We start from the raw sequence: 72089 nt of genomic DNA, 5'->3' as shown, positions 1-72089 counted from the left end.
TTTAGACCTTTGGAATGCCATTGCAATGCACCTGTATAATTGTTATTAATACACATCCAACGTGTCAAAATGGTTAGACCTTTGGAATGCCAATGCAATGCACCCATACTAACAAAAGAAGTAAAAAATTGTTATTCATAATCGGGCAGCATGATTGGTTCGACAGTTTGTTTATTACAATTCATGGCATAAAATATTATGGTTCACCATTGAGTTTTTTAAATAAAGCACAACTTTGATATATTGAATGACTTATGACTCATCAAATGGTTTATTACAATCCAAATCGTCAAATTTATCGTTTTATGAAGAAACTAACTCCAATCTTTATATCTTTTTATTTAGACTTTTGGAATGCCAATGCAATGCATCTATATAATTGTTATTAATACACATCCAATGTGTCAAAAATGGTTAGACCTTTGGAATGCCAATGCAATGCACCCATACTAACAAAAGAAGTAAAAAATCGTCATTCATAATCGGGCAGCATGATTGGTTCAACAGTTTGTTTATTACGATTCATTGACATAAAATATTATGGTTCAGCATTTAGTTTTTGAAATAAGGCACACCTTTGATATATTGAATAAATTATGGCTTAGCAAATGGTTTATTACAATCCAAATCGTCAAATTTATCGTTTATAAATTGGTACTAGGATTTTGATTTATCGTTTATAAACTGGTACTGGGATTTTGAACTCAAAGAGACATTGAGCCACTTCAATTTTTTTATTAATATTATCATTCGGCAGATTGGTTGATATCACGTTATGATTCAGCTAAACGTTTATTATATTCTTGTATCACAATTACAACATAATTAACAGTTCGGCTTTAAGATGTCGACCTGAAGGACACAATCATCTATCTAAATTCTATAGTACAATCATGATCGAACCTAACAATCTAAGAAGTTACTATATTGGTCATGCACAGATTATTTTTTAATGTCATATTAAGATTACGCCAGTGAGATTTTTAATAGAAGTAATCTTTGATTTAGTTAAATTATGCATAAATTATGGGTCGATATATGCCTTATTACCATTCTATAGCCAAAATCGTGGTTTGACAGTGTTCCTAGAAAAGTTATAACATATTAGAAATGCGACTAATCCCATCCTGTTAATGGCTCGGCAGTGAAATGTAAACCTTAATGATACCTTGATCTATTTGAATTCCAATTATTCTGAAATTATGGGTCAGTATTTGCCCTGTTACCATTCTATTCGGTTGTAAGATGTCGTCTTGAAGGATACAATCATCTTTCTAAATTCTATAGTACAATCATGATCAAACCTGACAATCTAAAAAGTTTCTATATTAATCATCCCCAAATTATTTTTTAAAGTCAGATTAAGATCATGGCAGTGAGATTTTTAATAGAAGGAATCTTTCGTCTATTTAAATTATGGATAAATTATGGGTCGGTATCTGCCTTATTACAATTCTATAGCCAAATTCATGGTTTGGCAGTGTTCCTAGAAAAGTTATAACAAATCATGTGACTAATCACATCCTAATAATGGTTTGGCAATGAAATGTGGACTTCAATGATACCTTGATCTATCTGAAATCCAACCATTCTTAAATCACGGATAAATTATGGGTCGGTATTCGCCATGTTACCGTTCTATAGCCAAATTGATGGTTTGGCAGTGAAGTTATCGACCGAATCAGACTTTGAACAATAATAATTATGGACGATGGTTAGGCAACCAATTTCATACAATTCGTTAGACAATTTTTAATAAGTTATAACAGAAATGAAATGTTGAACTCAAGGATACCTTAAACTATCAAAATTTCATAGTACAATAATGATCGAACCTAACAATTCCATATGTTCCTATATTGGTCATTCCTAGGTTATTTTTTATAGTCAGATTAAGTATCAGGCAGTCAGATTTTGAACTCAATAACACGTCGATTTAAGAAGAATGAAATCTTATTGGCACAAGTTTAAAGGAAATGATAGTAAATATTTTGTTAAACATGCAAGTTAGAAAACATTATAAGGATAGATAGGATAAGGTGTTAAACATGTATATGACATTTATGCAAAATGGTTAATCATACAAATAATAATAATAATACGAGAAAGGTTGGTTTGACAGACATCTTATTACCATTCTATAGCCAAATCGATGATTTGGCAGTGAGAACCGAAGCAGACATTGAACAATTATAATAATGGATAATGGTTGAGCAACTGGTGCATCAGTTCTTCCTAGGAAAGTTATAACAAAGTAGAAATGTGACTTATCAGATGGTGCGTGCTTGGAAATGTGATAGATCAAGGAATCCTTGAGTTTAACATTTCACTGCCAAACCATTAACATGATGTGATCAGGCGCATTTCTAATTTGTTATAACTTTTCTAGGAATAACTTATAAAAAATTGTCCATAGAATCAGGAAAAACATTGATAACTAAATGAAAAATGGTTCGAAATAACACATTTCAATAGTTGGGATTCACAATACAATCACTTTCAAATTAACGGAATACCACTTAGTTACAAATAATTTGAATTTGATAGTTAAGGTCAACAAAATATTTAAATGTAATAACAAACGAAATTAACATGTTTTTCAAATTATATATAGAATACAATATTATCAACAAAAAATGAAACAGCAAAGACCAACAAAACTAAATAACAAAATTAAAATAGATTGAAAACAACAAATCCTCCATGAAATACATATACATGGTACAAAACTTTACATGATCCAACTTCACAATCCCCCAAGTGTTCCTATATTACAAATCAATTTTATGGCACCAATCTTGACAGTTCATCAACACCAAAACCCTACAACAATAAAATATTTAAGTCCTCAATTTCCAACAATCTTCCACTTCAACATCTGTTCGACGTGCTAACTTTAGCACACATTTGTAGCAAAACTATTTACTTACGGAATATTAGTTTCCCTTTTTGATAAATCCAAAGGAAATCAATTCCACCTTACCAATCCTAGCCATTCACCATGACCAAACCTCACACAATAAAATATTTTGTTACTCGTTATATAAAGCAAGGAATAGTCTCTCAACTAATATTACAATATGTTACTCGGTGTAAACAATATGGGCAAAAATTAATTGTCTAACATATTAATATACTTTAAGACATATACTCACAGTTCGGCAAGGCATAGAAACACCCTTAATTTTATTTCATTAGTACACATGATATTTTCCCAGAAGACAAATTTAACCCAAATTTAAGTGACTATCATATTAGGATTGTTAAGAAATATGCTTATCATTCCACGATACAAAACCAATTATTCATTCAAATAACACCTATTAATTGGAAAACGAAATCAACAAAAATTAATTCATTTAACATATATACTCGCGCATCAGAAGCACATAAACAATTAATCATTCATATAACAAATTAAAATATATGAATGTTTTTTCCAAAAAAACATATTCAACACTGTTGATACAGAAATCTGCACCAACCAGTGAGATCTGATTGACCTTGCTGGGATCGTAACTGATGTGTGCATGATTAAGAATAATCAGCAATGTATGTGAAAATGCGATACAGTAAAGACAATGAGAGCTTTAAAGTGCTTTGGCGAGGTTAACTCTGAAGCCTACGTCCATTGTTTTTGTACTTGCTGTGAGAGCTTACAATGTAATTCCTATGTGAAATTCGTAACCCCTTCCTCATCGTTTGAGGGAGTTTATATACAAGATTTGTACAAAGAAAAGAGAAAAATATAGGGGATTACAATTGATCTAAATCGCAATTATGATATTCTCACGATCAGACGCTATGATTGCGCAGTGATCCCTGTTGATTTAGTCATTCCCATAATATCTAGGATCTGAAATAATCTGGGGATTGATTGAATGATTGCCACAACTATCATATGTTGGATCGATCAATCATCATTGCCGAGCTAGTTCTGGGTCGAGCTATATCCTCGCGAAGGCCCGAGCTTGATGGAAAAATCACACACAACATTTGCCCCTAGTGTTCGATGCTCATTTCGGGCTTTGAAGACTATTGTTCGAATTGATGTCAAGCTCGGCCTCATCAGCAAGTCTTCGAGTGTAAGTTTGATTGAGCTTTGAAGGTCGACCTTATGCCTGGCCAACGTACTTCACACTTGGATCTTTACTTTCCATGTTACCTGTCAAAACTCAGAATATGAAAAGTTAGGGCAAACATGTAATTTCTGTGTGGTCATGTCGTATTTAATACGGCAGCCTTTTGTTGTCGTGTTTTGTGGCGCGTGGGCAACTATGACTGTTCAGACGTGAAGTCGAGGCGATGTGCGACGACGGTTATAATTACAGCAGTCTGATGATTTGTCCCTCTTCATGGATGGTCGACACGTGGCCACATCTGAGGGCTGAGATTGCTCGATGAATGAAGGGCCAAGATCAATTATAGGTCGACGACCATGATTGAACCTCGCCCTTTCGTCTCCCATGCAAACCGCTATAAAAGGTGGCAAAAATTATCAGAATAGTTACTCCGAAAGTTCTCTAACTCTCTTGCTCTTTTCGCCATTGTTTTTACATCATCACGGTAGTCTTTCTAGCGAGTTGTTCTACATTCCTCATTCCGATAAGGTTCTTCTCCCTTTCCTTTTCCGTTCTTTGCAATTTTTTTGCATCAAAGGGTGGCCATTGTGATGGCCACATTGTGTTTTTCTGGGTGCATCTCTGATGGTCTCGGGTTTTACATGGTAGCGAGCTTGGGGGAGGCCCAAGCGCGAAGAAGCCTGCAACTGCCTCTAAGGCAGTTGGTGGGAAGAGCGCTACTGAGCCCCAAAAGGGGCCAACGAAGAAGAAATCCAAGCTAACTAGAGGCTCAAGAAAACATAATGCATCCGAGCAACATGACGGCTCGGGGAAGAAGAAAGCAACCAAGCCTTAGAGGGGCTTGGGCAAGCAGAAAATGGCCAAGTAGAGGGTTGGCTCGGGCAAAGAGGTCGCTACATGCTGGTGGCCTTCAGAGAGTAGTGGCCACGGACTTAGCAAAGAAGAAGTTCACTCCTATGGGTAAAACAGGCATTGCCAGGTGGTGTAAGTTTGGATTGCCCTGGCTAAAAAATAAGAAAATGGACGAGGCGGCTCATGTTGTGGTTGATGAGATGATCGACCAACTCCCCAATCACATTGGCCTCGGGGCTACAACGGCCAGGGATGCTATCACCCTAGGAACTTAAGCGACCATTAGGGACGCTACACCTACCAAGATGTTGGGCTTGTTGTGCAGCTTCATGGAGAAGGTAACGGTAGCTTGTTTCTCTTCTTTTTTTACTCGTATGCTATCCTTGCTTTTTGTTTATTCTCTTTTATTCTCTCTTTAGGCTGCCTTAGCGAGCAAGCTCCTCTATGATGAGTGCTACAACACTTTGTAGGGCACTCATCGAGGATGGCAAGCGATAGAGACAGTGAAGGGGGAGGCTCTAGCCAGGGCTGAGCTTGCAGAGAAAGAGAGGGAGGCAAAACAGGTTGAGCTCAAACGGCTCAAGGGGGGAAGTTGCGACCTTCCAGGTCAAGGAAAGGGAATTCCTTGACAAACTCAATATGAGTGAGGCTGCTCGGGCCAAAGCTGAAGCTAAGGCAGTAGAGGTCGAAAAGACTTTGGCACAACGGTAGGGTGCCAACAACAAGCGGAACTTTGATCTATCCTTGGCTCAAAAGGCTGCTGCGAGCTAGGAGGCTAAGTTCAAGCAGTCCTCGCTCGACCTTGCCTAGGAGGTGGTAGGTTGCCAAGAGGCCAAAGCTGACGTCAGGCAGCTCGGGCTTCGAATTGAGGAGATGAACGAGGCCATTACCATTTTGGCCTAAGAGACATCCGTCTTCCTTGTTAAAAAGTTATGGGAAGCCCATCCTTCAATCGACTTCTCTTTCCATCTGTGAGCTTACCAGAAGGAAGTCGAGAGGATGAAGGTTGAAGCCCAATGAGAGACCTATGTTTACTTGGACGACTCCAAGGAAAAAGGCGAAGGTTAAGAGGAAATCGAGGAAGGTGAGGAGGAGGTCGAGCCCTGGATCAAAGTGGAGGATCCGACTCCTCTGACCACGCTTCGCCCAATCGAGGCTCCCAACCTTGGAGAGGAAGTTGTCGTTCCTCCTATCGATGAGCCATCTCTCCCCCTCAACGATGACCTTCCCGGACAGGTCGAGGATGAAACTCCTGCTCCCTTAACTACGTGAAACATCATCTTTTTTGTTATTGCCCCCACCCCCCCTTTTAAAGAATGTAATCAAACTTAATCAATATAAGAAAATCTTTATCATTTCCTCATTGAGCAATATTTATCATATTTCTGCGGAGTCATTTCATCGTCCTAGTTGGACTTGTAATATAAAATTCGAATTTGCTCTAAGTCATGTGTAGCTCACTTCTTGAGGAGCTTTTTCGGATTTATGCAAGGACATCTTATGCGTCGATCAACTTCGATTTCAGACTTATCGTCCTTTTCGAGTGTTTTAGTCGTTGGCTTCAGGTCGATTTCCCTCGATGTGTTTTTTCTTTAATTTTTTCAAGTTTAACTTCATCGATTTAGGATGTTTCATTCTTAAAGAGTTGGATTTTGGCATGGCCCTTTTGAGATAAGCTACATTTCCTGGACTCTTGACTCCAAGTTTTCTTTTTTGCCTTATCGGCTGAACTTTAGGATTGAGGTTCAACTTATGGCACATTACCTTGGGGCTAATCCCTACTATGTTCGCATGCACCCACGCGAACACGTTGAGGTTTTTCTTTAGGAAGCTCTCCAGATTATCGGCCACCTTATCGCTCAAGCCGCTGCTGACCTTCAGTACATGAGTTAGGTTTTCCTCCCTGACCCTTATCTCTCGCAATTCTTCTGTTGGCCCTGCTGCAGGCTCTTCTCTATGGAAGCGAGGATCTATGGTATCCTCGAGTGGTTCGGGGTTCGACTTAGATTTTACGATGATCATTGTCCTTGGGTGCGACCATTAGCATTTATAGCTCGATTGTAACATTCCTAAATTCCTTGATGCAGCTATTGATCGTTGCAACTCCCCCGGTAGTTAGAAATCTCATTGCTTGGCAGTGCACTGATGTGATTACGCTTAAATCATCCAAGATTGGCCTTCCGAGGATGACGTTGTATATGGTCGGGCAGTCTACCAGTAAAAATTCAACCATCACTGTTCTAACCTTTGGCTTTGCCCCTAGGGTTACGGGAATGTTGATTGTGCCCTTGGGAACCAGGCTATCCCCGGTAAACCCATAGAGTGGCGAAGGGCACGCTTGCAGGTCCCTTTCTGTGAACCTCATTCCTCAGAAGGCTCCTAAGAAAATAATGTTTGTCGTGCTCTCATTGTCGACCATCACCCTTAATACTCTTGCATTACCGATTCTAGCCGTGATTATGATCGCGTCATGATTATGGCGAGGGATGATTCACACTCGTCGACTGTGAATCCTACTACCTCACTTTCTTGTTTGGGCTGCTTGGGCAGCTTCTGTTCATAGCTCATTATGCGAGGAACCGAGTCTATTATGGCTTCTCGAGCATATTGCTCGTGAGTGCGTCTCGAGCTCCCAACAATGTTAGGTCCTCTATAGATCATTCCCATGAAGACCTCATTGGGGTTTGGCGGAGCTTGTTGTGCCGAGTTCTAAGCCTGACATGGGGCCTGGTTACTTTGCTCGCCAGGATTTTCACGAGCTGGTTTCACCTTAATGAAATCTTTTAGATGACCTCTTTTTATCAAGTCTTCGATGGCGTCCTTCAAAGCTCGACAATTGTTTGTGTTGTGCCTGACGTCCCTATGGTATCGGTAATACTTTTACAGATTCTTCTGCCTCGAGCCTCCCTCATCCTTTCTGGAGTTGGAAGTCTCTTCGCCTCTCGAGACACTTTATAGATGTGGGCGACATCTTGAGTGAGGGAGGTATATTCTGCATACCGCGGGAAAGGCTACCTATCCCCATGATTATCTATCCTCTGCTTCTTTTGGAACCTGTTGCGATCGCTGTCATTGCAGTCTCGGCCCCCACGCTTATCTGATGGGCTATCTTGTTGCTTGTCCGGGGCCCCCCGGGTCGAGCTTTTAGCCAATACTGCTAGTAAGCTTTCTACCCACTAGTATTTTGCAGCCATCTGGTAGAATTTGGCCAGACTTACATGATCTTCGCTTTGGAGCTCTTTCTATAGCTCTGTGTTCGGCCTAATCGCTATGATCAGTAAAGTTTGGATAGATTTTTCGGGGGCATTGACAACCTTTGCCTACTCATTCTGGAACCTCGTTAGGTACGAGGTCAACGTTTCATCTCTCTCTTATCGAATGTTGCTCAAGTAGCTAAGCGGCATTGCAAACTGCCTCCTCGCTTGCACTTGCTGTAAGTACAGCGAGGAGAATTATTGCCAGGAGTTAACGGAGTTCGCCTTAAGCCTTTTGTACCACCTCTTGGCATCTTCAACTAACGTGACTACGAAGCATCGGCATTTCGCTAAGTAACTGACCAAGTGTAGCTCCATTAGGTCATTGAAGTTGTCGAGGTGGTTTTGGGGTCCCCTCTCCCATTGAACTTGCTTTCTAGCGCCCTGAATCCTTGCAGAAGTGGGGCTTGGCGAACTTCCTCCGTGAAAGGGAAACTCATTACTTCTTCTACCAGGTTGTTCTGGCGAGCTTTTAGATTGTCAAGCATTTTCTGCATGCGATCTAAATCTTCATTGTGGTTACCCTAGCTGGCTCTATTAAGCCTTACCTCGAGCAGATGAGTTTGCAAGTCTGCTGATTGCGAAGCTCCTCCGATGTGCACGTTGATGCGCAAAGTCGAGTCATGATGGCTAGGTTGATAAGTGTTATCATGTTTGTCAATGCGTTGCTCGCGACATCGGTCATATCTGAAACGTCGGTCATTGCCAGACTAACGCACGTCACTTGCTTTGTGAGCCTACGAAGATCAATCTTGTCTTGGACATGGGTTAATACCGGCACACTGACGTTAGGGGAACCGTCAAGCTTCTCGATGGTGCCCATTGCCTTGGCTTTCTCTCTGTGGTTGCTTCACTGGCAGCCTCCCAGGGTTTCTTTGCCTGCGGGACTCGCGCTCATGGGTAGAGTGTTGTCTGCGTGGTTAGGGGTGTTGATCGCCCCCCAAGGCCGATGAAACAGACCGTCCACTTGCAGAATTCATACTTATTGTGGTTGCATTGGTGAAGTGCGATTGATCGATGTTCCGAGCAACTGGTTACTAGTTCTGCAACTCGGCCACGTTCTATTGCACCCATGTGTAACCATCGTTCTGATTATCTTCATCAGCTGGCCGTCCTTGGGGTTTGACATCCCTGCCCTCTGATTGTTCGTGGTGTGTTGGGCTGGCGGCACAAGTGGTCGGTGTCCACCGATCTCCTGTTGCACCTCCTGATGGGCGGCTTCCACGTTTTTAGGTTTCTGGTGGTGTTTTTGATCTGGTGTACACCATTTTGGGCCTAGAACAGATAGATTGCTATGGATGTTTGCCAGAATCCTTGGGATGTTGGCGGATGCCCTTCTTCTAGCACCAAAATGTTGATACAAAAATCTGCACCAACCAGCAAGATCTGATCAACCTTGCCGAGATCAGAACTGATATGTGCGTGATTAAGAATAATTAGCAATGTGTGTGAAAATGCAATAAAGTAAAGACAATGAGAGTTTTAAAGTGGTTTGGCGAGGTTAACTCTGAAGCCTACGTCCATTATTTATGTATTTATTGTGAGAGCTTAAAATGTAATTCCTATATGAAATTCGTAACCCCTTCCTCATCGTTTGAGAGGGTTTATATACAAGTTTTGTACAAAAAATAGTGCGAAATTATGGGGATTACAATTAATCTGAATAGCAATTCCGATATTCTCGCGATTGGGTGCTGTGACTGCACAATGATTGCTATTGATCTAGTCATTCCCGTAATATTTGGGATCTGAAGTAATTTGGGGATTGATTGAATGATTGCTCGGATTGCTCACGACTAGCTTATGCTAGGTTAGCTATAGCTCGACGAGCTTACGCTGGGTCGATCAATGATTGTTGTCGAGCTAATTCTGGGTTGAACTATATCCTCGCAAAGGCCCGAGCTTGATTTAAAAATCACACACAACAAACACAAATGACACAAATGAACTATTCCTACTAAGATAGATATGACATCTACTTACAGTTCGGCAGACAATAGGATCATCTCGATTTGATTTTAGTAAAGTATATGAATATTTCCTTGAAAACAAAAATAACTAGATTTAATCGATTTTCATATTAAGATTGTTAAGGAACAATTATTTATTCATATAACAACTGTTACCGAAAAACTAAATCAACAAAAGTTAATTGATTTTTATATTAAAATTGTTAAGGGATACACTTACCGTTCGGTAGGACTAACACAATTAATCATTCAAATAGATTGATCGAACAAAAACAGTCATTTAATCAAATAATAACCGTTAAAATAGTTAAGAGATAAACTGTAACTTACAGTTTTATATTAAAATAGTTAGAAGATATACTTACAGTTTAGAAGAACGAATCGAAATAACAACTTATTTGACAAGGTTAATTCCTCAATCAGACATCTGCCTTTATTCCATGACAATTCATAAATCTTTGACCTGTAAACAATAATAGCAATAACAACAACAAAATAATAAATAATAAATAAATAAATAATAATCGATTAACAAAATCATGAAGAGCAGACATACTATTAACACAAACTAACATGACCTATAAACAATTAACAAAAGACCAAACGTATTGTTGACAACAACTAACATATTGTGATAATACACAAGTGAACATATGACCCTTTTATAACTCTTTATTTAGACCTTTCGAATGCCAATGTAATTGAATACTAAGAAACGTTTGCAATGTCAATACAATGCACCTATATAATTATTAATAGCAATCCTAGGCAGATGTCATTAAAACACACATCTAACGTGTCAAAACGAAGCAATTGTAAGGCTACAAAACAGAATATGAAGAGACTAACTCCAATCTTTTTATCTTTTTATTTAGACCTTTGGAATGTCAATGTAATGCACCTGTATACTTGTTATTAATACATATTTAATGTGTCAAAATGTTTAAACCTTTAGAATGTCAATGCAATACAGTTATATAATTATTATTACTATTAATTATTAATACAAATCCAATAATTTTTATTAATTATTAATATAAATCCAACGTGTGTCAAGATGGAGCAATAAATACAAACTCAATATGTTAAGATGGAGCAATTTGAGTAAGCTCATTAAATCACAAATCCTACTTATCAATCTAAGGTGTCAAGATAGAATAATTCTAAACCCCAAAATGAGTACCCAAATGTCCTACGTGTCAAACAATAAAAGGGGATTCAGCTTTATATATATTTTGCAGCTAATTTGAGAATTAATGGTTATTTCATTACAATTATGTTAATTTTATCAACTTATCTCTTTATCCAAAGTTTTCAGCACAAAAAATTGATATTTTCACATTTATGTGGACAGACAAAAGCTTTAATAGCTACTAGTCCCACTCACACCATCACCAGAAACCCCAAGGGTTTAAGAAATGGGCAGCGGCGCCACCAGATTCATCTTACTCCTCACCCCTTCTCCTCTCCTCCACCACCGCTGTTCCTCCCTCCTCCGCCTCTCCCGCCGCCACTACCATCGTCTCCCATCCTCTCTCCATCACCACCAACACCAGCAACACCACTCTCTCTCATCCACACCCCCACTTCCCACCACAACCACCTGTTTATTCCCGCTCAAATCCTCCCGTGAACTCCACACCCAACTCTCCTCTTTACCCCACGCCTTTTCTCCCTCTATTCACCAACACTTGCCGCAATTTCAAGCGCTTCTTGATAATCTTTCTGCTTCTGGCTACTTCAATCTACTTAACGATGCTGATTTCGAGTTTCTGGGTGCTCGAGATTTGCCGGAGGATTTCTTACGCGCTGCCAAAGCGTGCTTGTCATTCGCACGAGATCGACCCAACTTCTTGGGGTTAGTTTCAGAACTTAATTATACTTTCTTTTTAATTTAAAAAAAAAAAAAATTATCTTATGTTTTTAATGAATGTATAGGATGCTTTCGAGGAGAGATGTTGAGGTGGTAGTGGTGAATACGACACCTTTTCTGTTTAAAAATGGTGAAGACTCGGTTAGGAGGATAAAATCGTNTCATGCTCTTTATCTATGATTTATTTGTGTAAAAGTTGAGTTCTTATGAAGTTTATGCTTAGGGTTAAGAGAAGATTTGAATCCAACAAGAGTAGAGAGCTTAGGAGAGACTACTCAAGCATAAGGTAAGTAAATTCCACTCAAAATCCAACTCAAGTTAAAGTTTAAGAAAATCAAGTGAGTAGAGATTTCCTTTAACTATGTATATGTTATGATTATTGAGAAATTGAGATGAGATTGATGATTATTTATGCTTGTTGTTGGATATATTTGAATATGAGGAGTGTATGTGATGGTTTGATGATGGGTTGAAATTGGAAGAATTGGAGAAATCTTTTGGGAGTGTTTGTGCCGTGTAGGTATGGTGATGCTATAAAAGAGTTTTTCTCTCAATTTGGGTGGTTTAAGAAACCAATAGAATGATAATTAAATTAGGGTTTGTTCATGCACAAGTATTGTTTGATGAAATGCCTAAGAGAAGTATGACTTGAGTAGAAACCTTAATTTTATGTAACATTGCATATGTGCATTTCATAAGTGCATTTAAGTAGAAATTTTAAGCATGAGCCATCCATATGCATATAATTGTGTATGTGTAGAAACTTAAGAAAGAATAAAGAATAAAGAATAAAACACTCTAAGAATAAAGAGGAAGGAAGAATAAGCATTAAAGAATTAGAGAGTGTTAAAGAAGAAAAAAGAATAGGTTGTTGTGATGGGGAACCGTGAGTGTTAAGAAGAAATTCTCACATGCACGCCACCTTAATTGAGTGGCATAAGAAGAAGAAGAATTGTACGGCCCGTAAGAGTGTATGTGCATGAGGGTTGTACCGAGAAGAATTCCTACATGCACGCCACCTTAATTGAGTGGTCTAAGAAGAAAGAAGAAGTTGTACGGTCCGCAAGAGTGCATGTAGATGAGGACTGTACTCACTCACACGGCCAAGGTTCCAAATCCATATATCAACCGAGTCCGATCAGCAAAGAATAAGAAAGAATGAGAAAGAGTAAGAAAAGAAAGAATGAGAAAGAATAAGAATAAGAAAAGAAAAGAAAAGAAAAGAAAAACAAGAAAGAAAAGAAAAGAATAGAAAGAAAAAGAAAAGAAAAGAAATAAAACAAAAAAATAGAAACAAGAAAGAAAAAGCATTTTATGCATTGTTGCATATGCATTTTATTCATTCATATTGCCGTGAATTTCATCATGGTTAGGAAGAATAGAAAGAGTAAGATAGAAAGAGTAAGTTTTTGTACTCGTTATTTTGATATATGTAAAGACTTATGTTTTGTAAGTAAAGAAAAATTTGGGCCCATCTATTTTCATATACTAATTATGTATGTTTTTATTGTATATGTTCTAAAGTATACTAGTAGAAAGCAGTTATTACAGTGATCAAGGAGACGATGTGCCTTCCAAAAAATAATGTGAGAATTAAGCCTTTTTAAAGTGGTTCGGTCAGGGAACCAACAAGGCCTACATCTACTAACATATTATTCGAGTGCATATACCATCTGGGTTACAAAAAGTAGGTTTCTTCCTATAGAAGATGGGGAGTTTTCCTTTTACTCCCTTTTTGGAGTTGGAGTTGGAGCCTGAGCTGGGGAAGAGATGGATCATATCCCTTTTTCTTTTATCGTCATCTCCATTTATACAAAGACCTGGAAGTGTTCTAATAATAGGTGCGTCAGCTGGGTTATCATAGGTGCGTTAGCTGGGTTATCATATGTTGCATGGCGGCCAGAAACTCACATGCCCCTACGTAGTAGAGAATGATGGTGTTACTCCCCCAAACTTAGTCCTTTGCTCGTCCCCGAGTAAAGAAAATATCAGAAAAACAAATTCAACAATTATTAAGGATTCGCAGCATTTCCAAAATCAAGGGAAGAAGGCAAACATGCTTTAAATAATTCTCATGCATCCAAACATACAACCCAGCTAATTGTGCAACTCTAATCTTTCCCCAACTCAGTCGTGCCTCACCAAGACTTTATACTTAACCCCCTGCTTATTTTTCTCTCTCTTTTTTTTTTTTTTTTCATAGGCTTCTTTAGATTGTCGCATCACCTTTTGCGCGAATGCACACATTTGTGATGAATGCCCCGGTTATCAGCAATGTCACAACACATAAAGTGCTTTGCAGACTCATAATTCTAGCTACGGTTTGACACAAAAGAAACATGGGTCTCATGAATACTCTGGTTACTAAGTAGCTCGAAACAGCAAAGTAGTTCGTACAAAAAAAACACATAAGCATAGTTAATTTATTCAAGACTGTATGTGCACATTTTTTTTTTTTTTTTTTTTTTTTTTTAAGTAAGGAGTGAAGACAAGGCTCGGCTAATACACAACAAAATCGGGTGATAAACCAAAATTTGCACAACCATCTAGAATTGCATACTTTTCAGCATTCCTAAATATATGAGCATGTTTGAATCCTTTCAATGACTATACTACCACTACTCCAAGTGATTACACAAGTTCTTCACAAAAAACAATTTTTTCCTTGGGGTATCACAAAGTTTCGCTGGGATTGTATCAAAAGTATGAAACACAAATAAGCTAAACACTTCCTAAAAACAAACACACCAAACAAAAGAAAATAAACCATCAACGATGCAACACAAACCAAACTGCCCACTCCCCCAAACTTAAAGGATGCAATGTCCTCAGTGCATGAAAAAAAAGAGAAGAAAAAACAAAAAAAAAAAATGAAAAAAAATGAAAAATGAGAGACATAAACTTCTGAAGTGAGAGGACAAAACTACTAGGAATTTGAGCTCATAAAGCGGTCAAATGTGGCTTCACGAAATGAGCAGGCAGTCATTGACACTTGTGATGCTAGGTTTAGGGATTTTTTTTTTTTTTTTTTTTTTTTGGGAACACCGGTTGTGTAAACTAACATGGGGTACCTGTGGTGAGGGCTGGACTTTGCAAGCTTTTTATCCTTTAACATGACCCTTTTATAAGGTGGATTGGCCTCCAAACTTGCTACAATCTCAATTAAGTGCTTATTTCCCCTCCATCTTCTTGAATCAACCAAGAAAGTTTCCAATGGATTCATACCTGTTATCTTGAAAATAGTCATGAACCAAAGGATCAAAAGCATCGATTCTAAAGCACGTGTTATCTTCTAAAGGGTGTTTCATAGTTTAAAAACATCAAATGTTACTTTTCATCTCATACCCTGAGAATTAGCTCACCTCTTTACACATCAATCAATGCCCTACCTGTGGCTAAAAATGGTCGTCCAAGAATGAGAGGTATCTCAACATCTTCTTCCATATCCAACACAAGAAAATCTACAGGAAAAATAAACTTATCTACCTTGACAAGCACGTCCTCACAATTCCTCTTGGATATTTAATGATCTATCAGCCAGTTGTAGAGATACTGTGGTGGCCCTTGGTCTCCAAGTCCTAATTTCCTGAAAATAGATAAGGCATTAGATTAATGCTAGCACCTAAATCACATAAAGCTTTGGAAGATGAAAGTGAACCAATAATGCAAGGTATTGTAAAACTCCCTGGATCTTTTAATTTTGGTGGCAATTTATTTGCAAAATTGCTGAACATTCTTCAGTGAGTTTACGTTTCTGCTCTTCTAGTGTTTCTTGTTAAAAGGATTTCCTTCAAGAACTTTGCATAGCTAGGCATTGAAGAAGAGCATCTGCAAATGGAATATAATGTGCAATTCTTAAAAATATCTAAAAATTTTGCAAATTGCTGATCAACTTTCTGCTTCTTCAATGCAAGAGGGAAAGGAGGCTGAATCACTATCTTCTTAGGTTCAAACAACTTTTCAGCAATGTTGTATGGTTGCACTTTCGGTGCTTCCTCTTTCTTTACTCTTTATGCCCAATTTCTTTGCCACTCCTAATGTAATTGCCTTCACATGTTCCTTGGATTCTTCTCTGTGTCACTAGGCAACGTTCCTTGAGCTCTCCCTGATATTAAATTTGCCAACTGCCCCATCTAAGTCTCCAAATTCTGATTGAAGCTTCTTGATTATGAAATCTTACTTCAGTGTAGCTTACAAACTTCGTCACTAGTTCCTCCAAATCGGGCTTCTTTCTTGAGGAAACAGGGAGGTGAGTTCACTACATTTTGATTGCTTTATGAAAAATTGGGGTGATTCCGCCAACCAGGGTTGTAAGCACTAGAGTAGGGATTATCTGTTGTGCTTGTGAAAATTACTAACATAATTAGCACTTTCAGTAGAATTAGCAAAGGGTTACCTACCTGACATTCATTGCTAAGATGGTCTCCTCCACAATAGATCATAACTCATGCTCTTCACTTGATAATTGGGCACTCATATATCAATCTTTTTGTTCAATGCTTCCAATTGAGCAGAAATGTTGTGATTGTATCCACTCCATATAATCCTGCTGCCTTCCTTTGTGGTAATTATCAGATTGCCATGGTAATGTTTGAAGCCATCTCATCCAATAATTCGTACGCTGCTTCTGGTGTCTTCTTCATTATGTGCCTCTTGAAGCTGCATCAATCATAGAACGGTTAGCAGGAATTAAACCATTATAAAAAGTTTGTACACTGTAACCAAATTGGTAGTCCATGATGTGGGCATTTCCTTAACAACTCTCTGTAACGCTCATGCTTCATACAAGACTCTCCATCTACTGCATAAAATTAGTGATATCATTACGCATCCTTGCAGTTTTAGGGGAGGAAAATATTTAGCTAGAAAGCGCTGAGCCTATGCATCCCAAGTTGTAATAGATTCTGCAGGCAAAGAATTTAGCCAATTTTGGCTTTATCTCTTAAGGAAAAAGGGAACAGTCTCAATCTAATTGCATATCTGTGACACCATTTGCTGACTGTATCACATATCTCCAAGAAATTCCAATGTGAGCATTTGGATCCTTGTGAGCTAAACCACTAAATTGGCAGGCTGACTGAATCATCTGAATGATCATAGATTTATTTCAAAGTTATTGCTGCAATGGCTGGCCTCCTAATGCTAGAAGCAGTGCCACTCAATGACGGCATCGATAATCCATTAAAGAACGTGGGGCTGCATCTTTTTCGAGATTCTCCAGAAGTAGACGATCCGCTTGATATTATTGTTGGTTGTCATATTCCTTGTTTGCCTTCTTCTCAATGCTCGTATTGTTCTCTCAATTTCTAGGTCAAAAGGTTCAAGAATCTCAATCTTCGTCTATGTGTTGTCATACACTGGAAAATCTGAAAACAAGAGAACTGAAAAAAAAAAATTAAATATATATATATATAAAAATGGAACAAGATCTAAAGTAAAGCTAAACTAATGATTCAATATTGCCTAACTGCAATCCCGGCAACGGCACCAAAAACTTGTTGTGTCGTTTGCAACAACTACTAGCAAGTGTACTAGTCTCAAGTAATATAGTATAACAAAATACAGGTTATCGTACCCAAGGGATTGCATAAACAAGTACTGAAATATTAATTAGTCTTAACTTTATCTAGATAATCAAAACTTAGAATGGTGATCCTAAAGTTGAAAATATTAAATCTGGAATATCATAAACGAATTGTAGTAAAACTAAAATTAAGAATTCAATGAAAGAAAACGGCTAAGACTCAGGCTCATCTATAACTTCTCTGCTCCCCTCAATTACTATGGTCAATGAATTTATTTAATTAATGTGACAACGGGATTTCCTAGGTTAACCAATATTCTTTCTCAAGCAATATTAACCAATATTACTAGAGCACTCATGTGATACTCCTCTCGGTCTCAATCACACAAAACAATTCTACAGAAATTGATCAAGTTCCTAATAGCTTAAGCACATAATATAAACTCATCAATAGAAAAATAATTCACTAACCAAAGGTAAAATATGATCACAGATCCATAAATAGACTAACCTAGTCTTAGCCTGAGAAATTAGTTCATAATAAAAGAAACAAGAGTAGAATCCAAGAAATAAATCATATTGAAAAGTAAAGACAAACTCTTTGATGAATTTTGTTCTTGATTCTCCTTCTCTTTTGTTACACAATAATCTCTCTCCAAGAATGGGTAAAATTCGGCCTCCCTTAGGAGTAATCTTAATCACCCTTAAATACCCAAAGAGTCATAAGTGAAAAAGGAAAGAAAAACTAATAAAAAAACCCTAAAAGATACACCTGGCTCTGGCGTGTCCAAATGTACGTCACCACGCCTAGGCCATGGTGTTTCCTGTCCTCGTTATTTTATCTTCATTCCACACCACGGGCGTGGTGAACCACAAGGCAAGGCCATGGCCTTCAACTTGTCAGCTTATCTCAGTTTCTTCAAACTGAATTCCAATTCATTCCAATGCTCCAATCTACTCAATTAACGTCTGAAAATTACAAAAATTCTCCAAATCAATAGCTAACCATTATATTTCAAACTTAACAAAAACTAACATCAAACACTAAAAACAAATGAGAAAATAACTAGAAGGCTATAAAAACAAACCTAAAAACACTAAATTTATGCAACTTACCAGTTTCCTCTAATAGTAGGCACCTTTACAGATCCTTTAACTTGGGTTACATGAAGGCACGTTGGAGTTCGCTAGCTGCTATCAATCGGGGCATGCAGCCCATACATGGTTAGGTGACTTGGCTGAACGAAAAGATATTTTCACATGGTGGGTCCCCTTTCTTACCTTGCCAAATGTCGTGCTCGCATACGTTTGCTAATCGTTCGTGCCCTCCTTGGTTCGTCCTTACCCTTGTGTCAGTATCTACTTTGACTATAAGCGTATTTCGGGTTTTCTTAACTGGTCCCAGGCTGGAGATTTTTACTGCACAACAACTTCAAAATTAGCACTTGCATCTAGTGGAGCTACGTTATGGCCTATAAAGAAACACAATAAGAGTTTTAAAAAGAAAATCCGAAATGAATTGTTTCCATTTATTAACTTGTATAGAGTGTTTATATAGCATGCACACTAAAGTGTGTTTGAGATTGCTATAACTTAAGAATTAATCACTAAATTCTTAAGCTATAATAACAAAAGTATTTGGAAAAAAAAATTTAAAACTAATTAAGTTTAAAGTTGATTATAATCAGTTTTGTAAAGACATTCTGAAAGTAATTCAAAATTAGAATAACTCCTTACTATATAGGCTTAATAACAACACTAAAGGTTTGAACATAGTCAAGAGCAAGGGTCTCTTGAAATCCTTGAGCAACCACTCTTGCTTTACACCTTTCTACTGATTCATCTGCTTTATACTCGACCTTGTACACCCATTTACTTCTTATAAGATTCATTTAATCAAATCTAAGCAGAAGCATCCAAGTATTGTTTCTTTGTAGAGCTTCAAACTCAGTTTTCATGGTAGTTAACAACTCAGGAGAATTTAAAAATTCTTGTATAAGTAGAGACTAAAAGAGCTATAGAATATTCTAAGAAGTGTTTAGCTGAGGATCTAGTCTGCATAGGATCTGTTTTGTGACAAAGAGTACTAGAATTAGTAGAAATAGAATTGGATGAGATTGGTAACTCAATGTGAAACTGAACATCTTTGGGAATATGACTCATATCTACTGGGAGCAGAGTATGGCTAGAAGAAATACAAGAAGTATGAGAGGAAGTAGCGGAATTAGAATTTAAAGAAGAACCAGAACAAGGTAATTGAGCTGAAGACATTTGAGAAGCAATATCCGAAGAAGATTCAACAGGCAAAGTAGTTAATGACTGAACTTGAGATATAGGCTAGGAACCATAAGAAGAAACGATAGAATTATCAAAATTTGAAGATTTAGTACAAGTAAACTGAGAAGAATCAAAATGAGTGTTTGAAACAAAAGGAAAAGTAAGCTCACCAAAAGACACCGTCTAGAAAAAAAAATCATATTAATGTTGTTGATACTGGATTTTGACACCAACAACCTCACACATGCAAAGTGCTAAGAAAGTCTTAGAAATTACACGTGATTAATTATACAAGTCGATTAAAGGTCACTGTTTGCAAAAACTTAAAATAAATGAGATGATGAGACTTTTATAGTGGTTTGGATGCTTAAAATGATTCCTACATCCACTGTTTTCTTTCATATGAGTGTTCTTGGTGATTAGCCAAGTTTACAAGAGGTTGCGAACTGATAACTGATTTACAAATGCTTGGTATTCTGAGAGAATATTAAGCCAGTCTCTTTCCGGTAGAGTATCTTTGCTATTTGCTTTGTTAAATTCGGAGTGTTTGATCTTGATTTTGTGAGGGGGAGCTGCCCATTTATACCCGCTAAGCCCAAGGTAATGATTACATATCTGTAAGTGGGTAGGTGTCATGCAAGTTCTTCCTAACCTCCCATTGGTTAATAACTTAGGAAATATCTTTAAATTAAATGGGGCTTAGACAGGTCTGCGAACCAAATTCATTCATAGACAAAACTTGAGTTGGCTAGGTTGTTGACAGCTATATTCTTTCTATCTTAGGACGACGTGGCAGACTGTGGACAGCACAAAGTCTTCCTGAACTCTGATTGGTGCTTACTGACATAAGTTTACGTCAGCCATAAATTTTTAGGTATAACAAATGTGATGTAAACACTTGTTGCCTTTATGAAAAACTCTATAAGCTAAGAATAGACATTGAGAGGTATTAAACTCAAATTTGTGTCTATTGTTAGGCCTGAATAGGAAAAGCAAGAGCATCCAACACTCTAAGAGCTTGATGATTTGGTTTTGTATGACACGAGACTTCATAGGGACTGGAATGATTTATTGTTGAAGTAGAAAGCTAGTTTCTAAGAAATACAGCAATTTGGAATGCATGCCACCAATATCTCGAAGGCATGAAGGCTTGAGCAAGCAAAGTTAAGCCCATTTCTACTACATGTATGTATTTTCTTTTGGTATTCGCATTCTGATTATGTGTATAGGGCAACAATATCGAAAGAAAATCCCTTGCTGTTTAAAACCATCTTAACTTTATGAGGATCAAAGTTAATGTTGAAAGTCAAGCCGTTGATTGTGTTTATTTGATTGTTTTGTTTCCTTGTTATGTATTAGCTAGTGTATCTTGTTTTTTAGGATTTTTTATTATTTTATGAGTTTTTCATTTCTTAATTATTCTTTTCCCTTTACAAGAAGATTGAATTCATAATTGTCAAATCTTCTTGATTTTTTTTTTTCCTTTAAGAGAGATTCCTCTCTGGAATTGTCTCACCATGGTAACCTATTTATTTTTGTCTTCTTTATTCAATAGAAAAAGTAGATCACAGAAGAAATTGAGTTGGTGTTCTTTCATACTTTCATTCTTTATTTTCTTCATGGTATTAAAGCAGGTTTAATCCTCTCTTTGTCTTTATCATCAAGTTTTTCCTACTTGTTATCTCTGCATCAATAGATGGAGAAAGAAGGCCGAGGAAATCATGTCTCTGTCGAGGAGCATCACCTTCTAAAGCAAGTCCGTTTAACAAAGAGCAAATGGAGATGCTTCAAAAATTTGTCTCCTCTTCTATCAGCTCAGTCACAACCAGCTCATCTTCCAACCATGTCATTGGATACGGAACCTTGACTCACAAAGATAATTTTTTGAGCGCCTTTACTGTGGGTAAGAAACGTAAAAAACCTTAGATTGTGGACTCAGGAGCATCTAATCACATGACGGGAGATGCAACGATGTTTGATACATATAGCCCATGTCCAAATAATTTAAAGGTTCGAATAACGGATGGTTCACTATCAAAGGTTATCGGTACAGGTTTAGTTGTGCTATCAAAGGACATTACTCTCAACTTTGTTCTTTTTGTTCCTAACTTGGAATGTAATCTATTGTCAATTAGTAAACTCACTAAGGAAAAGAGGTGTGTTATTAATTTTTCCTCCACTCATTGTGAATTTCAGGATTTGGATTTGAGGAAGACGATTGGCAATGCTGAGGAATGCTCTGGACTCTACATCCTTAAGGAGTGCCACTATCCACAAAAACAACCTCAAAAGGCAATTAGTGGTAATTCTTTTTCTATTTCTCATCAAAATAATGATAGTGAAATCATGTTGCGGCACTATCGCTTAGGTCATCCAAATTTGATGTATCTCAAGCATTTATTTCCATCCTTATTTAACAAAAATCCAAAATCCTTTGAGTGTGAAATCTGTCAATTATCAAAACATGTTCGGTCTCATTTTCCCATTCAACCCTACAAAGCGTCTAGTCCATTCTCAATGATTCATAGTGATATTTGGGGTCTGTCAAAAAAAAAAAAATGTAACAGGTGCAAGGTGGTTTATCTCATTCATAGATGATCACACTAGATTAACTTGGGTGTTCCTCATGAAAGAAAAATCAGAAATGGTTCAGATATTCAAAAGTTTCAAAAATATGATTCAGACCCAATTCCAATCAAAAAAACAAATCCTAAAGTCTGATAATGCTGGAGATTATTTCAACTCCAACCTAGGATAATTTCTAGCAAAAGAAGGAATAGTTCACTTAAGTTCATGTATAGATACCCCACAACAAAATGGAATCGCTGAAAGAAAAAAGAGACATTTACTAGAGGTGGCTGGATCGCTTATGTTCGCAAAAAATGTACCAAAATATCTTTGGGGGGAAGCAGTTCTTACGACAGCTTACCTTATCAATAGAGTGCCGTCTAGAGTTCTAAATTTCAACACACCTTGTCACACCCTCCTAAAATCTTTTCCAACAACTCGTCTTATTTCCACCATCCCACCCAAAATTTTTGGGTGCTCTATCTTTGTCCATGTCCATCAATAACATAGAAGTAAACTTGATCCTAGATCACTCAAGTGTCTTGGGTATTCCTCAAATCAAAAAGGGTATAAGTGTTACTCTCTAGTCACGCATAAATTCTACCATTCGATGGACGTCACCTTTTTTGAAAAACAGCCTTACAACCCCAAAACTGATATTCAGGGGGAGAATTCAACTCAGGAATATCAATTTTGGGACTTTGAGTCACTCATTGAGTCACCCATCACCATAGAAAATCACATTTCTCCAGAGCCTCCTAATCAACTCCTACCTGTTGAAAACACTGAGTTCATTGTTAACTTGCGGGATAAGGAACACATCCAAAAGGAAACGGAGGAAGGAGCACTTCCTCAACAAATCCATGAAGTTGAACCAAGTCCAAATTCGAGCAAAATTCTAGGTAACAATATTTCTAACTTAGATAGTGTTGTTGATTCCGAGTTAGAAAATGATATTCTGAATATGCCCATAGCTTAGAGAAAAGGAGTTAGATCATACACTTAGCATCCCATTGGGAATTTTATTTCATATGATAAACTATCACCATTTTTCCGTGCCTTTACTGCTAGCATCATAGAGATACAGGTTCCTTAGAACATTTAGGAAGCTTTCAAGTGTCCTAAGTGGAAAACTGCAGTTGATGAGGAAGTTCAAGCTCTTGAAAAGAATGGTACTTGGGAAATTACTGAACTCCCGAGAGGGAAGAAAACGGTTGGGTGTAAATAGATTTTCACAGTAAAGTACAAGGCAGTTGGGAATGCGGACAAGTATAAAGCGAGATTGGTCACTAAAGGATTTACTCAATCATATGGCATTGACTATCAGGAAACGTTTGCTCCTGTTACCAAGCTCAATACCATTCATGTACTGTTATCCTTGGCAGCAAATCTTGATTGGTCGCTTCACCAACTCGATGTAAAGAATGTTTTTCTCAATGGTGACTTAGAAGAAGAAGTGTATATGGAAATTCCTACAGGCCTAGAATCAAAATTCAATGTCAACAAGCTATGTCGTCTCAGAAAATCCTTGTATGGCTTAAAATAGTCTCCTCATGCCTAGTTTGAAAGATTCACTAATGCAATGAAAAAGTATGGATACTCTCAGTGTCAATCGGACCACACATTATTTGTAAAGCACTCCTCTGATAGGAAATTGGTTGTTATCATTGTATATGTGGACGATATCATTCTGACAGGTGATCATGAGGAGGAACTATGTAAGATTAAACAATTCCTTGCAGAAGAGTTTGAAATCAAGGATCTCGGGAACCTTAATTTGTTTCTCGAATTGGAGATTGCACGGTCAAAGAAAGGTATAGCAGTCTCACAACATAAATATGTTCTGGATTTATTGAATGAAACAGGAATGCTAGGATGAAAGCCTACAAAAACTCATATGGATTCAATTGTCAAACTTGTTAACAACGATGATGGTGCACTGATTGATAAAGGAATGTATCAGCGCCTTGTAGGGAAGCTTATATATCTATCTCATACAAGGCCGGACATAGGTTTCTCAGTAAGTATGGTAAGTCAATTCATGAACAATCCTACTGAGAGTCACATGACAGCTGTCTATAGAATATTAAGGTACCAAAATGACACCCAGTAAGGGTCTTTTCTTCCAAAGAACGATCAAGAGGAATATTGAGATATTTTCAGATGCAGATTGGGCAGGTTCAGTGATAGATCACAGATTAGCATCAGGACATTGTTCCTATGTGTGGGGAAACTTGGTGGCTTAGAGAAGCAAGAAGCAATCTGTTGTAGCTCGTAGTAGTGCAGAAGCAGAATTCCAAGTCATGGCACAAGGAATTTGTGAAGGAATTTGGTTACAAAGATTATTATCAGAATTGAAGGTTCTCTTGGAGCATCCTCTGAAATTATATTGTGACAATCAAGCCGCCATCAGTATAGCCAAGAATCTGATTCATCATGATCGAACTAAGCATGTAGAGATAGATAGACATTTTATCAAAGAAAAGATTGAAGAAGGAATTTTTAAGGTTAGCTACACTCCGACAACCAGTCAAACTGCAGATATTCTCACAAAAGCTCTTGCTCGAGCCAACTTCGAAGACTTGGTAGAGAAACTTGGTATGATCAACATCTATGCATCAGCTTGAGGGGGAGTGTTGAAAGTCAAGTCGTTGATTGTATTTATTTAATTGTTTTGTTTCCTTGTTATGTATTAGCTAGTGTATCTTGTTTTTTAGAAGTTTTTATTATTTTAGGAGTTTTTTATTTCTTAATTATTATTTTCCTTTTACAAGAAAGATTGAATTCTTAATTGTCAAATCTTCTTGATTTATTTTTTTTTTCCTTTAAGAGAGATTCCTTTTTGGAATTGTCTGACCATTGTATCCTATTTATTTCTGTCTTCTTTATTCAATAGAAAAAATAGATCACAAAAGAAATTGAGTTGGTGTTCTTTTATACTTTCATTCTTTATTTTCTTCAGTTAATTAACTATGAAATAGACACACTGAAAGCACTGAAAGCATCAATAAAGTGGACGTAGTATCGATATTCTTCATCAGAGATATCGGGTGAAAGGCCCAAACACAAAAAAAGGCCTTTGATATCGAGTGACAGAATTTGGAGAAAGGTAATTGACTACACTTACCAAGTCGACAAGAGTTCAAAAATGACAATTTAGAAGTTGAATCCATGTTTGTATTAATGAAATTAAGTACATGAATCTGGTGCCAGATATTAACAGACTTATTTGTATTTACAGTATAAATACAAGCAACAGAATTGTTGATCCCAGCAGAAGCAACATCAAAATGTGCACTCTTGAGCTAATTATGTTCATAAAAAACCTGAGAACTTTGATGCCTTTCCATTTGCCGTTGAGAATAAGTGTTACCTCCATTTGTCAAGAAGGTGCTGAGAAACATCCACCTGTTGGAAACAACACAGAAATTTTCGTCATTTTTATACATTTATTTATCTATTTAGAAAGAAAGAACCAAACTATATTATGACGTGCAGAGCTCTCGTGTCAAATATATGGGTGCCTCTTGGTCATGCATGCACTCCTTTGGTACACGTTATTAATATCATCTAATTGTGTGTGTGTATATATATATATATATATCACTTCACTGCAATCTTAAATTCTATATATTTGGTGTCTTTCAGTGCACAAATTTGCGAGTGAAATAGCGATTTGGTTGAAGTGAGAGAAATGGAGAAGAGATCCTTTGGGTTTTTCTTGTTGCTGCTTATTATCTTGGCTTCTGGTAAGTCTTTGTAAAGTGAGAAAAACTCTTTACCATTAAACTGATTAGGTTTTCATTAATTGTTAATAGTAAATGTTTAATCTTGCGAGTTTACAGAAGTGATGGTGGTGCCAACAGAAGGAAGGCTTTGTGAGTCACAAAGCCATTTGTTTCATGGAACATGCATAAGTAGCCGCAACTGCGCTTCTGTGTGCAGGAATGAAGGTTTTTTTGGTGGCAGATGCAAAACTCAAAGAGTGCTTCGACGCTGTTTTTGTACCAAGAATTGTTAATGCATGTAATGAAGACGCTATGTTTGGTTTTTTATAATGAAATAAATTATATTAATTCTTCCATCTAGGGAGAATTATCAGACCTATGTCGTGCTCTTTTGTTTAAGAAATGTATCTTTTTCCTTTAAGTTTTCGCTTAATGAAAAATATGGTGCATCGTCCTCTTAATTATTTGAAGACAACTATTTTATACGGTAAATTTTAAGTATCGAAATTAAATCTGCCCTTTGGAAAAATGGGACCAACAGAGACCGACTAATGTTTTCCCAGTTAATAGTTGTTTACTTCTTGTATAAGTACGTAGTAACAAGTTTTAAATGTGAATGAAAGAGAAATACCATAAAGAAAAAAGAAATCGAAAAATATAATAACTCAAGGTTTGTGAGAAAAAGATTGTGGATTGCGGTAGGGATTTCAGTAAGAGTATGATGTTCAGCTCACAAACTTTGTTAGCGTGAGCTCTCCGACATTTAAATCACTAGAAGAATTTTTAGGAGAGCTTAATTCTTAAACAAAGTCCAATGGGAAAATCAAATTAAAATGAAGTTTAGGTTTTTGAATAAAGTTCTTAGTGGCCCTATAATGTCATGACACCTGGCCTGCCCCCGCTGAGACAGTTTGAAGAGAATTCACCACACTGCTTGAAGTGGTGAGTATTTCTATTTATATAGATGCACAGAATATTTACAAATCAGTCTAGAATATTTACATATCAATTACAATGGAAATGATGGAAAGAATATCGTAGAATCAAGGCTAGAATCATGGGTCAAAATTGTTACAAATATTATGCCTTAGATTGAGGCAAAGTATCCTCAACTATCCTCAACAACAAGAGACTGTGGGTTGTTTCTTAGCACTCCAAGAAATCAAATTTCCTCCAAGATAGATGGAGTAACTAGAGGTAGACCGGCGAGTATCAGTGCATCTTGCCCAATCAGCATCAGAGTAAGCAATGAGAGCACTGGGAGTGGTAGAGGAGCGGAAAGTGATGCTAAAATGAAGAGTGCCCTTGATATAGCGAAGAATTCGCTTAATTGCGAGAAAATGATCTGCTATTGGAGCATGCAGAAATTGACTGACAGAGTTGACAGCATGAGCAATATCTGGGCGTGTGATGGTCAAGTATTGAAGGGCGCCAACTAGAGATCTGTAAAGAGTAGGATCCAAGAACAGAGGACCCTCGGCAAACAAGTGCTGAGATACAACCATAGGAGTGTGGACTGGTTTGCTGTCAAGTAACTGAGCTCGAGTAAGAATGTCCTGTGCATATTTCAACTGACTGATGAAAAGGCCATTTGTAGTTGTCAAGGCTTCAAGGCCAAGAAATTAGCTGAGAGGACCTAAATCCTTAGTGGCAAACTCAGAGTTGAGTTTGCAAGTGAATCTGTGGATGAGAGATGAGTTGTTGCCAGTAATAATAATGTCATCAACATATAGAAGCAAATAAATGATATCAGAGTTTTTATGGAAGACAAATAGAGAAGTATCAACTCGACTGCAAGAGAAACCAAGTTGAATAAGGAATGAGCTAAAGCGTTGGAACCAGGCAAGAGGCACTTGCTTTAGGCCATAAAGAGCTTTCTTTAACTAAAAAACATGATTAGGGAAACGAGGATCAATGTATCCAGGAGGTTGCTCCATGTACACATGCTCAGTAAGAGTGTCATTAAGAAACACACTCTCAACATCAAGTTGGCGAAGAGGTCATTTGTTAGTCACAACAATAGATAGCACAACACGAACAGTTGTAGCCTTGATAATAGGACTAAAAGTATCAGTGTAGTCGAGACCAAGTACCTGTGTATAGCCCTTGGCAACAAGACGAGCTTTGAGACGCTCAATGCATCCATCAGACAGATATTTAGTCCTAAACACCCATTTCGAGCCCACAATGTTGGTGTTAGTAGGCCTAGGGACCAAAACCCAGGTGCGATTGTTTTGCAAAGCTTGTATCTCTTCATCCATGGCAGCAAGCCAGGCAAGATTCTTTGTAGCATATTTGAATCCTTTAGGCTCAGTAAAGGTAAAAAGAGCACAAGGAAGACCAGATGAGTCCAAGACACCAAGGTTCACCGGGTGGCAAGTTTTAAAAATGCCAGCTTTGGCTCGTGTCAGCATAGGGTGAGAACCCAATGGAAATGCTAGAGCTGGAGTGAGATCATGAACTTGAGAAGTAGTGTCAGGCTCAATAGGAGATGGTCTAGGGTCTGAGTGCATTGAAGGAGAACCTGCAAAAGAGTTAATAACCTACACAGACTCATCCACTGGGTCAGTACAAATAACACACGGGTTAGATCCGGATTGAGTAATGTTAGGAGAATGGGTGCTCGGGGTAAGGGGAAGGTGTGTCTGTAGGAAATGAGCTAGGTTCCAAAAAGGTGGAAAAATGGAGAGATGAGAAAGGCTAACCTTGAGAGGAGTCTAGAAAGGGGAAGTGATGTTCATCAAACTGTGCATGTCGGGTGATGTATAGTCTAGAAGTGGTGGGATCGAGGCAGCAAAAACCTTTGTAGGAGGGACTATATCCCAAAAATATACAAGGTATGCTTCGAGGAGAAAATTTGTTAGACATATAATCACGCAAACAAGGATAAACATGACACCAAGAGGATGGAAATTTTCATAATTCGGAGAGGAACCATAAAGAAGCTCAAAAGGGGACTTACCTCCAAGAAGCGGTGTGGGCAAGCAGTTGATAATGTAGACTACAGTGCTGAAGGCGTCAACCCAGAAGCGAGGAGAAAGATGGGAGTGGAAAAGAAGAGCCAGGCCAATCTCAGTCACATGGCGATGTTTCCTTTCAGCGCGACCATTTTGAGCAGGTGTATATGGGCAAGATAGTTGATGATGGATGCCAGAGGCGCGGAGGTGCGCTAGGAAACGATTACTAGTAAATTCTACACTGCAATCACTTTGAAAAAAATTTATATGCGCAGAATATTGATTTTCCACAAATTTTTGAAATTGAAGGAAAATATCACAAAATTCAGATTTTAAACGCAAAGGATATAGCCAAGTGAAGCGAGAAAAATCATCAATGAAGAGAACATAATAGACAAACCGTAAATTGGATTTGATGGGAGAAGGGCCCCATATATCACAATGAATTAAGTCCAACACATTAGATGATCAATGTTCATTACACGAATAAGGCAAACGATGATTTTTTGCAATTTGGCATGTACTAAAAAGCGTTGGAGAAGGCAATAAAGATGTAAGATGAAGGTGACCTTTTTTATTTAAAAAAGAAATAATGGAGTGATTCACATGTCCCAAATGAGCATGCCATAAATCATATGAGGCATGAAGCGATTTATTTTTAAGAACGGAAAGAAAAGTGGGATGTCCACGCTCCAGCACATATAAACCTCCATCTCGTTTACCGATTGCCACCCCCCTTCCCGTTTGACGATTCTGAATAGTAAAAGAAGCATTAGTAAAGGTGACAGATAAAGGAAAATCAAAAGTTAATTTACTAATGGACAAAAGATTTTTGGTTAAATGAGGAACAACCAAAACATCAAGTAAGTGAAGATTTGGGTTAGGAGATATGGTACCAGTGTGAGTTATAGGTAAAGAAGCACCATTTCCTACAATCACACAATCCTTACCAATGTAGTTATTAGAGTGGTCCAGAATGGATGGGTTGGTGGTCATGTGAGCCGAAGCCCCTGTGTCCAAATACCAATCAGTGGCTTCATTTTCGGTCATGGAGCAAAAGGCGTTGAAAGCCTCAGCAAGGTGAGCAGAGTTGTCTGGCCGAGCATACCTCTGATTGCAGCGATCAACGTAATGACCTTCGGTCTGAAAAATCTGACATCGCGGGGGGTGACATCCTTGGCCAGAGAAGTAGTTTCGTCCATGGCCATGATTAGGGGATCCATTGGTGCCATTGCGTCCACGATTGTTGCACGAGGAAGAACCTTTCTGGTGCGCACGATCAGAGGTGCGATTTATGGTCATGAATGCTGCTGTGGGTGGACTCGAAGTTTCAAGGGATTTCTGGAACATTTCAAAACTTTCAGCTTCGGATACGAGGTCGCCGAAGCAAGGGAGAGGAGTAACAGCCATCTGCACAGTGGAGAATGACGAGAACTCAATGCCAAGTCCGTAGAGGAACAAATGAACTTTGTCCATGCCATCAACTGGTCTTCCAATGGCATGGAGTTGGTTACAAAGTGCCTTGAAAGCACAAGAGAACTCGGAGACAGAGCATGGTCCACGCTTCATTGATTGGAGATCATCTTTGAGATGAATCTCGCGAGCTTTGGAGCGGTGGTTGAAGGTATTTTCCAAGGTGAGCTAGACCTCGCGGGAGGTGGAGAGTCTGACGACTTCAGCCATGGCCTCCTCGGTGAGGGAGGAGAGGAAAAGGCTAAGAAGCCTTTGATCAGTGGTTTTCCACATCAGATATTTGGGTTTGGTGTCTGAGAGTTGGGTGGGTCAAACCGTGGAGGAGGCTCAAAAGTTCCATCTACATGCTAGAGTAATTCTTGACTCTCAAGAAGAGGAAGGAGTTGGCTTGTCCATAGGAGGTAGTTTGAGGAGGAGAGCTTGATTGTTACCATGTGGATCATCATGTGGAAAGGGAGGAGGGTGGGATTAGATTCGGCAGCCATGGAAAGGTTGAAGGATCGATGGATGTTAAGCCAAGACTACTCTTGATACCATGAGACAGATTGAAGAGAATTCACCACACTGCTTGAAGTGGTGAGTATTTCTATTTATATAGATGCACAGAATATTTACAAATCAATCTAGAATATTTACATATCAATTACAATGGAAATGATGGAAAGAATATCATAGAATCAAGGCTAGAATCATGGGTCAAAATTGTTACAAATATTATGCCTTAGATTGAGGCAAAGTATCCTCAACACCCGCCTCGCCTATTTTGTTATTGTATGAGCCTTATACTTTACCAAAACTCTAGAAGATCCATGTGAAGCTTACACGTGTATTGTTTGTGAAAAAGGATAGACATGGAAATGGCTCTTTCACCATTAACTGATCCTTGCCTTGGCGAAGATTACATGGATGTTGGGTGGTAATTATGGGCAAGCAAGGGATGACTCTCCTTTTAATCGCACCCCCTACCTTCAAGGATTCCCATAATAAGCGAGAGTTGAGACCTCATGGTTCTCTCTTTGAGAGTAGGTTGTAACCATCTTTAGACATATCAATATGTTCATGGTACTAGGCAACCAGTGGCAGAGCCAGAAAATATTTTCTATGGGACCTAAAATGTTATTTTAATGAATAACGAGGCCAGAAAGCAATTAGAAAGTTACATTTACTGAGGCTATGTGTACTTTCAAAAACTAGGGTGCCTAGTAGAATTACTACATTTATAGGGGTTAAATTTTATTTATATAAGATTTTTGTGGGGTTTACGGGCGGCGACATGTAGTTCTCCTCGAGTTTATATGGTTAGATAGTGACATGTGGCGAGACGAGTCCTTGGAAATATTTCAACCTATAATAATAAATATCTTATTAGTTTCATTTCTTCCTTAATTATAGGTATCAAAACTGACCTTTCATTTTTCAAATTCTCTAGATCTTTTAATTATTATAATATGCCAAATTATCTTATATTATTATTACTTTCTTGATAATTATTACCAATACTTTTTTTATTTTAACTTCTCTTAAATCTGTAAGACTTAAAGTTAATTAAAATTATATAATTCCCTACAATTTATTAAATTAAAAAAAAAAAAAAACTTATTTACATTTGATTATTCAGTGATACTTAGACCTGGCAAAACGGGTTTGGACCCGGGGTCGGTCCGTGCCGGGTAAAAATATAGGGTACGGGTCCAATAAATTAAACCCATTTTTTGTGACCCGTACCCGTACCCAGTCAATAAATCGGGCATACGGGTGAACCCGTGGGCACCCGTATTTGCCAAGGCTACTATTCACTATTCACTGAATGTCTGAATCCCTAAAAGTTTTTAATTTTTACAAGCAGAGATCAAGTTCACACTCACGCCTCCCTCTCACAGAGTCACAGTCATCACGAATCACGAATCATGAATCACGAATAGAGATCACAGTTCACACTCACCCTTCCCTCTCACGTCTCCCTCTCACGATCTCATCAGTCATCAGACTCATCACGAATCACGCACGCCTCCCTCTCACAATCTCACTTCTCTCTAACATCTCATCTCTGATCTCTCAGTCTCAGATCACGGGTGCATCTCATCTCTCAGACTTCCCTAAACTCAAATCCTCAACAGTAGACCTGGCAAAACGGGTAGGTGGGCCAGGTACGGTCGGGTTATACGGGTAGGGCCTTATACGGGTCGATATTAGGGTCTAATATTTTGGACCGTGCCCTACCCTATACGGGTACGGTGGACCATTTTCTCTCTCAGTTTTAGTTTTATTTCACCCCTAACAGTTTTCAATTATGCAATTCACCCCCAAATAATCGTAATTTAATTTTACATTTACCCCCTAAATCAACTACTCTAAATTCAATCAATAAGAATATAAACAAATATGAACCAAAATAAATAAAAACACATAAACAAACAATAACATATAATACAAAACTACAAATACCAACCAAAATAAACAAATACAAATCACTAATACACATTACACATAAACAAACAAAATAAGTCAATAAACTATAAAACGAATTAAATAAACAATACATAATCCAAATTCAACAAAAACATTCTTAGGACAGCAAATGTTCATCCCATAGTGGACGTGATAGAATCTCTTGATTCCACAGTCTCGAGATCAGTCAATGGCACATCAAGATCATCATCCGAATCATCTTTCACCTCATATCTACAAAACAAGATCAACTCAAATAAAAAAATGTAAATAAAAATATAAGAATATTATGTAACATGTTACCTTCAAACTCATATCCATATAGCCAAGTTCGAGTGATATCAAAGATTCTGCATTTTTGGTCGAAGTGAGCTTCGAATTGTTGAGCACTTTACTGCCAATACTAAAAGCGGACTCCGAGGTACGGATGTTATTGGTATTGCCATGATATCACGAACCATCATGGTAAGTATTGGATACGATCATGATTGTTCTTCCAATGATCGAGGATATCCAAATTCTGATATTGATGCGATCAAACCTCATCTCTTCCAAATAAAGATCTAATTCGGATTTCTTAGTGGAAATGAAAACACTCTCATAGCTGTCAAAATCCTGCATCATTTAAACAGTTAAGTGTCAAAAATTAAAATTAAACAATAAACAATACTTTATTTATCATAAGAATATAAAAACTAAAAAGTATAGTGAATTACAAAGAATGATCATACGCCTACTAGAAGAAGAACTAGTCGCAGGAGAATTGAATCATAAACTTGTTGAAAGCATACTCCAGAAACTGAAAATTGAGACGTGGGTCAAGAATAGTTGCAATCGTCAACACAAAAACTATAAGAATCCCAATATTTTGTAAATTTTGGGATCATTTGTTTTGCCATGCTCTAACAACTTCATCCTCACTGTATCTCTTCAATTAAACGTAATTGAATTTTCACACACATTTCAAGTACAAGTTTGCTGTAGGATATTAGAACCTGAGAATAAAGTCGTAATATCATAAAATGGTTCCAAGAACTTGCATATCCTCTCCCCCTATCCCATCTCATTTGATAGACAAAATTTATAACTAGGATCTATTGTTGACAAAGCCACAACACAGGACGAAATATATACGCTGTTCATGCATTAAAAATATCGAACATCTAGTGGAAACATCCAATCTCAACCCCATTGAGCTTTTCACTCCATTTGTACAGCAAGTTCTCCAAACTTGATTCTCCTAGCTCAGTTTAATATATTTCACACTATTCGAATTATTCAAAGCAACACTAGTAGCTCTTAACCCTTCTTGAACAATAAGATTCAAGATATGTGCAGAACATCGCACATGAAAAAATCACCTTTACATAACAAAGCATTTTGCACACAAAGTTGGTTCCTCAAGTATCCTCATCTATCAACTACTTGCATTATCCAAAGTAATTGAGAAAATTCTTTTCAATACCCCACTCTTACAAGAAATTTATGATATTTTCTGCCAAAACAACCCCTGAGTGTGGAGAGGAATATGACAAAATTTCAATATTTTATTTTGAACTCCCAATCTCATCTATATAATGAGTGTCAAAGAAATATATCCCTCAGTTGTAAGAAGTCCAAACATCAGAAGTTAAGCTCAACCTCCCTAATCAAGCTTGTTTTTTCTTCATCCTTTCAAATATTTTTAAGCAATCCGCCTTAGCGGTGTTCCTAGAATAATGCACAAGCTCCTTACACACATATGAAAAGACTCTCCTAGTTCTGATTCTCCAATATGAATATGGATAGTATGTTGAATAATTGATAAGGCCATATATTCACGATAAGTCTCTTGACTAATCTTTTACTTTGCATCTATGATCATGATCAATCATATTGCCCTACACAGGTTGGCACGTTTGGACAATTCTGTATACGACGCTTCATATTTTTAGTCCCATGTGTGGCACTACCATATGCATAAGATTTACTGCATGCCTTACACCTATCCTTTCAGTGTTATTCTCAACATATATCTCAAAATAATTCCAAACTTCTGATGTTTACGTTTATTCTAGAACTAGGTGTAGGAATACTAGAACTAGAAGGAGGGGCATTACCCTAGAAGCATGTCACTTGCTCTCACGTTAACCATATCGTTATCTATAGTTCTGAATCCGCCATGTCAATGCTGAGACTACAAAAAAAAAATAAATATATATATATATATATATAATATATATATATATATTATATATATTATATATATATATAATTAGGTCTCTCACACACACTCAAAGGATAATACAAAAAATAAAGAAACAAACATCAAGAATTTGTACGATATCATACATTCATACCCATTCAAAGGGAGAAAAACTTTGGGTGTAAAGTTCATTATTAATTTGACGAGTTAAGCAAATCTATCTTATTGTCTTCTAAATCATCTCTCTTCATTAATCACTATACTTATAAACCAATTTTTGTTTAATTATGGCTTGATTTCGGGATTTTGCAGGAGAGGGAATGGTAGTTGAAAGTTAGTGTTGTTTAATTAAAAACATGTTTCATAATTTAAATTTTAAGAGGTTCCCAAGTATATTCCACTCTTCAAGGTGAGAATGTGGGTTTTTTGGTTTTTGTGGTTGAGTAGATGTATTAGGTAGGAATCAAATTGGATCTGAATTTAAACTCTAATTAATGACCACATTTGGTTTATTTTTTGCATCTAACTTTGGGGTCTAATCAACATGTTCAAATTCTAAATTGATTAAAATGTTATCATACCATGACCAATAAACATGTAAAACAAATTTGATTTCACAAAATCAAACCAATTAACATCAAAAGGGTTTTGGGTCAATAGATTTACTTTAATACCATATTAAATAATAAAGTAAATAAATAAACTTAGGGTACAAATTCTAATAAAAATATTGGTAAAAGTAAGGAAAGTTTAGTCAAAATTTATTCCAAATTGGCTTGCTTTATCAAGTTTGGAAAAGTTGTTTAATCCTATTCGCTATTAATTTGACCATTATTTACCTCAAGGGATGCTATTCATTACTGTTTCTACAACTTTAAGCCAAATTAAAGGTCAAAACATCAATTATAACTTACAGGTTTAGAAGAAATTTGGTATTCACAAGCATGCAATGACTTGGGAGATGCATGCGAAATAAGAAAGCAGGTGATTGGCCATTGACTCATATAGTCTTTTGTCCTTGGATTCAAATGCTTTAATTAATACTCAATCAATGTAACAGGGGTAGATTCATTTCAGAGGTACATATTTATTAGTCTTGGTCATGCTTACAAGACAGAGGATGCAGATTACAGTAGAACAATGTGACCAGCTCAAGAATAGAAGAGGATTTACAATAATTTTTCATTTCTGTTACTGTTTAACGGTGAGTTCTTTCTTATAAAGCTCTCTGTTTATAAATTTTTCCCAAAAGACAAGTTCTTTGTTAAGTAATACTTAGTCCCCAGAATAACATCCTTAATTTATAATCAATTAAATTGAAATCATAACAGCAGCCAGCAGGGGAACCCAACAGGCCAACACAAACACATGAATAAAATACTCATTATACATATGTAAGTCTGTACATACATGATACTCCCAATCCTCATTTATATAACCCATCTATTACATTATACATACACATACATGATACATCCCTCGCTCAGGATTTAGATTACAAGGAGAAGTAAGCAAAAAGATGAAAATAAAACTAGAAATAATTTAACAAAGCAAACTGCAAAATACCTCTTAAATAAGAAATTCCGAATCGTAATGAGAATATGTGACTTCACTTTTTCACATTTGTCCTGTCAAACAACTCAAACTAGATTAGAACTAAATTAAATTCCAATTTCTCTCACTTTCTACATTCTTTCTACCCAATTTTCTCTGCCCAAACAACTCAAAGAAGTTAAACCAAGTAAAATTCTCATTTTCTCACGTTTCTTCCATCCAAACAAGTCAAACAATAAAACAAGTCAAAGTGATCATAAAACAAACACACAAATATGGGTTAAGGATTCATTACCAGCCGACGGGATGAGTAACGGCGACCGGAGACTGAGGTACTGCCGAACCAGGAAGGGAATGACAACGATTGACGAAGCAACGAGTGACGAACTGACGAAGTGACGAATCGAAGCTGGTTCCTCACTGACGATTAATCGAAGAAGACTGATGACTGTTGACTGATACTTCATAATTTAACTTAACCTTAATTTACTCTAATTTCAAAATCTAGCATTAAATAAGAATTTAAATTGAATTCATAAGAATTACAAATGTAATTTAATAGATCCCTCTCCCTTGAGTTAAGATTCTCCTAACCTTTGCTGATACAGTATTTATGATCAAATTTCACTAATTGAATTGTGAAAATTCAGGATTTAATTTTTATCGGCTCACTCCTTTTCATATAAAAAGTAATAAAGGTTAATTTAAAATTTAAAATAAATGAACATTGAAATATTAAAAAAAAAAAAAAAAAAAAAAAATCTAAAAGCTGAAGCAGCTATTTTTGAACTAAATTTTTGAGCATTTTATCTCGAATCTTCATCCTGAAAATATAAACTAATAATTCCTAATTTAAATGAACTCTTAGAATTGCTTCGGAGTTATCGAGAATATTTCAAACTAAAATTTCTGAATAATGTAAATAAGTAAGTTAATTAAAGTTCATAAAATCAACCTAATTCCAAAGGTTGACAATGTATGATATTAAATGTCAATTTATGATATTTAATTTCAGAAATTGAATAAATCAACGAATAATTAGAAATTTCTATCAACTTGGTAATTTAATTAAGTAATGATTTATTTAATAATTTAATTATTAATACATTACAATTTGAATTAAAAAATATTATAAAAAAATAAATGTCTTTTTTAGTCATTATACATACACAGCTTTTACCTAACATGTGATGTAGATTTTGAAAATCCCAATAATTATAAAATTACAATTATTAAAACACTATGAAATATTTTTCAAAAGGTTATTTTAAAGTTTAAACTTAAAGTTCAAACAATCCTAAACTAACCCAACACCAGTTTTCGATCCGAATAGTTTTCATTTAATATTACGGGATTGAAATGTGAAAAGCAAAGTATATATATAAAATAATATTATATATAATACATTAATATAGAAAGTTGAGAAGTAACAGGAGAAGACAAGATGAATGGAGGTGGAGGTAGTGTAATTTGGCAGTAGGTCCATCAAAGCAACCAAGAAGCATGCGTCAAACATCCTAATTTAAAAACCTATTGCCGACCCTACAGTTTTTTTTCCTTTTTATCTAAAGTTAACAATAACTAAAACTAATATTTTTATCTCTTATTTTACCCAACAAATAATTAGGACTACAGCTGCACATACAATTAGTACAGTTGTTTCATGTACTGACGACATTCATAAGAGTACACATGTTCCACTCAGTTTAGCGAAATCCATGTTAAATTCCAGATTTTTACGCTTAAAGTACCATCGTAATAACCGTTGGAATGGATTCTAAAATGTGTTATTACCAAAGTCCTCCAATCTCTTTTTCTTCCCCCCTCCGCTATAACCAAACTACCCTCCCATCTTCTTCTTCTCTTATCTCCCTCCTCCCCACTTCATCTCCTCATCCGACCGGGTGCGATTCCGGCCGAAATGAAAAAAAAATATAGTGATTGATTGCAATTCCACCATTCCACTAAAAATCATCACAACCAAACTTTCACAGCCTCACTCTCATAAAAAATATCACAACCTCACCATGTACCAAAAATATCACAACCAAGCAAACTAAAACCTATTATAAAATCAACAAACTTCTCGCTACTTCCTCATTTTCATCTGTTATCTCCAAATGTTTGTCCAATAAGCAAATGTCCAAGGAGATGATTTAAAATTTTAATAGTAGAAGGCACCATGGATTCAGTGCTAACACAGAAAAAAAAAAATTAAGGTTGATTTATGAAATTTTAAAAACTTATTTCACTTAAGCTTTGAATTTCTTTTACTTTCCACATCTCCAATCCAAAAGCTTCCTTTTTCTCTGGAAAGAGAAAGAAACTTGGCAGGAAGCATTAAACTTAAACAACCCGATTAAATTGTCGGATCTAATCCGGCCGGCCCGATTTAGCCATCGCTCGGCCAGATTGTGCGGCCAAGGCTTTCTTTGGCCATCAAGTAAAGAAAATAGAAGGGAAGGAGGAAAGAGGAGGAGGAGAAAAGAAGGAATAAGAGGAAGTGAGAAGAAAGGGAAAAAGAATGAGAACAAGAAAAAGGCTAAGACAAGAGGAGGAAAAGTGAAGAAGAAAGAGACGAAGAATTGAGGAAGAAGTAAAGAAGAAAAGAGAAAAAAAGAAAGGGCCAAAGTAAAGAGAAGGGGAGACAGTGAAGTTTCAGGAGAAGTGACAGAGAGAGAAAAATGAGGAATGATCGAAGAAAGAGTAAAAATGAGTTATGGTTTTTATATTTTATAATTATTTTATTTGAAGATTTTTTTTTTTAAATGAAAGTTAATATAAGAGTGAGAATTGAAATTTATGAAATCATGGGTGGAAATCTGGAATTTTGCTAAACCTTGGGTGGAACATGTCGTTTACTCTTTATCATGATGAGATATAAAATTGGGATACTAACTTTAGTATGCATAAAATTACTACAATATTTTATACATATAGGGGGTATTTGGTTGGGGGTTAAGTGGGATTACTAGGGCAATGTAATCTTATATTACTTGATTAACATGTTTGATTGTCAAGTAATATCAGATACCGGTAATCTTCAAATACCAATAGTGGTTACTATTGGTAATATCAGAGGTAATCTGATTACCTCCATTTTCTTAGGTATTATGAGATTACCAGGGTTATCTTTTTTTATTACAATTTTATCCCTTATTAATAAAAGTTTTAGACAATAATACCCCTACTTTAAAACAATTTTACATTAATATCCTATTTCAATTTTACCCTTATTTAATTAAAATTTTGGACAATAATGCCCTTATATTTAAAATTATTTACGGACCACCATTGCCACCCAGCCACCACCGCCGACAGCAGGCCAACCACCACGAACCATCGCCAGAAAATTGTCGGAGTCCCTAATGAAGAAGAAAATTCCGTGGGAGGCTCCGGGGAGCTTCGTTATGGCCGTTTCCGGCCATATTGGCTAGATCTGGCCTGATATGGCCGTCCAGATCCCTGGCCATTATCGGCCAGGTCTGGGCCAGATCCGTGGCCGTTAACAGCCAGATCTGGTCCAGACCTGGCCGATAATCTATGATGATCTTAGTAAACAGGCGGTGGCATATCGACAAATGTCATTATTGTTCGGCGGTGGTTCGCGGTGGCGACAGGCGGCGGCAGGAGGTGGGGGTGATTTCGTCATAAATTAAAGTTTTTTATAAGCGGGGGTGTTTTACCTAAATCTGAAATATTGAGGGTTAAAAGAAATTATTCAAAAATTAATAATAAAAATAATATTATATTAATATTTAAAAGAGGGTCAATTTAGTAATTTAAATAAACTACCACATAAACAACAAAACAATATAATACAAAACTACAATACCCACCAAATAAACAATACAATCACTAAACACAATACACATAAACAAACAAAATAAGTCAATAAACTATATACGATTAAAATAAAACAAATACATAATCCAATATTCACAAAAAACATTCTTAGGACAGCAAATGTTCATCCCATAGTGGACGTGATAGAATCTCTTGATTCCACAGTCCGAGCAGTCAATGGCACTCAAGATCATCATCCGAATCATCTTTCACCTCATCATCTACAAAACATGATCAACTACTACAATATTAATAAATGTAAATAATAAATATAAGAAATATATGTTACCTGTTACCTTCAAACTCATATCCAATAGCCAAGTTCGAGTGCATATCAAGATTCTGCATTTTTTGGTCGAAGTGAGTTCGATATTTGTTGAGCACTTTACTGCCAATACTAAAAGCGGACTCCGAGGCTACGGATGTTATTGGTATTGCCATGATTCTCACGACCCATCTGGTAAGTATTGGATAACGATCATGATGTCTTCCAATGATCGAGGATATCCAAATTCTGATATTTGATGCGACAAACCTCATCTCTTCCAAATAAAGACTAATTCGAGTTTTCTTAGTGGAAATGAAACACTCTCATACGTGTCAAAATCCTGCATCATTTAAACAGTTAGTGTCAAAAATTAAAATTAAACATAAACAATACTTTATTATCATAAATATAAAACTAAAAAGTATAGTGACTTACAAAGAATGATCATAACGCCTACTAGAAGAAACTAGTCGCAGGAGAATTTAATCATAACTTTGTTGAAAGCATACTCCAGAAACTGAAACTTAGACGTGGGTCAGAAAGTTGCAATCGTCACACAAACTATAAGAATCCCAATATTTTGTAAATTTTGGGATCATTTGTTTTGCCATGCTCTTAACAACTTCATCCTCACTCGTACTCTCTTCATTAAACGTAATTGAATTTTCCACACACTTTCAAGTCAAGTTTTGCTGTAGGATATTTAGAACCTGAGAATAAAGTCGTAATATCATAAAATGGTTCCAAGAACTTGCATATCCTCTCCCCCCTATCCCATTCTTCATTTGATAGACAAAATTTATACCTAGGATCTATTGTTGACAAAGCCACAAACACAGGACGAAATATATACGCTGTTTCAGCATTAAAATATCGAATTCCATCTAGTGGAAACTCCAATCTCAACCCCTTGAGCTTTTCACTCCATTTGTACAGCAAGTTCTCCAACTTGATTCTCCTAGCCTCATTTGCTAATATATTCACACTCTCGAATCTTATTCACACACACTAGTAGCTCTTAACCCTTCTTGAACAATAAGATTCAAGATATGTGCAGAACATCGCACATGAAAAAATTCACCTTTACATAACAAACATTTTGCACACAAAGTTGGTTCCTCAAGATATCCTCCATCCTATCATTACTACTTGCATTATCCAAAGTAATTGAGAAAATTTTCTTTTCAATACCCCACTCTTACAAGAATTTATGATATTTTCTGCCAAACACCCTGAGTGTGGAGGAGGAATATGACAAAATTTCAATATTTTATTTTGTAACTCCCAATCCTCATCTATATAATGAGCTGTCAAAGAAATATATCCCTCAGTTGTACCAGAAGTCCAAACTCAGAAGTTAAGCTCAACCTCCCTAATTCAAGCTTAGTTTTTTTCTTCATCCTTTCAAATATTTTTAAGCAATCCGCCTTAGCGGGTGTTCCTAGAAAATGCACAAGCTCCTTACACACTAGAAAAGACTCTCCTATTTCCTTGATTCTCCACATTGAATATGGTATTTATGTTGAATAATTGATAAGGCCATATATTCACGATAGTCTCTTGACTAATCTTTCTACTTTGCAATCTATGATCATGATCAATCATAATTGCCCTACATCTGGTTGGCACGTTTTGGACAATTCTGTATACGACGCTTCATATTTTAGTCCCATGTGTGGCACTACCATATGCATAAGATTTACTGCATGCCTTACACCTATTCCTTTCAGGGTTATTCTCAACTATATCTCAAAAATTCAAACTTCTGATGTTTTACGTTATTTTCTAGAACTAGGTGTAGGAATACTAGAACTAGAAGGAGTGGCATTACCCTAGAAGCATCGTCACTTGCTCTCACTTAACCATATCTGTATCTATAGTTTCTGAATCCGCCATTCAATGCTGAGACTACAAAAAAAAATATATATATAATATATATATATATATATAATATATATTATATATATATAATATATATATTGGTCTCTCACACACACTCAAAGGATAAACAATAAAATAAAGAAACAAACATCAAATTTAGTACTGATATCATACTTCATACCCTTCAAGGGAGAAAAACTTTGGGTGTAAAGTTCATTATAATTTGACCGAGTTAAGCAAATCTATCTTATTGTCTTCTAAATCATCTCTCTTCATTTAATCACTATACTTATAAACCAATTTTTGTTAATTATGGCTTGATTTCGGGATTTGTGCAGGAGAGGGAATGGTAGTTGAAAGTTAGTGTTGTTTTATAATAACATGTTTCATAATTTAAATTTTAAGGGGTTCCCAATATATTCCACTTCTTCAGTAGAGAATGTGGTATTTTTGGTTTTTGTGGTTGAGTAGATGTTTTAGGTAGAATCAAATCTTGGACTGAATTTAAACTCTAATTAATGACCACAATTTGGTTTTATTTTTTGCATCTAACTTTGGGATCTAATCAACCATGTTTCAAATTCTAATTGAAAAATGTTATCAACATATACCAATAAACATGTAAAACAAATTTGATTTCACAAAATCACAACCATTTTAACATCAAAAGGTTTTTGGTCAATAGATTTTACTTTAATACCATATTAATAAATAAAGTAATAAATAAACTTAGGTACAAATTCTAATAAAAAATATTGGTAAAATTAAGGAAAGTTTAGTCAAATTTATTCCAAATTGGCTTGTCCTTATCAAGTTTGGAAAAGTTGTTAATCCTATCGCTATTAATTGACCATTATTTACCTCAAGGGATGCTTATTCATTACTGTTTCTACACTTTAAGCCAATTTAAGGTCAAAATTCATCAATTATAACTTACAGGTTTAGAAGAAATTTGGTATTCACAAGCTGCAATGACTTGGAGATGCTGTCTAAATAGAAAGCAGGTGATTGGCTTGACTTTCCATATAGTCTTTTGTCCTTGGATTTCAAATGCTTTAATTAATACTCAATCAATGTAACGGGGTAGATTCATTTCAGAGGTACATATTTATTAGTCTTGGATCAATGCTTACAACAGAGGATAGCAGATTAGCAGTAGAACAATGTGACCAGCTCAAGAATAGAAGAGGATTTACAATAATTTTTTTCATTTCTGTTACCTGTTTAAGCTTGGTTCGGATTTCTTATAAAGCTCTCTGTTTCATAATTATTTTTTCCCAAAAGACAAGTTTCTTTGTTAAGTGTAATACTAATAGTCACCCCAAATAACATCCTTAATTTAATTAATCAATTAAATTGAAATCATAACACAGCCACAGGGGAACCCAACAGGCCACACAAACACATGAATAAAATACTCATTATACATACTGTAAGTCTGTAACATACATGATACTCCCAATCCTCATTTTATTTTATACCCATCTATTACATTATACATACACATACATAATACATCCCTCGCTCAGGATTTAGATTACAAGAGAAGGTAAGCAAAAAGATGAAATAAACTAGAAAATAATTTAACAAAGCAAACTGCAAAACCTCTTAAATAAGAAATTCCGAAATCTGTAATGAGAATATGTATCTTCACTTTTTCACATTTGCTCCTGTCCAAACAACTCAAACTAGATTAGAACTAAATTAAATTCCATTTCTCTCACTTTCTCACATTTTCTTTCTACCCAATTTTCTCTGCCCAAACAACTCAAGAAGTTAACCCAGTAAAATTCTCATTTTTCACGTTTCTTTCCTTCCAAACAAGTCAAACAATAAAACAAGTCAAAGTGATCAATATAAAACAAACACACAAAATATGGGTTAATGATCATTACCAGCCGACGAGGATGATAACGGCGACCGGAGACTGAGGTACTGCCGAACCAGGAATGGGAATGACTACGTTGACGAAGCAACGAGTGACGAACTGACGAAGTGACGAATCGAAGCTGGTTCCTCACTGACTTAATCGAGAAGACTGATGACTGTTGCTGAACTTCATAATTATACATAACCTTAATTTTAACTCTAATTTCTAAAATCTAAGCATTAAATAAGAATTTTAATTGAATTCATAAGAATTACACAATGTAATTTAATAGATCCCCTCTCCCTTAGTTAAGATTCTCCTACAACCTTTGCTGACAGTATTTATGATCAAATTTCACTAATTGAATTGTTAAAATTCAGGATTTAATTTTTTATCCGGCTCACTCCTTTTCATATAAAAAAGTATAAAGGTTAATTTAAAATTTAAAATATAAATGAACATTGAAATATATAAAAAAAAAAAAAAAAAAAAAAATCTAAAGCTGAAGTCAGCTATTTTGAACTAAATTTTTTGAGCATTTTATCTCGAAACTCTTCATCCTGAAAATATAACTAATAATTTTCCTAATTTAAATGAACTCTTAAATGCTTCTGGAAGTTATCGAGAATATTTCAAACTAAAATTTCTGATATGTAAATAAGTAAGTTAACTTATAAAGTTCCATAAAATCAACCTAATTCCAAAGGTTGACAATGTATGATATTATATGTCAATTTATGATATTTAATTTCAGAAATTGAATAAATCAACGAATATTAAATTTCTATCACTTGGTAATTATTAATTAAGTATATTTATTTAATATTTAATTATTTTAATACATTACAATTTAGAATTATAAAAATATTATAAAAAATAAAATGTCTTTTTTAGTCATTATACATACACAGCTAATTTACCTAACATGTGATGTAGATTTTGAAAATCACAATAATTATAAAAATTACAATTATTACTAACACATTGAAATTATTTTCAAAACCGGTTATTTTTAAAGTTATTAAACTTAAAAGTTACAACAATCCTAAACTAACCCAACACCATTTTTTCGATCCGAATAGTTTTCATTTAAATATTACGTGATATGAAATGTGAAAAGCAAAGTATATATAATATATATATAATATATATAAATAATATTAATATAGAAAGTTGATGTAACAGGAGAAGCAAGATGAATGGAGGTGGAGGTAGTGTAATTTGGCAGTAGGTCCATCAAAGCAACCAAGAAGCTGCGTCAAAACATCTAATTTAAATCCCTATTGCCGACCCTACAGTTTTTTTTCCTTTTTATCTAAAGTATAACAATAACTAAAACTAATATTTTTATCTCTTATTTTACCCAACAAATAATTAGGACTACAGCTGCACATTCACAATTAGTACAGTTGTTTCATGTACTGACGACTTCATAAGAGTACACATGTTCCCCACTCAGTTTAGCGAAATTCCATGTTAAATTCCAGATTTTTTACGCTTAAGTACCATCGTTAATAACCGTTGGAATTTGGATTCTATAAAGTGTGTTATTACCAAACTGTCCTCCAATCTTCTTTTTTCTCCCCCTCCCGCTATAACCAAACTACCCCCCATCTTCTTCTTCTCTTCATCTCCCCCTCCTCCCACTTCATCTCCTCATCCGACCGGGTGCGATTCCGGCCGAAATGAAAAAAAAATATAGTTGATTTTGATTGCAATCTCCACCATTCCCACTAAAAATCATCACAACCAAACTTCTCACAGCCTCCACTTCTCATAAAAATTACACAACCTCCACCATTGTACCAAAAATATCACAACCAAGCATAACCTAAAACCTATTATAAAATCAACAAACTTCTCGCTACTTCCTCTTTTCATCTGTTATCTCCAAATGTTTGTCAAATAAGCAAATGTCCAAGATGATTTAAAATTTTTTAATTAGTAGGAAAGCACCAGGATTCAGTGCTAACACAGAAAAAAAAAATTAAGGTTGATTTATGAATTTTAAAAACTTATTTCACTTAAGCTTTGAATTTCTTTTACTTTCCACCTCTCCAATCCAAAGCTTCCTTTTTCTCCTGACCAAAAACTGACCTTTTCATTTTTCAAATTCTCTAGATCTTTTAATTATTTATAATATGCCAAATTTATCTTATATTATTATTACTTTCTTGAATCATATATTACCAATACTTTTTTTCTATTTTAACTTGTTCTCTTAAATCTGTAAGACTTATAAGTTAATTAAAATTATAATTAATTCCCTACAATTTTATTAAAATTAAAAAAAAAAAAACTTATTTACATTTGATTATTCAGTGATACTTAGACCTGGCAAAACGGGTTTGGACCCGCGGGTCGGTCCGTGCCCGGGTAAAAAATATAGGGTACGGGTCCAATAAATTAAACCCATTTTTTGTGACCCGTACCCGTACCCAGTCCAATAAATCACGGGTCATACGGGTGAACCCGTGGGCACCCGTATTTGCCAAGGCTACTATTCACTATTCACTGAATGTCTGAATCCCTAAAAGTTTTTAATTTTTTATCACGCAGAGATCACAGTTCACACTCACGCCTCCCTCTCACAGAGTCACAGTCATCACGAATCACGAATCATGAATCACGAATAGAGATCACAGTTCACACTCACCCTTCCCTCTCACGTCTCCCTCTCACGCATCTCATCAGTCATCAGACTCATCACGAATCACGCTCACGCCTCCCTCTCACAATCTCACTCTCATCTCAACATCTCATCTCTGATCTCTCAGTCTCAGATCACGGCTGCATCTCATCTCTCAGACTCTCCCTAAACTCAAATCTCTCAACAGTAGACCTGGCAAAACGGGTAGGTGGGCCAGGTACGGTCCGGGTTATACGGGTACGGGTCCTTATACGGGTCGATATATACGGGTCTAATATTTTGGACCCGTGCCCTACCCTATACGGGTACGGGTGGACCCATTTTTTCTCTCTCCAGATTTTAGTTTTATTTTCACCCCTAACAGTTTTCAATTATGACAATTACACCCCCAAAATTCATGTAATTTTAATTTTTTACATTTACACCCCCTAAATCAACTACTCTAAATTCAATTCAATNGAGGTAGTCTGTTAGTGCCATTATATTAAATAAGAAAAATGAAATCATGGTTTTAATTATGTATCCATAACAAAATATTCGATTTTAAAGATTCAATTACTTAAATAATGTACCATAGCATCATTCCTAAATATGGGTTTTCATTTAATTTCCATTATTTTCCAATGACAAATTCAGGTTGTACCACTAAAGACACCATTTAAGAGCGAGATTATTTAGACTACCTATTTTATTAAGTACAGTAAAACATTTCTATAGTTATAATAGTGGGACCAAACTAATTTTATTACTAAAGAGGTTATAACTTAATAAAGGACTACAATATTCATACCAAACTAATTTTATTACTATGAAAAAGTTATAACTTAATAGAAGACTACACTAATCGAATGAATATTAATAACTTCCTCAATTATCTAAATGAACAAGTCGTGTATGCTTTAACTAAAGAAGAAATCATTATTAGAATTAGACAAGAAGATGAAGGAGATAATCATGGGGATAATAGTATGAAAATACAAAAAGTTTCGTGCCAAGAAACCCTAAACATGTCCAAGAACCTATAAATATTTTGGTTTCAACAAGAATGTGTTTATACTAGCGAGTTATTATGTACTTGTAAATTCAAAAAGATGTGGTAACAACTCTAAAGTATAAATCATTGTTCCAAACAACTTTAGATAAATATTTTATTTTATTTTAAACCTTTAATGTAACATAATATATATTTTTTGCAATATACAGATAAATATTATTATGTGGAGACAAGTTTCTTAAGAGGGAACCTAACATATTATAACTTATTACAATATAGAGTTTATTCCTTTTTATATTAGCCTAAGTTAAGATCATAATTATTTATAATTACATGGAAGTTATTCTTATATGGAGTATCACTATAAAGAAGTTTTACTATATATATATATATATATATATATATATATTACTTCAATTTCAAAATTTAATTTTCATTAACTTTCAACAAAATTTCTATTTTAATTATATATTAATTTTGATCAAAAAAAATAATAATTGCAAAAAAAAAAAAAAAAAAAGGACCAAAATTGAGGAAGACAAGTTTTTGGATATATGGATGATGGAAGCTTACTGTATCAATTTAGCATCACAGGGAGCAATTAATAGATGATATTTAACAAGGAATTATGACTCTGTTAAAACTAATCCAATCAAATATTTAACTTTAACTTGAGTGATAATATTGTCATCAACCAATAATTCCTGTTTTGCCCATTATGTCTTGAACCGGGAGGAAAAACAAGATAGAAAGTAGTAATTAAGGAACAAAACTGCTATTAGAGACCCACAATCATAAGATCAATGACACAAATTCTGTAAACTATAATGCACAGTCTATAAAGCACATTAGAACTTAGGCACTTTGAACTTTTTATATGCCACATAATGGTAACAAGAATTGGTACACTGATATGCCAGACTTTGGGTTCAGATTGTGTCTTGAGTAATTCATTTTCAAATTTAATGGGATCATATTGTATCAGAATCAACAATTTACTATCTGGAGATAAAAACCAGCCCACACATTTATAAATAGATAGTGAAATACAGTTGCTCTTGCCTTCTCCAATCTCCATATCCATTAGGCTACAGCCAAAACTCCCTGCAATACATCAAAAGCAAATGCTTACCATAATTTTGTAGGAGGGTAACAGTAGGGTAACAAATTTCAATTTGCTTTCGTAGTTCAAATCATACCAATTTTGAGGTATAACTTCTGATCAGCAAGTACAGTATGTTCTGCTAAATAATTATAAACGACAGATTGCAACTAAACTCCATTATTAAAGCCTAAAGATACTTTTAACAGTTACCAATAACAAGCATGAATGGAACAAACAAACCTCCCTACTAATACCAAACCTCCCTACTAATACCAAACCTCTTCAATAACAAACTAACATTTCCGCATTAAAAAGAGTTTGAATCAATTGCACATGCATAAGAAAGGGATAATCCATATCATTCATCAACCTTATTTGCGAGCAGAGTTTTACTGACACAATTAAAAAGGCTGAACAACTTGCAGCAGAGGCTAATTTTTAAATCCATAATTGAATTTCGAAAATGGAAATCCTAACATCAATCAGCAAATAAGTATTCATGATTGTTCTCCACTACCCATGATTCCATCATAGACAATGATATAGAAACGCTAAATAAAAACTGCATTTACAAATATGCAATTTTAAGAAGATAATTCAACTTTGCTACCTGGTAATAATCAATAACATATACTATATTTGACAACTCTAGAAACACAAATTGCCACTTCTATACAAAAAACCTAACAGGCCCATTCACCTTGCACAAAGACATCCCGAAACACTTTATTATGACGAACCCGCAAACTGCCAGTATTTTTCTCACAAATTGTCCTTACAAGAATATTTTCAAAAAAAAATAAAAGAAAGAAAAAAGAAAAAAGAAAAAACACCAATCCACTATCCTTAAGAATCATAGACACAGCAACTCTTATGTTTTAACTGAAAGATCCACCTATAAGGTCAGTTCCTATGATAGTTTTACAAAGACGAGAAACAAAAACTGGATTAAGCCCGAGAAGGGGGTTATGCTGGTCTATCACACATGCTGCTTTCCTCCATTTGACATACAATCCAACACCCCAAACTGTCTCAGTGTTGTGCCCATTGTATCTGCTTTATGTCAATTCCTTCTTTCACCATCTCATAAAGCGGGCTCATTTCCCTCAACTTCTCAACCTGTTTAACGGTAAGGTCAACAGCCCTGTCAACCTCAGCCTCCGTAGTAAACCTCCCAATCCCGAACCTAATCGAAGTATGAGCCATATCCTCTTCCACTCCCAACGCCCTCAAAACATAAGAAGGCTCCAAACTCGCACTAGTACAAGCACTCCCACTCAACACTGCCACCTCCTTCAAACCCATCAACAAACTCTCTCCCTCAACATAAGCAAATGACAAATTCAAATTCCCCGCATATCTTCTCTCCATACTACCATTTATCACCACCCCATCAATTTTCTCCCTAATTCCATTCAACAATCGATCTTGCAATGTGGTTATTCTCTTATGATCATAATCCATTTCCTTTCTCGCAATCTCACAAGCCGAGCCAAACCCCACAATTAACGGGGTAGGCAAAGTCCCACTCCTTATCCCTTTCTCTTGTCCACCTCCATTTATCAACGGTTCAACTCGAATTCGAGGTCTACGTCTCAAATACAAAGCTCCAATCCCTTTGGGCCTGTAAATTTTATGCCCACTCAATGACATCAAACTAACATTCCATTTCTCCACATCAATTGGAATCTTTCCCAATGCTTGAGCAGCATCCGTGTGAAAGGGAATTTTAAATTCATTACATAGTTGACCAGTTTCTTCCATAGGCTGAATCACACCTATCTCGTTATTAACTGCCATAACGGAAATTAAACCAATGTCTGGCCGAATAGCAGCCCGTAATTCATCCAAATTGACAAGCCCATCCGATCCAACGGGCAAATAAGTAATTTCAAAACCTTCCTGCTGAATATGTCGACATGAATTGAGAACACACTTGTGCTCAGTCTGTGTCGTGATGACATGGCGCTTCTTGTCCTTGTAAAAGTGCATAACTCCTTTGATTGAAACAATGTTGGATTCGGTTGCGCCAGAGGTGAAGATTATTTCTTTTGGAGAAGCGCCGATAAGATCAGAGATTTGAGAGCGGGCTGTTTCAACAGCGAGATCCGATTCCCAACTGTAATAGTGAGTTCGAGAGTGGGCGTTACCTTAACGGGGCGAGGTAAAATGGAAGCATCGCACCAAGGACACGTAGATCAACGGGAATTGTTGCTTGCATGTCAAGGTAGAGTGGACGACCTGAAATTCTCACACCTTTCATGGAAATTCCATTTGTGTCTTCGAAGGATTCGTGTATTGTTGAGACATTGGCTGTGGCAGTGGAAAGTCCATCTAATAAAAAATTTTCAAGTAAATCAATCAGATTTTGATTCTCATTTTGATATAGTTATAACCACAAATAAACATGCCACAAGATTTTTTTTTTTTTTTAGTAACTCTCATCTTCAAAGAGATTCCAAATTTTATAGGCCTTTCATATAAAACCCAGGCACTCCCACGCCCCGTTCACCATTCATGACAAAATTTGATTCTCAAAATTAAAAAAACAGAATTAAAACTCTAATACAACAGGCTTCCATATACTGACGATAATCCAAATAAATCAAATTGCATATAATACAATGAGTCAATTAAAATATAAAACGAAACAATAATCAAAAACTAGATTCTCGATTCATGACACAATTTAATCCTCAAAATTACAAAAACAGAAAACAAAATTCTAACAGCACAGCCTTCCACAAATTGACGAAAATCACAAATAATAATATGCATATAATACGAAGTGTGAGTTAAAATATGAAAGCAAACAATAATAAAAACCTATATTCATGATCATGAAATAATTTAATCTTCAAAATTTTAAAAAAAAAAAAAAAAAAAAAGACGGCTAAATTGAAAATTTTAGCACAACAGCCTTCCAGATATTGACTAAAATCGCAATCTGCATATAATAACACGATGAATGGATTGAAATACGAAAGCAAACAATAATCAAAACCTAAATTAATGAAACATGGAGGGATGCTTACAGGCAATCGTGGAGAAAATTTAACTGACCGCCATCCCAAGTTTGGATTTAAAAAAATAGCCTTGAAACTGTTTACCCTTTTTTTTTTATTTAGAGAAGCGACGTGGCACGGTTAGAATCCATTAAACATGTAAAATGGGTTAAAATGAAAAGATTAAAACATATAAGGATAAAATATAATTAATGAAAGTTTTTAAAATTTGAAATTTGAAAAGAGCCCCAAATACTCAAATCGCTAATCGAAACCAATTAAGGCAAAAATCGATATCTTCAATCCCTAAACGCATCTATGCAATTTCCGGCATAACAGTTCACATTCCGGCAAATTTTCACACCCAAATTCAATCCTAAAGCTTCTTCCTCTCTTAAAACTATGGTTGACATTAACAATGAGGAGGAAAACCCACGCCTCTTCGAATCGTAGAGTCCGACCGTGCAAGCAGTTAAACGGCTACTCCGGTGGATCCTCTGATCAGTGAAGGTGTTCCAGCAGCGGAGACGACGGCGCACAACAAAGAGAGAACAATAGCAAAACGGTTTTGAAGAGGAAGAGGAGGCCAGGCAGAATTCAGGCCAGGAAAAGGAGTCCGACGAGAGTTCAGAGGAGGAGCAGGAGGCCGCCAAGAGGAGGAGGGCCGCCGAAGAAAAGGTATTTGTACTTGCCGGAGACTAAGATCTCTTAAGCAATCCTTTGTATCGCTTAAGCTAGCGTGATGGCTTTTACTCTTGGTCGCTTAAGCTATTTTGATTGCTTAGAGTAAAAGCGATGAATCGCTTAAGCAATATAAATGATCGCTTAAGCGATCTTAGATTTGGCAGATGTTGATTCTGCCTCGTACGATCTGTAATCGCTTAAGCGACCAAGAGTAAAAGTGATGAATCGCTTTTACTCTTGGTCGCTTAAGCGATCTCTTCCGAGGCAGAACCAAATTGCCCAGATCTATAATCTCTTAAGCGATCCTTTGTATCGCTTAAGCGATTTCAGATCGCTTAAGAGATCTTGTATGAGGCAGAATCATCTGCCATCGCTTAAGCGATTCTTCCGGAGCGTATTTTATTTATATTGATTTGGTTTAATTTTTTTGCTGAATTTGTTTATATCGATTGTGCAGTATTTTTTGGAGCGTAAACTATAGAGAGTACGAATTGGAGGTTGTAAGCGATACGGTACCGTACTTCCTTGTGAGGGTGACAGTGAGGTCAAGTTGGGATGTTTTAATGAGAATACGGGATTTTAGGGACAGTGAGGAATGGTGAAAGGAGATTCAAAGAGACTTGTGTTCAGTCATTTTTGGGATATGGACACAAAATGGAAAAAAGACATTCTGGGGTCGGGAGTACATTATATGTTGCTGCACCAATAAAAAGCAACAAAAAGCACGAATGTGTTCATGGTGAATGGAAAGCCAGTACGTTTCAGGATGATGGAATAGCATGGTGACTGGCTTAAGATGTGGAGAATTGCCAGGTGAGGTGAGGAAAAAAGAAAACAGACAGTACGGGAGCCAAAAGGTTGGCTAACAAGGTTTGGTGGCGGGGAACAAGTCTATTAAGGCACAGGAATTAGAGAAGAGGTTAAAAGATGGTAGTTTAACGATTCAGAGATGTTCAAATGTGCTTGGTATTGTTTTTACATTCGATCCTAATGGCTAGTGACCTCAACAAAAGCCTTGATATTGATTGGGTGAGTTTGTAAGCAACTTAAACTTCTTTAATGCTATCCATGGGACGGGTATCATTTAAGCGAATCATGGAGCCCTGCAAGCCAAAGACCTGGCGTTTAAAGCCTCCCCAATGGGCCGAGAAGAAATATACCGGCAACGTACAATTTGTTTGGCTTCCCATGGGCAATGCAGGTAAATATTAATAGCTTTTTGTTATATTTTTTTTAATATATGTGTTTGAATTATGATATGGACTGTTTTTTTACAATGTAGGCTTGGATGTATGAGGTCATCCCTGTCCTGGCTAAGGCAGGGGGTAGGATTAGGGCTTCAGTTGTGCAACAGACATTTCCTAGGATGTCGTGAAGGCACAACCAGAAGTGTACCCATTCGGATTATGAGCAAATAGAGATTGAAATTCAATTAGCTTGGGTAAGATTAAAGGATTAAGCTTGAACATGCATTTGCTTTAAAATGTCGATTAAATCTGATTGATTTTGTTTCTTATTGCAGGGGGTTGTCCGTCCCTTCATCACCGCTACTAGGGGTGAAGCGTAACAGCACTATGTCACATCTTTCCGAGCACTGGAGGATCAAAGGGATGAAGGGATAGACCGCCTGACGCAGGACTTACAAGGGGTCACACATGTGAGGGCAGTTGTAGGGCCACTGCTTGAGAATGTGGTTAACGCCGAGGAGGATGAAGCCGCAATCGGTGGGAGGGAGGAAGAGGTTCGTATGCCTCAGCAAACCAGTATAACAAGTACCGCTTTGCTAAGGCGTCGGGGTCGGGAGAGTGAGGTGGTTGACCTCATAAAGAGTTTGTTTGATAAGATGGAAGACCAGTTGAAAAGGGTGGAGGAGAAAGTGGATAAGGTGGCAGAGAAAGTTGTTAGGGTGGAGGAGAAAGTTGGTAGGGTGCAGGAGGAAGTTCGTGGAGTATTGAAGGCGGTTAAGTGCAACCTGGGCTGAAAAGAGAGAGCCGAAAGAGCAGGTTTGTGAAATCGCCTTACACCGTACTAACACGTGGAATTAAGAGGAAAACAAAGAAACAAATTGAGGAAGAAGCCAAAATTGAGGGGGTTAAAGAGGTTTCTGGAGGAAGTGGGGCAGTTATAATGGAGGAGGTTGAGGCGGGAGGCGAAGGAAGCGGGGATGTACAAATGGAGGAAGGGGGAGGAAGCGGGCAAGCAAAAATGGAGTCCACTGTCGATTTGTATAGGCCAATAGAGGAGGAAAAGAAAAAACCCTTCTATGCCTATTACAATGAATCCGGAAGTCCGAAGAAAAAGAAAAAACTCTTAAATCACTTAAGCGACCAAGAGTAAAAGCGAAGAATCGCTTAAGCGATACAAGAGGATCGCTTAAGCGATCATAGATCTGAGCAGATTTTATTCTCTCGGAAGAGATCGCTTAAGCGATCTTAAATCGCTTAAGCGACCAAGAGTAAAACCGAGGAATCGCTTAAGCGATCATAGATCTGGGCAGATTTTATTCTGCCTCGAAAAAGATCGCTTAAGCGACCAAGCCCCACTAACTAAACACGTAAAATGGGTTAAAATGAAAGGATTAAAACATATTTGGGCCGAATAGACATAATAAAAGTTTTTAAAATTTGAAATTTCTCAAAACAAGCCCCACTAACTATTCGCCTCGCTTAATCGAAATTCATTAGGGCAAAAATCGATTTCTTGAACCAAAGGGAGACAGGCGATTTCTGATCCAACCATCAAATTTCCACACCATATTCAATCATAAACTCAATTTCTTGAACCCTAAACGGAATATAGTCGCGATTTCCGGCGATAAGTCATGATTTTCTATCGATTTCTTGGACCCTAAAATCGATTTCTTGAACCCTAAACCCTATCTGCGCAATTTTCGGTGATACATCCCATATTTCCAATCCAAACTATAAATTTTGACACCAAATTCAATCCAAAACCATGGCTGACACTGACAATGACGAGGACAACCCAACGCCACTTCTAATCCTAGATTTCGGTGGCGCAAGCAGTTCAATGGTTGCTCCTGTGGATCATCCGATCAGTGAACATGGTCGACAGGGAGAGGAGACGCCGGCGGCACAAGAACAGAGGGAAGAATCATCAAACGGTTCTGAAGACGAGGAGTCAGGCGATAATTTAGGCCAGTAGGAGGATTCCAGCGAGAATTCAGGGCAGGAGGAGTCTTCCGAGGATTCAGGCGACAAGGAGGAGGCCGGCGGCATAAGAACAGAGGGAAGAATCATCAAACTGTTCTGAAGACGAGGAGTCAGGCGATAATTCAGGCCAGGAGGAGGATTCCAGCGAGAATTCAGCGCAGGAGGAGTCTTCCGAGGATTCAGGCGACAAGGAGGAGGCCNACATGACCAACACCCCGATGGATAGGTTGAATGACAAAACAATGAGAGACTGTCGGGAGGGCTGGGCTGTCGACTGCTTCCATGGGCAAATGGATCCGTTTTGAGTGAGCAGAAACCAATAAAAAGGTATGAAAGTTGGACTTTGAATTTTGTAGTTTATGTGATGTCGATGTTGATACTTGGGTTGTGGTGCTGATGCTGCAGGTGTCATGCTTATATGGAGCTTTATCGAAAGACACGGACTGAGTGAACTTCTCATCTACACACACTGTAACTTATTTACGTGTTTTTTTTTTATTTACAAAAGTTGACGTGTCTGCAGGTTCCTGGCAAACAATGAGAGGAAACTTCTTAAACAAAGGCTGGTTGGCAAGAGGAGAGGAGGCATCTGCAATAAAGGCTGCTGGGAAGGCATGGTACAAAATAATGATCTCAGAGAGGTTGCCGGCAGTGTATAGGAAATTTTTGTAAAGAATTGGATCTGACATTTGGGAGATAATTTTTTTTGTCCATATAAATATCTCATTAGCAGGTTGAATTTACTACGTATGGTGTGATCATTTGCTTCACTCAAGTCGGATAATGGTTTTTTAGCGTTTTGTTTCATTTTGTATATCACTACAACGTGTGATATACTGGTGTGATTATTTGATTCACCCAAGTTGGGGCTAATGGTTAGCTTGTCCATATATTTCGATATTTGCCGCATCCCATGTCTATTTTTTATTTCTATTTCGATTACATTGATGTCTCCTATATTTTGATTTGTGATGAATTTGACTGATACAAATTCTTTTCGGATTTGGGAGGGAAATGAGTAATGTACAAATGTTTCCCAAATGACTAAGACTTTTCCAGATATGATCGCTTAAGCGACTAAGAGTCTATTACAAAGCATCGCTTAAGCGATACATCAGATCACTTAAGCGATTACCCATCTAGGCAGATGTTCATTCTGCCTTGACAAAGATCACTTAAGCGATCCTAAATCGCTTAAGCGACTAAGAGTCTATTACAAAGCATCGCTTAAGCAATACGTCAGATCACTTAAGCGATTACCCATCTGGGCAGATGTTCATTCTGCCTTGACAAAGATCACTTAAGCGATCCTAAATCGCTTAAGCGACAAAGACTCGTTTAGGAAGCATCGCTTAAGCGATACATAAGATCGCTTAAGCGATCATAGATCTGGGCTGCTATTCATTCTGCCCAGGACAAGATCCCTTAAGCGATCTCAGATCGCTTAAGCGATCATAGATTTGGGCAGATTCATTCTGCCTTGGCCAAGATCGCTTAAGCGATTTGAGATCGCTTAAGCGATCAAGAGTGTTTTATGAAAATCGCATAAACGATACAAATGGATAGCTTAAGCGACTAGGAGTAAAAGCCATGAATCGCTTAAGCGATACATAAGATCGCTTAAGCGATCATAGATCTGGGCATATATTCATTCTGCCCAGGACAAGATCGCTTAAGCGATCATAGATCTGGGCTGATTCATTCTACCTTGGACAAGATCGCTTAAGAGATTTAAGATAGCTTAAGCGATCAAGAGTGTTTTACGAAAATCGCTTAAGCGATACAAATGGATAGCTTAAGCAACCAGGAGTAAAAGCCATGAATCGCTTAAGCGATCATAGATCTGGGCAGATTCATTCTGCCTTGGCCACGATCGCTTAAGCGATCAAGAGTGTTTTATGAAAATCGCTTAAGCGATACAAGTGGATGGCTTAAGCGATTTTCGATCTGGGCATCTGCCACAAGCTAGATCTCTTAAGCGATTACCAATCGCTTAAGCGAGCAAGAGTAAAAGCAACGAATCGCTTAAGTATTCCTATGTATTTGGATATTATTTATTGTATTTTAGAGCATCGGTTTAGCGATTAATGCTATGCTAGACATATAGGGTTTACGATTCATTCAGTGGACTATGACCGTTATTATATTTATATTAAACATATAGTTCTTTTACGTCAGTATGAAACATATAAAGNTCGTTGCTAGTGGTGCAGTAAAAGGACCGAAGCGAAAAAGATTGGCCCCAGTACAGTTGGACTGCATCCCTGATGATTTTCATTTTGATGACAGAATTATGCACTATATACGGTGGGATCAGCCCAAATATGGCCACAGTTGGGCCTTTGTTAAAAGAGTGTACTGCATCATCCTCGTCAAAGAGATGCACTGGATAGTAGTCGTTGTGCATCTAGAGGAGGGGTTGTTGAAGATCCTTGACTGCAACCCGACTATTTGTCGAGATAAGCAGTTGGAGGTTGAGTTGGAGCCATTGTCTAGGTTGTTCCCGCGGCTGTTGCTTGACAGCGGGGTGTTTGGGCACTTAGGTGATCAAGTACTAACCGGAAAGTGGCCAATTAAGCACTCTACCGGCCCAATAAATGAGTCAAGGTAACTTCTGTATAAAATTAACTTATATAATACAATTGTTCTATAAGTTTATTCTAATGTTAATTTCTCTTCCTATTGTAGTGCTGAATGTGGGGTATATGCCCTGAAATTTATTGAGTTCGACATGACCAACACCCCGATGGATAGGTTGAATGACAAAACAATGAGAGACTGTCGGGAGGGCTGGGCTGTCGACTGCTTCCATGGGCAAATGGATCCGTTTTGAGTGAGCAGAAACCAATAAAAAGGTATGAAAGTTGGACTTTGAATTTTGTAGTTTATGTGATGTCGATGTTGATACTTGGGTTGTGGTGCTGATGCTGCAGGTGTCATGCTTATATGGAGCTTTATCGAAAGACACGGACTGAGTGAACTTCTCATCTACACACACTGTAACTTATTTACGTGTTTTTTTTTTATTTACAAAAGTTGACGTGTCTGCAGGTTCCTGGCAAACAATGAGAGGAAACTTCTTAAACAAAGGCTGGTTGGCAAGAGGAGAGGAGGCATCTGCAATAAAGGCTGCTGGGAAGGCATGGTACAAAATAATGATCTCAGAGAGGTTGCCGGCAGTGTATAGGAAATTTTTGTAAAGAATTGGATCTGACATTTGGGAGATAATTTTTTTTGTCCATATAAATATCTCATTAGCAGGTTGAATTTACTACGTATGGTGTGATCATTTGCTTCACTCAAGTCGGATAATGGTTTTTTAGCGTTTTGTTTCATTTTGTATATCACTACAACGTGTGATATACTGGTGTGATTATTTGATTCACCCAAGTTGGGGCTAATGGTTAGCTTGTCCATATATTTCGATATTTGCCGCATCCCATGTCTATTTTTTATTTCTATTTCGATTACATTGATGTCTCCTATATTTTGATTTGTGATGAATTTGACTGATACAAATTCTTTTCGGATTTGGGAGGGAAATGAGTAATGTACAAATGTTTCCCAAATGACTAAGACTTTTCCAGATATGATCGCTTAAGCGACTAAGAGTCTATTACAAAGCATCGCTTAAGCGATACATCAGATCACTTAAGCGATTACCCATCTAGGCAGATGTTCATTCTGCCTTGACAAAGATCACTTAAGCGATCCTAAATCGCTTAAGCGACTAAGAGTCTATTACAAAGCATCGCTTAAGCAATACGTCAGATCACTTAAGCGATTACCCATCTGGGCAGATGTTCATTCTGCCTTGACAAAGATCACTTAAGCGATCCTAAATCGCTTAAGCGACAAAGACTCGTTTAGGAAGCATCGCTTAAGCGATACATAAGATCGCTTAAGCGATCATAGATCTGGGCTGCTATTCATTCTGCCCAGGACAAGATCCCTTAAGCGATCTCAGATCGCTTAAGCGATCATAGATTTGGGCAGATTCATTCTGCCTTGGCCAAGATCGCTTAAGCGATTTGAGATCGCTTAAGCGATCAAGAGTGTTTTATGAAAATCGCATAAACGATACAAATGGATAGCTTAAGCGACTAGGAGTAAAAGCCATGAATCGCTTAAGCGATACATAAGATCGCTTAAGCGATCATAGATCTGGGCATATATTCATTCTGCCCAGGACAAGATCGCTTAAGCGATCATAGATCTGGGCTGCTATTCATTCTGCCCAGGACAAGATCCCTTAAGCGATCTCAGATCGCTTAAGCGATCATAGATTTGGGCAGATTCATTCTGCCTTGGCCAAGATCGCTTAAGCGATTTGAGATCGCTTAAGCGATCAAGAGTGTTTTATGAAAATCGCATAAACGATACAAATGGATAGCTTAAGCGACTAGGAGTAAAAGCCATGAATCGCTTAAGCGATACATAAGATCGCTTAAGCGATCATAGATCTGGGCATATATTCATTCTGCCCAGGACAAGATCGCTTAAGCGATCATAGATCTGGGCTGATTCATTCTACCTTGGACAAGATCGCTTAAGAGATTTAAGATAGCTTAAGCGATCAAGAGTGTTTTACGAAAATCGCTTAAGCGATACAAATGGATAGCTTAAGCAACCAGGAGTAAAAGCCATGAATCGCTTAAGCGATCATAGATCTGGGCAGATTCATTCTGCCTTGGCCACGATCGCTTAAGCGATCAAGAGTGTGTTATGAAAATCGCTTAAGCGATACAAGTGGATGGCTTAAGCGATTTTCGATCTGGGCATCTGCCACAAGCTAGATCTCTTAAGCGATTACCAATCGCTTAAGCGAGCAAGAGTAAAAGCAACGAATCGCTTAAGTATTCCTATGTATTTGGATATTATTTATTGTATTTTAGAGCATCGGTTTAGCGATTAATGCTATGCTAGACATATAGGGTTTACGATTCATTCAGTGGACTATGACCGTTATTATATTTATATTAAACATATAGTTCTTTTACGTCAGTATGAAACATATAAAGTGTAGAATGTTTATGTCTATGCTAAACATATAGGGTTTACGATTCGTCTTTGTGGACTATGACCGTTATTATATTTATATTAAACATATAGTTCTTTTACGTCAGTATGAAACATATAAAGTGTAGAATGTTTATGTCTATGCTAAACATATAGGGTTTACGATTCGTCTTTGTGGACTATGACCGTTATTATATTTATATTAAACATATAGTTCTTTTACGTCAGTATGAAACATATAAAGTGTATAATGTTTACGTCTATGCTAAACATATAGGGTTTACGATTCGTCTTTGTTCAGAACATAAAAGGTGCGTTTGGTTGAATATTTGTATAAATATTATAAATCATATTCCCATAATATTTCTTTGTTTAATTATTTAGCAAATATAGGTATTTTTTTAATAAATTTTAGACCCATTAACTGAATTAATTTCATTAATACCGCCTGAAAAAGTTTCAAAAGTAACAAAAACACCCCAACCACCAAACTTCCCAGATTCCGGCACCAACGATGGCTACAAACGACCCAAAATGGCCGACAATTCATATATGTGATATTTTTTGGCCAGATCCACTGTGGATCTGGCCGGAAAAGGCCACATCGGGCCGTCATCGACTTTCAAATGAAATGGCTGACGTTGACGATCAACGACGGACAAATCTTGGGCATCGTTGACCGAAAACGATGGCCATATCTTGATGTCACCTTTTTCGTTCGTCGACGGCCAGATATGGCCATGATCTAGCCTTTTTGGGCCACATTCGTGGTCGATCTGGCTGGAAAAGGCCATATCGACGCCCTATCAGCCTGATTCGACCGCAATACGTCGTAATGCTCTTCCTGGTAGGTTTTCGGTGGTGGTTGCCAAAATCTGGGAAGTTGGGTAGGTGGGAGTGTATTTGTCAAATTTTCAAATCTTTCGTTGGTCGATTAAGCGATCGTAATAAAAGGAACTTCGTTTACACAGGGTCGCTTAAGCAATCGTAGATATCGCTTAAGCAATTCTTTTCTTTTTCACTTGGTCGATTAAGCGATCATGGATCGCTTAAGCGATCATGTGATTGGCAGAATCAAATCTGCCTAGGTGCATGATCGCTTAAGCGATCCTAGATATCGCTTAAGCGATTCTTCTCTTTTTGTCTTGGTCGATTAAACGATCGTGAATTGCTTAAGCGATCGTGCACCTGGGCAGAATCATCTGCCCAGGTGCACGATTGCTTAAGTGATCCGAGATATCGCTTAAGCGATTCTTGTCTTTTTGTCTTGGTCGTAAGCGATCGTGGATCGCTTAGGCGATCCTGCCCCTAGGTAGAATCATCTGCCCAGGTGCACGATCGCTTAAGCGATCTTAGATATCGCCTAAGCGATTCTTGTCTAATCGCTTAACCGATTCTTGTCTTTTTGTCTTGGTCGATTAAGCGATTATGCACGTGGGCAGAATCATCTTCCCAGGTGCACGATCGCTTAAGCGATCCGTGATATCACTTAAGCAATCCTGTTTGAAAAACCCTTTGTAGCTTAAGCGATATACTTAGTCGCTTAAGCGATCATTGGAAATATATACTTTTCCTGCTTTTCTCCTGAATTTTGACAAACTAAAATTACCAACACATATTAATTCCATACTTTCTCCTCAATTTGACAACCTAATTCCAAACTAAAATCAACAACAAATATTTAGGCCATGTAACAAGAAATATAAAGAATGATTTATTAAAGGTAACAATAAAATTTATAACATCAATAATTGGAAACAATAACTTATCAACTGTTGGCCTTGGCAACTCCCTGAATTTCATCCTTCTTCGAACCTAATTTTTTGGATCTGCATGTGATTGCTTTNGTTGACTGCAAAGATTAAAAGTTTTGGGATTTTAGTGAAATTGATGATAAATATAGGGTGTAAATAGAATTTTTACATACTTTTGTATTTTGACGTGGTGAGCATTGCATTCATGATTTCATGCCTTTTTATTGAAATTTTATATTATACTTTATATATGCATAAGGCATGCATGATGCATATTTGGAATGAAATTGTGGATGCATGATTATTATTATGTTTGACTCCCGGATTGGAAACCGTAACCGTCCCACTCCAGACATCAGCTAGTATTTGATATTTATCCTCATGCATGCATTGAGATGGTTCGTCCTACCGAACCATTGGGATATCCTACTGGAACAAGGCGGACACCTGACGAGCTCTGGGCAGGATTACACCAGGTGGTTATTGGCCGGTGTGGGATTTTGGACACCTCGAGGGTAGACTATGGGTGAGATTATGTTTGATACCATATCATGACACCCCGAGGGTAGACTGTGGGTCGAGCATGCCTATCCAATGATGTTCATACCATCCCGAGGGTAGATTGCGGATGGTGCCACCCTGAGGGTAGACTGCGGGTGGTGTAGCTTCATGTCTAAGTTAGGGACTGGTTCAGATAGTTATGATCCGGGCCCCTAAGTGCTAGTAGGGTGGTGATAATTGATTTATTTTATATGATAGTGGTGTGTGATTTCATGGCATCTGAGAATAATATATATATACTGTTTGTTGCCTTATCATGTAAGTGCATTAGTGTTGTGTGACATACAATTATTCATGCATGTTTTCAAAGTTAAAGTTATTTTCATTTAAAATATATTATCCGCTCACTGGGCTTCCCAGCTCACTGTTTTATGTTTCCTCCCCCAAGACCATAGATTGGGTTCGTGTGGAACATACTCTATGCTCTAGGTTGGCCTTGACGCATGATGATCTGCATCTTTTACAAACTTTAGTGGACTTTGATACTACATTTCTTTTGTAACTGGATTTCAGTTCCCGTTTTTAGAATAATTATTTGTGTATTTCCACCTTCTAAACCTTAAACATGCAAATGCACTATTTTTCACTTTCATAAATAAACGGAATTGTTTTTATGAATGTTTTTTTTTTAAAGAGTGTTCACCTTCCTTTTGAGATCCTAAGTCTCCTGGAGCTCCCGGATCCGGTGGGATAGGGATACTCGGGAGGGGGCATGACAGGAATGCTCGACATGAGAGGTAGAAGGTGTCAAAAGCATTGTTTGGAAGTCTCCTAACTGAGGGAGCCCAAGTTGGCCCTCATGTGCTCAAAATGATCGAGCACATGGAGAGGCCTGAGACTTTGGGGTTTCAATTGGATACAGAATTACAAGTGGATTTAATTCTACAATCCTTGCCTGACTCTTATGCACTGTTCATAATGAACTTCAATATGAACATAATGGTGAAAACTTTGTCGGAGCTTTTGAACATGCTGAAGACTGCCAGGTAGGACTCGAAGAAGTCCAAGCCTGTTTTACTAGTAGCTGCCAGTAAAGGAAACGGTAAGGGCAAGGGAAAGGCCAAGGCCAATCCTAAGCCCAACCCCAAAGAACAGGATGCTCTCAAGCCTAAGGGTGTTGTAGGAAAAGGCAAGAAAGTAGTCTGCTTCTATTGTGGCAAGCCTGGCCACTGGAGGAAACACTGGAAAGCTTTCCTCGCAAGCAAGAAGAAGTCAGATGCTTCGACTTTAGGTGTGTTTTTGACTGAGATTAACTTCTCTCCTTCAACATCTTGGGTCATTAACATAGGATGTGGTACTCACATTTGTACTGATATGCAGGGACTAAGGCAGAGTAGAGTGCTCGCCAAGGGAGAGGTGGACCTATGAGTTGGAAATGCAGCACATGTGGCTTCATTGGCTGTAGGGACTTATTGTTTATCTTTGCCTACGGTCTTATTGTTGGAACTACATAACTGTTATTACGTACCTTCTATTTCTAGAAATATTATTTAAGTATCTGCTTTGGATAATATAGGGTATCATTTTGAGATATCTAATGGATTGTTGTCCTTTAGTTTGAATGGTATTCTATTTGGAATTGCAAGGTTATATAATGGGCTATATGTTCTTGATTTAAACAATAAAGATATTATCAACGTTGAAACCAAGAAAGCTAAACATAGCGATCAAAACCAGACATACCTCTGGCACTGGAGATTGGGTCATGTTAATAAGACTCGCATTGCAAAACTTCAAAGGGATGGAGTTTTGGAACTTTTTCACTTTCAGTCATTTAAGGTATGCTGTAACAACTCCATTCTACTCATATTCTTTTAAAATATGCATAGTAAAATACAAGTAATATAGCATAAAAAGTTGGGCCCAAAATTTTCTTTTATTAAGCATATACATTCTTTATACAAAAAGTTGTATCATGTACAAAAGGATCAAAACAAGGTGGACAGTGTAGCCATTTCCCTTCGCTTGCTGACGCCCATCCGACTATATCCTCACCTAGATCCTGCAAAAACATAGGAAATAATGGGGTGAGCACAACTAATGCTCAGTAAGTAAATCCTCTACTCATCTATCCTCGTAACTCTCTCTCTAATTCTTTCCTTACAATTCTCATTTACTCACTCTTTTATACTTCTCTCTATTTATCTTTCTCTTAACTCTTTCGACTAACTCTCTTGTTGTAAGTCATGGCCTCATCTTACCGGAGGCACAGCCGGGACTCGCTCCTGCTCTCTGTGACTTCTACTCATTCTAGCCGATCGGACTCGGTTATGCATGGATTCAGAACCCTTGGCCATGTGAGCGTATAAACTCTCTCCCGGGTACTCTTGGGTATAGCCCTCATCCGCATGCACTCTCACGGGCTACACCATTTCTCTCTCTCATACTCATGCCGCTCTCTCAATGCGGCGTACATGCGGGAATACTCTACCCATTACTCACGGGTTCCCCATCACACAACCTACTCTATTCTCTTTTTCTCTCATTTCTCATAATAAAGCTCACACTCAAAGTTCTCTACTCTTTCTATAATGCATAATTAATGCATATGGATGATTCATGCTCATTAATGCACTCATGAAAAGCACAAATGCAATGTTGCATCAAAGATAGTCACTCTGCGCAGATCATACTCAAGAAGGCATAACTTGAGTTATACAATCAGATTGCTACGATTTTTGTCTCATTTTAAAGCTTAAAGACAGGGCTATAACTATTATGTTTTGGTCTAAACCCAGTTCAATCCGTAAGATGCCCAAAAATCACTCAGAAAGTCACGGCTGTGACAGGGCAGTTTTTTAACATGTTTTCACTTAGGCAATTTATCAAGCAACTCATATGCATATAAACACTCTACTATAATTACTACTCTACTTCATTCTCTAGCCATCCAAAATGGGAGAAAACTCCCTCATATAATCATAATCCTTGTCAANATCATGCTCAAGATACTTAGCAACTCTATCATCCTTGATTCGAATTTGCTGGAAGTGCTCCTCGAACGCGTCAACCCAATAAGCTTTTGCTGCCATGTAGTATGTCTGAAGGAGGCCAGCTGTAACAACTCCATTCTACTCATATTCTTTTAAAATATGCATACTAAAATACATGTAATATAGCATAAAAAGTTGGGCCCAAATTTTTCTTTTATTAAACATATACATTCTTTACACAAAAAGTTGTATCATGTACAAAAGTATAAAAACAAGGTGGACAGTGTAGCCATTTCCCTTCGCTTGCCGATGCCCATCCGACTGTGTCCTCACCTAGATCCTGCAAAAACATAGGAAACAACGGGGTGAGCACAACTAATGCTCAGTAAGTAAATCCTCTACTCATCTATCCCCGTAACTCTCTCTAATTCTTTCCTTAAAATTCTCATTTACTCTCTCTTTTATACTTCTCTCTATTTTCTCTTTCTCTTAACTCTTTCTACTAACTCTCTTTTGAAAGTCACGGCCTCATCTTACCGGAGGCACGGCCGGGACTCACTCCCGCTCTCCGCGACTTCTACTCATTCCAGCCGATCGGACTCAGTTATGCATGGATTTGGAACCTTTGGCCATGTGAGCGTATAAACTCTCTCTCGAGTACTCTTGGGTATAGCCCTCATCCGCATGCACTCTCACGGGCTACACCACTTCTCTCTCTTATACTCATGCCGCTCTCTCAATGCGACGTACATGCGGGAATACTCTACCCATTACTCACGGGTTCCCCATCGCACAACCTACTATATTCTCTCTTTCTCTCTTAATAAAGCTCACACTCAAAGTTCTATACTCTTTCTATAATGCATAATTAGTGCATATGGATGATTCATGCTCATTAATGCACTCATGAAAAGCACAAATACAATGTTGCATCAAAGACAGTCACTCTGCGCAGATCACACTCAAGAAGGCATAACTTGAGTTAGACACATCGGATTGCTATGATTGTTGTCTATTTTTAAAGCTTAGAGAAAGGGCTATAACTTTTATGTTTTGGTCTAAACCCAGTTTAATCCGTAAGATACCTAAAAATCACTCAGAAAGTCACGGCTGTGACAGGGCAGTTTAGTAACATGGTTTCACTTAGGCATTTCATCAAGCAACTCATCTGCATATAAACACTCTACTATAATTACTACTCTACTTCATTCTCTAGCCATCCAAAATGGGAGAAAACTCCCTCATATAATCATAATCCCTGTCAAGAAAAGCACTTCCAAATAGGTTTACACAACATCTCTCAAACTTCATCTCAATTTCCATTTCTCAATACACATTAAAACACTTCTCATACATGAAGTGTATCCAACAACCACCAAATAGCTACTCATCTCAACTCAATTCCTCAACAAGCATAATACATATTTATACATGCATACATCTCTACTCAAGCTCTAAATCTCTACTCAAAAGCTTATTCAAAACTCAACTTGGTTGGATTTACTTACCTTGTGAAAAAATGACTTCTCTAGCACTTTTCCTTCCCCTTGTTATCTTGTCTTCTCTCTACAACTTAAACCAACAACGAGAACAATAACAACAATATAAGACTTCAATGTAACCATAAGCAAACTCACATCAAGAATCCTTACCTTAGGATGCTTTAGATGAAATCTCTACTAAAATTACCCAAAAGCTCTCTTAAACTCCTTAGAAATCTTGGGAAAATTGAAAGGAAGTAGAGAATGAGAATGGCGGTGGAAAATGGATGAAATGAAGGGTTTATTTCACTTAACCCTTTTTAGCTCATATTATAACCATCCTTTCCCAAATTGCCCTTGCTCTTCCTTAGAAATTCTATTTATATCCTTTAATTCATTACAATCACACCCTCACACTCACCTATTCTCCTTGAAATTTCCTTACATTTCACTCCCTACTTTTCCTGCTAATTAGGGGTAGAATGGTCATTTTACCCCTATGGAGAAATATCTAGAAACCTCATACACATTTTAGTCAACTCGTCGCCGCGGTAAAGAAACTTCCGTCGCCCCAGCGAAAAATTACAGAGTCGACACCGCCATACATCAAGCCAACGTTGCCGCGGCAAAGACTATTCTTCGCCCCGACGAAGACTGCCATTCCAAAATTCCTTAAGTTTCAACCAATTTCAAGGCAAACACTCAACCAACTCCACATACAAACTCAATTAAAGTTGAGTCAATGAACATTTAAACAATACAGCAAATCTTAACTACGTACCTTAAGTGGGGCGTTACAATTCTCCCCCCTTAAAAGAATTTCGTCCCCGAAATTCACACGAATAACTCTGGGAAGCGATTCTGCATGTCTCGTTCTACCTCCCTGTCGCTTCTTCTACCTTGTGATTCCTCCAAAGGACCTTCACTAGTGGAATACTCTTGTTCCGGAGCTCTTTAATCCTTCGATCTAGAATCTGTACTGGACATTCCTTATACACGAGATTTTCTGCTAACTCAATGTCCTTTATACTCAGGATATGGGAGGGATCACTTACATACTTCCGCAGCATCGAGACATGGAAAACATCATGCACCTTGTCCAAACTAGATGGTAGTGCCAATCTGTAGGCAACCTTTCCCACTCTTTGCAATATCTCAAATGGACCTATGAATCTCAGTGCTAACTTCCCTTTGTTCCCGAAGCGCATCACTCGCTTGTAAGGGGAAACTCTCAGAAACACTTTATCACCCACTTGAAATTCAACTTCTTTTCTCTTCAAATCGGCATAACTTTTCTGTCGATCTTGGGCTTGCTTCATTCTTTTTCTGATTAATCTTACATCTTCTATCATTTTCTAAGTCACCTCTAGCCCAAGAGCGGTACTCAACTCATCCTTTTCACCTATCTCATCCCAATATAGTGGAGACCTGCATCGTCTACCATACAAAGCCTCGTAAGGTGCCATCTTAATCGTAGACTGATAACTGTTGTTGTAGGCGAACTCCACCACAGGTAACATTTCATGCCATGACATTCTATAATCCATGCAGCAGGCTCTTAACATATCCTCAAGCACCTGATTTGTTCTCTGTTTTGGCATCCATCTGAGGATGATAGGTAGTATTGAATGCCAAACGGGTACCTAAATTTCTCTGTAAACTAGTCCAGAAAGCTGAGACAAATCTCGAATCCCTGTCTGACACTATGATCTTGGGCACACCATGTAACTTGACTATCTCTTTCATGTAGATCTGAGCCAACTGATCTGAGGTGGTACTCTCCTTTACTGGAAGGAAATGGGCGGACTTAGTTAATCAATCCACAATCACCCATATAGCATTATAACCTCTCTGTACTCTAGGGAGACTTGTGATAAAATCCATCGAAATGCTCTCCCATTTCCATTCCGGAATACTAAGTTGTTGAAGTAATCCTGACGGCCTTTGGTGTTCTGCTTTCACCTGTTGACAAATCAGATACTTATCTACAAACTCTACAATATCTCTTTTCCTACCTGGCCACTAGTAGCCTGTCTTTACATCTTGATACATCTTGGTTGCTCCAGGATGAGCAGTGTAAGGTGTGTCATGAGCCTCTAAAAGAATTCTCTTTCTCAACTCATCGTTCGGAGGAATGCACAACCGATTTCTAAAATAGAGGACACCATTAACTAAGTGGAACTCCGTTGTCTTACCCTCAAGCACTTGCTGCACTAATCTCTGACACCACTCATCGGCCACTTGCTTTTCTTTAACTTCCTCCAATAAAGTAGATTGAATCTCTAATCTGGCAATCCTTCCTAGAATCACCTCGATTTGTTCTCTACATAACTCCTCTATTAGTTCTTTCTGCTTGGTGAGTCGGGATAAATAGGCTTTTCTACTCAGGGCATCGGCTACTACATTGGCTTTCCTCGGTTGGTACTTGATCTCACATTCATAATCCTTAACCAGCTCTAACCATCTTCTCTGTCTCATATTCAGCTCTTTCTGAGTGAAGAAGTACTTTAAACTCTTATGATCGGTATAGATATTACTTTTGGCACCATAAAGGTAATGCCTCCAAATCTTTAAGGCAAAGACCACGGCTACTAACTCTAAATCATGCGTAGGGTATCTTGTCTCATACTCTTTCAGTTGCTAAGAGGCATATGCTATCACCCTACCTAACTGCATTAACACTGCCCCAAGTCCTTGCAAAGAGGCATCTGTATAAATATCATAATCTACACCCTCCTGTGGTAGCACTAACACTAGAGCTGACGTTAACCTCTTCTTCAACTCTTGAAAACATTCCTCACAAGCTTCTGACCATACAAAAGGAGTCTTCTGTTTGGTAAGAGCTGTCAATGGTTTAGCCAACTGGGCGAACCCCTCAACAAAACGTCTGTAGTAACCTGCCAAGCCTAAGAAACTTTTGACCTCTTTTACTGTCTTCGGCCTCTGCCATTCAAGGATTGCCTTCACCTTACTCGGATCTATTGAAATCCGTTCCTTAGACATTGTATGGCCTAGAAATATTACTTGGTCAAGCTAAAACTCACACCTAGAAAATTTAGCATACAGTTGCTTTTCTGTCAACCGCTGCAGCACTATTCTCAAATGTTCCTCATGCTCTTCTCTCGATTTGGAATAAACCAGAATATCATCAATGAACACCACCATAAACTGATCTAAACAGTCATGGAATACTCTGTTCATCAAATCCATAAAAACCGCCGGGGCATTAGTCAAGCCAAACGGCATCGCTACAAACTCATAATGCCCATACCTTGTACGAAAAGCAGTCTTAGCTATATCCTACTCGACCACTCTTACCTGATGATACCCTGACCTCAAATCAATCTTGGAGAATACTGCTGCTCCCTTCAACTGATCAAACAAATCATCTATTCCAGGTAGCGGGTACTTATTCTTCACTGTCATCTTATTCAGCTCTCTATAATGAATACACATCCGTAGTGATCCGTTTTTCTTCTTTACAAACAGAATTGGAGCTCCCCAAGGAGAATGACTCGGTCGGATAAAGCCTTTATCTAAAAGCTCTTGGAGTTGCTTCTTTAATTCCTGAAGCTCTACTGGGGCCATTTGGTAAGGGGCTTTAGATATAAGTGTTGTTCCTGGTGCTAGTTCAATACTAAACTCAACCTCTCTTTCCAGTGGCAAACCTGGTAAGTCTTCTGGAAACACCTCTAAAAATTCTCGAACTATCGGCACCCTCCGAATATCTGACTGTGGAACATCACCACTCTATACTACATGGGCAATATATCCAGAACATCCCTTTCTCAACATCTTTTTAGCCTTCACACTACTAATCAACATGTTCAACTGGTGGCCCTCTCCAAAATTAAATTTATCTCTACTATCAAGATTAAATCTCGCTTTCTTCCTCCGACAATCAATTTCTACTCCATACCTCCCTAAGAAATCTATGCCCAATATCACATCAAAGTCGGGCATATCGAAAACTATTAAATCAACTGCTAACTCTCGTCCATGGATCACTACAGACTCTTCTAATAACATCTCCTGAGTCAACACACTCACCCCATCAGGTAACTCTATCTTAATGGGTTGACTCACTCTCATAGGTTTCAAACCTAATCTCTCTATCATC

General features: G+C 37.2%; 2 protein-coding genes and 1 non-coding gene across 3 annotated transcripts; 2 read left to right on the top strand and 1 right to left on the bottom strand.

The window, feature by feature from the left end:
- The first annotated feature begins 16762 nt into the window (after positions 1-16762).
- Positions 16763-16865, top strand: LOC116118534. Its single transcript, XR_004126169.1, has one exon. It is a non-coding gene; the product is annotated as a small nucleolar RNA R71 (small nucleolar RNA).
- Positions 16866-26094: 9229 nt separating this feature from the next.
- LOC116118529 (defensin-like protein 1) lies at positions 26095-26421 on the top strand. Its single transcript, XM_031404512.1, has 2 exons — positions 26095-26149; positions 26246-26421. The coding sequence occupies exons 1-2, from the start codon at positions 26095-26097 to the stop codon at positions 26419-26421; spliced, it is 231 nt and encodes a 76-aa protein (XP_031260372.1).
- Positions 26422-49089: 22668 nt separating this feature from the next.
- On the bottom strand, positions 49090-52399 carry LOC116118532 (cysteine desulfurase, mitochondrial-like). The gene is given in 4 exon segments (XM_031404514.1): positions 49090-49358; positions 50304-51510; positions 51512-51693; positions 52395-52399. Coding segments are annotated over 2 exon segments (1230 nt in total). The 5' UTR covers positions 51623-51693; positions 52395-52399; the 3' UTR covers positions 49090-49358; positions 50304-50391.
- Positions 52400-72089: the final 19690 nt, after the last annotated feature.

Source organism: Pistacia vera, unplaced genomic scaffold (assembly GCF_008641045.1).
Source record: "Pistacia vera cultivar Batoury unplaced genomic scaffold, PisVer_v2 Contig848, whole genome shotgun sequence".
Lineage (NCBI taxonomy): Eukaryota > Viridiplantae > Streptophyta > Magnoliopsida > Sapindales > Anacardiaceae > Pistacia > Pistacia vera.
Note: the sequence above shows the minus strand (reverse complement) of the source record. Positions and strands in the feature narration are given on the sequence as shown.

Coding starts and splice junctions, on each gene's coding strand:
- LOC116118529 (XM_031404512.1), top strand. CDS start 26,095: ATGGAGAAGAGATCCTTTGGGTTTTTCTTGTTGCTGCTTATTATCTTG. Junction 26,150..26,245: donor GCTTATTATCTTGGCTTCTG/GTAAGTCTTTGT, acceptor GCGAGTTTACAG/AAGTGATGGTGGTGCCAACA.